The sequence below is a fragment of the Schistocerca nitens genome, chromosome 7, assembly GCF_023898315.1.
Source record: "Schistocerca nitens isolate TAMUIC-IGC-003100 chromosome 7, iqSchNite1.1, whole genome shotgun sequence".
Classification (NCBI taxonomy): Eukaryota; Metazoa; Arthropoda; class Insecta; order Orthoptera; family Acrididae; genus Schistocerca; species Schistocerca nitens.
The window spans coordinates 299,175,983-299,248,071 of record NC_064620.1 but is presented as its reverse complement, the minus strand read 5'-3'; positions in this window follow the sequence as shown (position 1 = coordinate 299,248,071).

The following is a 72,089-nucleotide window of genomic DNA, read 5'->3' as shown; positions in this document are numbered from 1 at the left end:
TGCCTTGTACAGCTTTCTTACCTGCATGCCAGTAGCCCTTAGCAGCTTGTCGTTGTTACAGCTTTGAATTCATCTTCCCTTGAAAAGTGTGCATTGATACTTAAAACGCCGCTTCCATGGTAACTGCCAGCGTCACTCAGGGCTTATGTTTTATTGGCAACACGATCTACGAGCAGTCTGCAATATCTGATAAATATCTCTACATACCTGCCTGAGTGCCAGAACATTTTAACGCTGGTCCTTGTAGAAGGTCTGAAAGCGTCTTCTGCTGGATGTTGTATATTGATACTTCTACACTATCTCCATGGAAACCATCACCGTCACTCAGGCTCCGATTTTGTTGGCGTAAGATCTACGAATTTTCTGACAATCCCAACAGATGGCAATCCATATTCTCACAGCCGATTATCATAGGTTGTCTCTCTTGAACATAATTTTATTATATTTTGAAGAAATGCTTCTTATGGCAGCCATTTTCATAATGTAACGTATATCTATTCAATGTATATCTTATTTTAATAACAGTTTTACTTCTGGCATACCTGATTCGCTACTTCTGACGTAATGTGTTATGTGCTTAAGCAACTACTTTGTTCTAAACTTCAGCAGTTGACGTCCGTTGATCCACGACAGCTGCTCCGTTCTTTTCCTCTGCCTTACTTTTAAATTTGATCGTATTTTAAGTACTTCATATTTTTCTGTTATTGTCGAATAACCCTCTAAATATCTATACTTGTATTTCAGTGCAACATGGTCCGAAGATGGTCACATTTTGAACGAAAACGCTTACCATCGCCAGTAAGTACTTCGTTGCGGTCCAGACTGTTTTTAATTCAGTTTCATAATATGCCAACTTTCATTGCACTATATCATTTGGGATCATTTTATGGGTGACTTGTCAAGCCAGGCTAAAGTTTTCCAAGACCCAAAATGTGTAATACGCGTAAGATATATTTGTGGTGTGAACTCAAGAACATCCTGCAGTGGCCTGTTTATGTAACTAGGGATATTAACTAGTACTGGCCAATACTTTCTTTCAGTAATGAAATTCGTCGTCAAAAATATATCTCTTTTTAAAGCCAACAGCACAGTTGACTGAATCAATACTATAAATAAGAATAACCTTCACTGACTTTTCAGGTCACCTACTTTGGTCCAGAAAGGTGTCTGTTATTTAGGAACACACATTTTTACTAACTTGCCAGTAGTCATATACAGTTTAACTACTAATAAAGGTCATTTTAAGAGCCTAGAGGATTTATTGGCAGCCAATTCCTTCTACTCTGTTGAGGAATTTATTAGTAGACCCAACTAATATCTAAATGTTACGAATAGTATCAGGTAATGCAAGTATTAGGGCAATCTGACTTTTGTATAAATTCACTGCATTAATGCCACCACTGTCAACGAATGTTGTAAAATGATTTTTTGCTTGATAATTCACGGCTACAGTAGCTGCAGTGTATTAAACATTTACATATTCTTCCGTGACAAGTTTTTTTTTTTTTCTTATTCTACATCCAAGACGATCATATCATTTGGTATTTGTGGAAGCGACACTTCCATATTTCTCTTACTTTGTAATTTTTTAATGTATATTGTTTCTGACATGTGTTCCACATCCAGCAGGATATCCTAACTACGGATCTATTGGAACAAAAGATACATCTAGCTTAATGTAATCTAATCTAAAGAGAAAGTTTGAATAATAGTAAGGAATAACTTCCAAGAAACAGAGCGTGGAATGTCAGAAGTCTGAATGTGACAAGGAAGCAACAAAATTTCCAAGGGGAAATGGGAATGCCAAGGTACATAAAGTAGGGTCAGTGAACTGGAAAGGAAAGGCGATAAGGATTCCTGAGTAGATCGCAAGGCAATAATCCATTTACAGAATACAAAATGACTTTATTGATTAAAAGTGACGCGTTTCGGCGTATGCCATCATCAGATAATGTGTCAAAAGTGGAACAGTACATACAATGTAATACGAAACAGTTACAAAACCAATATGCACAATTCTTCTAAACGTGTAAACATAAGACACATTCCCTGGCACTGAAGGTAACAAGTGGACCTGACACTTACATGATATTAACGTTACCAACATAAGCAGGCTGAACAAGAATCCTGAGCTGTGTACAAAATAACAACATTCATGGCGTTACGTGAATGGCTATGGGATATTGCAGCGCCATCAAGCAAGGTGAGGACTTCATTGTGAATAACAGTAATTCAGTATAATATTTCAGAATCGTAATAGAGACAAGAGTATTCAAAGCAAAAGATTTTTAAGGAATTAAAGATTGCTGACAGGATGCCATATTGTTTCCAACAATAAAGAAGTTGAATATGGTTTGTACACGCAATAGCATTGCTCTATGGCTCTACAATTTTTATACATAGCGTGTAACAAATGTAAAATACGAAATTACTATCAGCAAGTAAGGACGAAAATATAATTTATTACAATATTGGATGTAATACATGTACAAAATACTGATCCTGCATTTGAGGTGAAAGAATCCGACGTCCCAATACATTAAGTGCATTACGTAGCATGGTTTGTCAATGACTGGAAACAATACGGCTTCTTGTAGGCAATCTAAAATATATGTTCACTGATCCTATGCATAGAGTGAAAGAATTCAACTTGACAATACATTAAGTGCACTACCTACAGTGCCTGTTAAATTACTGGATTTAATATGGCGAATTACAAGTAACCTTTACTTTTTTTATCTTTTACAGTGGATATTGTCTTCTCTTTCTATTATACATTTAAAATATTGTACTGAATTATTGTTACTCATAAAGTGTTTTCCAAGCTTGATGGCACTGCAATATTCCACAACAATTCATGTAACGCTGTCTGATGTTTAACGTTATTCACTTTCCACACAGCTCAGGAATCTTGTTCAGACTGTTCATGTTGGTTACGTTAATATCATGGAACTATCAAGTCCAGTGGCAGGGTATGGCCTTATGTACACAGATTTAGAAGAATTGTGAATATGGTTTCTGTAACTTTTTCCTTTTTCATGTATAGTTATATGTAACATTCTGTTCCCGACAGATTATCTGATAATGGCATAAGCCGAAACGCGTCATTTTGGATCAAAAGATCATTTCGTATTCAGTTAATTATGTATTACGTTGCGACCTACCAAAATTTCTACAGATTACATATGTGGTTTACCATGGTCATGACTTCATGTCATGGATTCGTAACGAATATAGAGTAACATAAACTGCAGCATAAAATGGTATAACTGGAGTAGTGTTCGTAATTAGTACGAAGGTAGGTGAGAGAGTGTTATTTTGAACAATTTAGTGAGACAATTATTTTCCTCAGGATCGACAGTATTTTTGTAGTTGTAAATGCCGATGTCCTAAGCAGAAGATGAATAGCTACAGAAACTGTATGTTGACATGGACCAGGTAACTCTATGTAAATGGGGATGATGGTCTGGTAATCGTGTGAGAGTGGAACATTATGATAGGGAAAGTAAATGAAAACAGTGTTATGGAACAATGAGTAACATTATGAGAAGTGAGGGGAAGTGAATTTGCTTGTGTGGCTGAAAGCTAGCAGGTGAGCGGTATAGGCGAGTCATGGTGCAAAGATAAGCATTGTCGCCAGAAAAGGGTAAATCCCAAATTTGGGAAATTGGATGGCCTTTGCTCACATGGTCTTTTGTGACGGAAACAATGCTCCAAAAATGGCGGAATGTCGACAAGCTGAAAGATGGTGTCTTACAGATCTCTGAGAGTCAATAATAATTTACAGTCAACTGTTAATGAAAAATCTGAATATATCGGTGATCCTAGGATAATGAGGCGCATCCAGTGGCACAACAATATTTTCAAATTCCTTAGAACTTCCACAGTGAATAAGCATTTTCACAATGAACCTCTGAATTAATAACTTTTAAACACTTCAGGCGATTTCAACAAATAATACCTCAGATGATAACACTGCATTTCAGCTACCATCCCAGAAAGGTGCTCATACGTATCTATTGTATTTATTGACTTGTGACATCTTTTATATCTTTTTATTGCGCAAATGTTTGTTAAAGCATCATATTCTCCACAATTACAATGCAAAATGAACACAGTATGAATACGTCACATGTTGTTATAAATGTGCAGTTATTTAATGAACATTTTACTATTTTAGCAGTAACTTTCCTTAAATGTTGACTGAAAGTGGTATTAAAAACTGAGCTAACTGAAAAGTGGTCAGTCGCATGCGTTAGAGAACACCACACACGAAAAGAGAGCCAATATTTATATTTCTTTATTTAAATATTGTTGTAATATATTACTTTAGTGTGGGAAATGGTCATGTTGAGTCAAATTATATCTGTAGAGCTTAAGATTGGTGTGCTTTTGGTGGGGACGGCTTTCAGCAATTGGGGAAACAGACAATAGCTTAACACATTGGGAGTCAAGTTGAGACCGGGACTTTTCCAGTGTAGGGCTCAAGAGAGCGATTCTGGACATGGGAGTTCTGGGAGGAGGGAGGCAGTCCTAAGCTAACAAGAGGTTTTTCGGTCGTAGAGGTGATTGATTATGGGCGGTGAACAGCAACTACAACACTCATTTCCCACAATGAGACTAATTTTTTTCGCTTGTATTACGGAATTGAGAACAGACGAAGTATGAGTTACTGTTCTTTGCATTACGAGTGTATATATCTGAATCATGTTAAACTATGAACTGTTTTGAGCTCTCAATATTACTTTACTGCATTTGGTAAGGGTATTTCCTGTCTGTAAGTGAACTGAACATTGTACGACCACTTCTCATTTATTTGAGATGTCCTTTCTTCAGTAATCAAGGTTCATGTTTGTTGTCTTCAGTCCAAGGACTGTTTCGATGCAGTTCTCCATTTTACTCAGTCCTGTGCAAGCCTCTTCATCTCCCAGTAACTACTGCAGCCTACATCCTTCTGCATCTGCTTAATGCATTCACCTCTTGGTCTCTCTCTACGATTTTTGCTCTTCTCGCTCCTCTCCAGTACTAAATTGATGATTCCTTGATGCCTCAGATCGTACCATGTCGACCAAACCGTTCTTCTAGTCAAGTTGTATCATAATTTCTTCTTCTCCACATTTGTATTCACTACCTCGTCATTAGTTATGTGATCGACCAACTTCATCGTCTGCATTCTTCTGTAGCACCATCTTTCAAAAACTTATATTCTAATCTTAACTGTTTATCGTCCATGTTTCACTTCCATACATGGCTACACTCCATACAAATACTTTCAGAAAAAACTTCTTGGCACTTAAATCTACACTCTATGTTAAAAAATTCGTCTTCTTCAGAAACGCTTTCCTTGCCATTGCAAGTTTACATTTTATATCATCTCTATATCGACCAGCCTCAGCTATTTTGCTCCAAAAATAGCAAAACTCATCTACTACTTTAAGTGTCTCATTTCCTAGTCTAATTCCTCAGAATTACCTGATTTAATTCGACTACATTCCACTATCCTCGGTTTGCTTTTGTTGATGTTCATCTTATACACTTCTTTCAAGACACTGTTCATTCCGTTCAACTGCTCCTCCAAGTCCTGTCAGAATTACAATGTCATCGGCAAACCTCAAAGTCAAGGTTTTAATTTCTTCTCCCTGGATTTTAATTCCTACTCCAAATTTTCACTTTATTTCATTTAGTGCTTTCTCAATATACAGACTGAATTACATAGGCTATAACGCTATCTCACTCCCATCTCAACCACTACTTCCCATTCGTGCCCGTTGACTCTTACAACTGCCATCTGCTTTCTCTACAAATTGTAAATAGCCTTTAACTGCCTGTATATTATCCCTGCCATCTTCAGAAGTTGCAAGGAAGTATTAGAGTCAACATTGTCAAAAGCTTTCTCCAAGTCTACATATATCATAAACGTAGGTTTGTCTATCCTAAACCTATCTTCTAAGATAAGTTGTAGGATCAGTAATGCCTCGCGTGTTCCTGTCTTTCTACGGAATCCAAACTGATGTTCCCCGAGGTCGGCTCCTACCAGTTTTTCCATTTGTCTGTAAAGAATCGTTGTTACTAATTTGCAACCGTGACTTTTTGAACTGATAGTTCAGTAATTTTCGCACCTGTCAGCACCTGCTTTCTTTGGAATAGCAATTATTATATTCTTCCTAAATTCTGAGGGTATCTCGCCTGTCCCATAAATCTTGCTGATCAGATGGAACACTTCTGTCATGACTGCCTTTCCCAAGGCTTTCAGCAGTTGTAACGGAATGTTGTCTACCCCTGTGGCCTTGTTTTGACTTACGTCTTTCAGTACTCTGTCAAACTCTTCACGCAGTATTATATCTCCCATTTCATCTTCATCTATATTCTCTTCCATTTCCATAATATTGTCCTCAAGTACATTGCCCTTGTATAGACCCTCTATATACTCCTTCCACCTTTCTGCTTTCCCTTCTTTGCTTAGAACTGGGTTTCCATCTGAGCTCTTGATATTTATGCAAGTGTTTCTCTTTTCTCCAAAGGTCTCTCTAATCTTCCTGTATGCAGTATCTATCTTACCCCCAGTGATATACGCTTCTACTTCGTTACATTTGTCATTCCTGTTTAGCCATTTTGCACTCCCTGTCGATCTCATTTTTGAAACATTTGTATCCCTTTTCGCCTGCTTCATTTACTGCATTTTTATATTTTCTCCTTTCATTAATTCAATATCTCTTATGTTATCTATGGACCTCTACTAGTCCTAGTCTTTTTACATATTTGATCCTCAGATACCTCCACTATTCCATTTCTCAAAGGTACCCATTCTTTTCTACTGTATTTCTTTTCCCCTATTCTTGTCAGTCAGTCCCTCATGCTCCCTCTAAAACTCTCTACGACCTCTGGTTCTTTCAGTTTGTCCAGATTCCGTCTCCTTAAATTCCTATCTTTTGCAATTTCTTCAGTTTTAATCTATAATTCATAACCAATAAACTGTGGTCATGGTCTACACCTGCCCCTGGAAATGCCTTACGATTTAAAACCTAGTCCCTTACCTCTGTCTTACCATTATATAATCATTCTGAAACCTTCCGGTGTCTCCAGATCTCTTCCACGTAAATAGCCTTCTTTCATGATTCTTAAACCAAGTGTTAGACATGATCAATTTACGCTCTGTGCAAAATTTTACCAGGCAGTTTCCTCTTTCATTTCTTACCCCCCTTCCATATTCAACTAGCACTTTTCCTTCCCTTCCTTTTCCTACCATTGAATTCCTGTCGCCCATGACTACTACAGTTTCGTCTCCCTTCACTACCTGAATAATTTCTTTTATCTCATCATACATTTCTTCAATTTCTTCGTCATCTGCAAAGCTAGTTGGCATATAAACTTGTACTACTGTGATAGCCATGGGGTTCGTGTCTATCTTGGCCACAATAATACGTTCACTATGCTGTTTCTAGTAGCTTACCCGCACTCCTATTTTTTTATTCATTATTAAACCTACTCCTGAATTACCCCTATTTGATTTTGTATTTATAACCCTGTATTCACCTGACCAAAATTCTTGTTCCTCCTGCCACCGAACTTCACTAATTCCCACTATACCTAACTTTAACCTATCCATTTCCCTTTTTAAATTTTCTAACCTACCTGCCCGATTAAGGGATCTGAAATTCCACGCTCTGATCCATAGAACGCCGGTTTGCTTTCTCCTGATAACGACGTCCTCCTGAGTAGTCCCCGCCCGTAGATCCGAATGGGGGACTATTTTACCTCCGGAATATTTTACCCAAGAGGGTGCCATCATCATTTAACGATAGTAAAGATGCATGCCCTCGGTAAAAATTGCAGCTGTAGTTTCCCCTTGCTTTCAGCCGTTCGCAGTATCAACACAGCAATGTTGTCATACAACATAATTTCCGTCATGCACATCAATTACAGACGCTGGAATGGAACTCTTGTTCTTAAATTATTCATTTAACTTTTATTTTGTTCATCTATGTGGCAATTATAGCCAGTGAAAAGACTATTTGACTGCAGGATTATAGTCACCAGTTATTTGCGGCGATTTAGCTGTGTGGCATGAAAGCGTACGTGTTCGGTCAGATCCTACGACTACATCAAGCTAATCTTTCTTTTTAAACAGAGCCGTGCATGGCCCAAGTACCTAAAGAACGACCAACCGCAGTTAAAGATAGAACTGGTTTGCTCGTTTTGGATATAAAATTGTCCAGAATCGACGACAGAAATTATGATAGAATATTAAAATCTAACTAAACAACTGTTTTCAAAAGTAATATTCATTCAGCTGATGTTAGAAAAAAATCATGTTTTATACAAGAGACTGTAATCCATATGCATCAAGTGAATTAATTTTAATAAAATGTTAACAATAATATGAAATTCTCTGTACCTTTGGAGACATTACAGACTCACAAAATCCCAAAACCAGTTTTGGAACAGCACAAAAATGGCTTGAAGATTAGATATTTTACACATCACTTCACTGTCGTTTTACGTTTCTAAGTATTTTCATGTATTTTATTTTGCTAATATGGCAGAACGATGCGAGATAGGAAAAGGTTGCTCAAATATTGTTCCTACCACATTCATGTACATCATGACCAATTAAATATACAGAGGACAGCGTCTTATGTGGAAACTTGTTGGGTACCCAGCGTTACCTGAATATGTATTTATTACAGTCTACTATTAGTTCATCTCCTTCTCTTTCTCTGTTCATCTCCTTCTCCCACTATCAACACTTACTGTCTCCTCTTCTCCTCCCCCTCTGACCATCTGCTCCTACCCCTCCGTATAAGTCTCCTCTTCGCCCTTCTCTGTTCATCTGCGCCTTCCCACTCTGTTCATATTCTGGTCCCCACTCTTAAATAAATATCCTCCCACCCTCTATCTCCTCCTAACCAGTTCTAGAGTCCATCTACTCTTCATTCTCTCTTCATCCATCTCTTCCTCCCACATCTCTGAGTGTCCAGCTCCTATTTCCCTCTCTGTCCTTCTCGTCCTCCCGCTCTCTCTGCTCTTATCCTCCTCTCCCTCTCTCTGTTCACCTCCTCCTCGCCCCTCTCGCTGTTCACTCCTTCTCCTCTCTCTCCGTCTCGTCCTCTTTCCTCTCCCTGTCCATCTGATCCTCATTCCTTTCCTTTTCCATTACTCTCACCACATTTCTTTGACCATCTCCTCCTCCATCTACCTCTGTCCATCTCCACTTTCCCCTTCCCTGTCTGTCCATCTTCTTCTACGCCTTCTCTCCCCATGTTATCAGCCCCACCCCAATAGGAGGTTCCTGGTTCTTACCCTCGCAATATTTCTTTTCTGATAGCAAGTAGTATGTGTACCAAGTTTGGCTGAAATCGATCCAAAGGTATAGGAGGAGCGATTTACCGTTGGCTTTACCTGTGTATGCACATGTCACATACACTTCCTACTTACTTGTACACATAATTCGACTGTATTTCTAGCGAATTACGGCCTGAAGTTTCGTTTTCACAAAACTCTATATTTATACCGTCATATCTCTTGAGCATGTATCGAACAATGATGTAATTTTGTAGGTACATTCAATGGCATATGTAGATACTATTTGCGAACACAGTTAGTTTCAAAAAAGTAATAAATTTAAATGTCATTCGTGGTGATTCAGCAGTTTTTCAAGCATCCCAATGTTTGTGACGTCATATTTCCTGAATCATGTGTCTTACAGTCATAATTTGCGGGTACGTTCAGTGATACATTTGAATACTCTCTGCAGAAGTAGCAGTATAGAAGTAATAAATTATGATTCCGTCCTTTTGTGGTGTTTTCACTACATGAACAACGAAAATGTAGTAGGCAATAAACCTTTCTCCTTTCACCATTTAGTAGGAACTGTCAGCGAGAAAAAGATTCGTGAAGATTCGAAATAATGTATAAAGTTCGTTACAAGTCGCTGCGTCCTCTCGCTCTAAAATACTGGATGAATAAAGCGTGGGTATTGGCGCGTCCTGGCCTACACAAATTTTTCACCGCCACCCCTTTGATAGGTAGGTGGTTCTTATCCCAACAGGGATTCTTTCCACACAGTAAGTGATATATGTACCTTGTATGGTTGAAATCGGTCAATTGTTTAAGGGGAAGATGTGAAACATACATACGTTTTTAGAAGTGTGAACTAATACAAATGAACATAGTGCTAGCATTCAGGCAGCTTGATCCTACTTTGAGGTAAATATTTATACTTTGTTTTTGTACCTCACACCCACTACAATAGTAGGGAGGCCTGTGATTACATATTGATTTTTAAGTTAAGTAAGAAGTAATGTTCTAACATTCTGCGTGGTGTCTGTTGTTCTATGTCGTGTCTCCCTACCACTTTCGCGCAACGACGCTCTGAGCGTGTTTTTTAGGGAATTGACTAGTTTGAATCTGGGACCTGTTGCTGGTAATAAGACGCCAGACCACACATGACATGTAGAGTTCAGAAGAGTTCAGTGAGACTAGCGATGATATAACCAAATACTTAATGATTTCAGCGTCAGCTCCACTGCACTCCCTGTAAAAGAATCTTAATACTAACTAAATTTAGTGGAAGCGGTTCAAGGCTTTCCTATTTTTAGTTAGCTGGTAAAATAACGTCGAAAAAGCAGTTAAGTTTACCATTGGAAATTTTATTCTACTCACAAAACATTGTTTATAAATTGCACTATTGATAAAAGGAAATGTTTTAATACAGGATGATAAAAACCAACTTTGTTCAACAAAAATGTGAACGAATATTCCCTGAGTGGGTTTCCAATTTCTACAATGTATCGAAGAATGACCTATGCCATATCACATCTATAATCTAGGTTTAAATTAAGTTTCTCAAAAGAGAAAACTATCAAAATGGTCTACAGTGACCCTCAATTATCTTTAATTACTTAACCACCTTGTCGTAAATTACAGTGGCTGATGTGGCTTCTCAATAATTATATAACAGAAAAATCATCGCGTTTCAGATTTTACCTTATATAGCAAATGTGAATGCCATGAGCATTAATTGACGATCGACACTCGTACTACGTAAAAAGGGGATGTAACAGATGAGACTTCTGCAGTGCTGAGTGAAGCCTTATGCGCTCAATAATGCGGCATCGCTTGCGTTCATTACCTTGTAGGTGTTCGTCAGGGAGCGGCGGCTGCCGCAGCTCCATCCAGCTCGCCGTCTCGGAAGCAACGCTTTTCTATCTTCTCCTTACTACAATTTACCAAAGTTGGTTTAAAAAAAAAATATCTGGCAGTGTTTTCATCTGACCAATCAGGGTCTCAATGTTAACTTTACGCTCCGCCTACAAAAATTCTGTCTATCGAATGAGAAACGTTATACTTTTCGTGGTGGGGCAATGTTTTTAAAATTTGCAACGTAACAGAGACGCGAAAAAGTCTCACACTAAAACTTGCAACTTGTGTGCACTTTTAGTGTTATCGTAAGATCTATACTCTTCTTCTGGAGGGCTCTATCTTTTAACATGGGCTGGGGGGGGGTGGTCCTGGTGGTTACTTTTCGTGGTGGGGCAATGTTTTTAACGTTTGCAACGTAACAGAGACGCGAAAAAGTCTCACGCTAAAACTTGCAGCTTGTGTGCACTTTTAGTGTTATCATAAGATCTACACTGTTCTTCTGGAGGGCTCTAGCTTTTAACATGGGCTGGGGTTTGGTCCTGTCGGTTAGCTGGCGACGTGGGTATCCGTCCCTTATCGTAGGGCCTTCTAGCTTAACACGGTTCTGCTCTCGGCTTCTGTTCTCGTTTCTCTCCTCGGAACTGCGTCTGTCTCACGGTGGGAAGGTATGACATGCATTTAGGCATTCTTGTGTTAGTCTGTGGTATTCCATTTGCTCACTCGTTACTCGTATTACTTTGGTTAATTTAATGTCATGATTTATTCGGAGCTATGTGACATACTACTGGATTTGCTTATCATGTCAGAGTTTTCATGGAAGGTGTTGGATTTGCCTGACACCTTACATATCACCACCCTTCGAACTTAATTTTTGCGCTGAGGCAATGATTGAATCGTTGTCTAAGTCGGTAAAAAATTATTCCTTTATCTAAATTTGGTTGCCTACTGTTCAGCCACGTCATTCTGGTTCTATGCTAGTTTGTATTACTAATTTATATTTTTATACTCTTCCACATTATCCTGAAAAATATGTTTATATTGACAAGAGAAGAATATTTTTATTCTATTATAATTATTATTTTTTAATTATTTTCTTTCTTTATTTAATTGTGAAGTTTGTTTTTTAAGAAGTTTGTTATCGAAAGTGAGGAGTCTTTCACATCGATTTTCTTAGAAAAATTTTTTTTTGTAAATGTAGTAATTAAGTAAAATCTATTCCTAACACATTTTCTAAATATCATGTACTAGTAAAATGTTTTTGTTTCTAGACACTCATTTCAGCATTGTTACACTAACAAATAAGAATTATTTCCAAGAATTGCTTTGACAAAGAAATATACTTACACAAGTATTGAGATATTATCGTAACAAATATTACAAATGTTACAAAAAAAGGGAAAACATCCAACAAGATAATTTTTTAATCTTTGTTTTTATAAGGAGAAAATAAGTAAAATATAGTTATTGTTTTATTTTTATGAGGAGAAAATAAGTGGCATATAGTTTTAGTGTTTATTATGCCTTACTTTTGTTCTTTATATACTGTCCATTTCAGAACTAATGACTTATTTTTATCGATAGTCTATTTTTTACTTAAGTCCACAGTCAATGACTGTTATTTTGTAGTTTATTAGCTGTTTGGTGTTCTTAACTTATTTAGTTTTTCACACGTTTCTTTTGCACAATTCCTACATTACATAATTTGATTTCACACATTCACACAATCCTACGAATGTTTAAGCATGAGGTTGGCGAATGTTTTGCATGAAGGTGATGGACTTGAACAAGATGGATGTGGGCAAGTATTTGATGTATAGCTTTGTTCGTCATTCCTTGTTGGCTTTGCAAGTGTGTGTTGCTGTTGTGGATGTCCCATAATGGAATGGAGCGGTGAGTGCAGAATCTCGTGGTTTACTGGCTTTGTATGCGTGAAAGTCATCGTTATGTGTCACTGAAAGCGGTCGTTTTTCGTTGTAATACTTCGCAGACGACTAGTTTACAATAGGATAGGGATTTGGGAAGGTATGTCGTCCATTCTTCACCCAACTGCTTTCTTGGTCTCAATCTTGCGAATCTTCAACTTCTGTTCTTCCTGCTTTTTCTCTGCTTCTTACTAGCTTCTTGGTTCTTTTCTGGGCAGGATATGGAAATATATATTGATAACTAGCCGCTTTGAAGTTCTCCTCTTAGTAACAGTTTGATAAATTGTTTGGGCGTGTCATTTTTACTTTGTGGAAGTTTTCTTCAGTTTCGTGCATCAGTGTGCTGTTTAAGAGCAGTAGTGTGACTTTTACACATTTTTTTTTTTTTTGCCAGTGGTGACTTGCCCAAGCCGTCTTCTCGTCAGGCCATTTTTTGCTCGCTCCGCTGAGTCGGGGCGTCCCAAGACCCTCTTGGCTTTCTGTGTTCTGTCACAGCAGGGTTTCGCTTAGCGGGCAGATTTACTGCCCACATCAGATACAAGGCCCCTCTGTTGGTCTCGCTGTCCTTTCCCTTCTCTCGATGCTTCTGCCTTGTAGGACTCGTATCTTGCTAATTACGTCCTTTTCTTTCTTGATACTTCTCGCGTTGCAACTTGTGGGTCGTTGCATCTGGTCTTTGCTGGAGTTCTTACAATGGCTCTTACAAAAAGTTTTACTTATAATCATCCAACATATGTCTAGTATCAACATTGTTTTACGCCTACTTAAAAAGCTTTACAAATTTCGGTGCCCTTTCCATGTTACAATTCCAAGATATTTTGAGTCTTAACTTCTACAAGAATCCTCAAATTCGTTTTTTATTTTTGTGTAGTGTCGTGGTGTATAGCATTTTAGTATTTCATGCTGTTAGACTATCTACATTTTATCCCTTCACCTTAATCTATGGTACTATTGGTGTTATTTTTGTCTTTGTTTTTATTGAAACTACTTTCTTTTTCCCACCTTACTCTCTCTTCATTCTGCTTTTTCCTGACGATCTTATCTGCAACATAATCTTGAAATATTGTGCTGATTATTTACCAGTAATAAAATTAATCTTCAAACCTTTTGATATGGCTCACATGGTGAAGTCCTAAGGTTTTGCCTGTTTTACTTCAAACTTCTACTGAAAGTGTTTAATACTGCCAGTCTTAGATAAAAATACCTCTGCTTTATCTCGTAAAATACCCTCTAATTCTCTTTTACTTTGTTCCGAAATACCTTGAACTTCTTGAAATTTTTCGACGATTTATTTATGGACTTCTAACATGAGTTGAGGCGATTCCCCCTTTTGTGCATACCATTCTAATTCTTCATCCTCTTTATCTTGCATCATTCTTAATTGTTTGTTTATGACTGGTATTTCTTCTAATTTTAGCTTTTGCTCAAAGAGAAGTGTGACATTCCCGAATGTTACGTTACCTTTCCCCATATCTATTATCGCTTGTCTCTCATTTAAAAAATCTGCACCTATAACCAAAACTACAGTTACTTTAGATATAATCACGAAGTTGGCTTCGATCTTTTGACCTTGACACGAAAGAGTTAACCTTGTTTGTCTCGTAACTTCCGCAGCATTGTTTCTAATAGCACCTCTTACTTTAATCTTATGTGTTTTCAGAACTGGCAACTCCTCATTGGCATTACACTGCATGAATAAATTTTCTGAGATCGCAGTCAGTTCACTTCCGCTATCAATTACAATATTGACTTGGATATGCTTTACCATGGCCCTCATAATTGGATGAATTTGAAAGGGTTGGTTCTGTTCTTCTTTTTCTTGCATCAACTAATCCCCCACCGAATTAGACATGAATCTCTTCAGGACTTTCCCCTGTGAATTCGAGCTTTCTGTAGGATAAACTTAGACTGCTACTTCTCTCTCTTTTATTTCCTCTTCTCTATTTCTTCCTTCATTTACGCTTCTTTCAACATCCTCTACTTTTTCCTCATCCTTGTCTACCTTCTCCTTCTTCGTCACTACTTCCACATAATCGCATCTAAATGCTCTAATTATCTCCCTCATTATATACGTTGGGTTGTGTGCCCACTAGTAACTTATTTTCAACTTCCGTCGACTGCGCATTATCCTCATTGAATTCGCTTTCCCTGGTTTCCATCTCAAATAGCTCTGCAATACTCATTACTTCGTCCTTTCCTCCTACATTAGTTGTGCATGCCTCTGGTAATTCATCTTTCTCGTCAGTATTCTCCCAATTAATTTCGTCACAATACGATATTGTTATTTTCCTGTCTTCGTTTTCATCTGATCCCTGCGGTTTTGTTTCTTCCTTCTTCTCTTCTCGTTATAAGGTATTTACTTCTCTGTTCAAGGTGCTGCAATTGTCCTGGGTCGGTGTGTCATTCTCTTTGGCATGGGCGCTTAGCTGTCAATTCGAACGTTTTTCGGGGTTTAGTGGTCGTACCTCCACCTCTTCTATCTGTATTCTCTTTTCTTGTTCAGCTTGTTGATAGTGGTTTCTTTGTTGATAATTTGTCGGTCTATTGGTTCTCCAATACCCGTTCCGGTTGTCGTTATTCCCTCTGTAATAGTTGTTGCCGTTCCTGGGTGAATTATAATTATTGCCATATCCTCTTCTAAATCCATAACCGGTTCTTTGTTGAAATCTATTGTCGTTTCTTGGTGCGAAGTTATCACGTGGTTCGTAATTATTGTTTCTTCGTACTGTGTCTTGTGGATTCCACTGCTTTTTGGTTTCGTTTTCACGTGCGCTTCATCTTTTTCTTGCGTTATCTTCCGAAAATATGAACTCTAGTTCCCTTAGAATACCTTTAAATGCTTGGACGTCATTGCCCCCGCGACCGACTAATGATTGCTGGTATTTCAATGGTAACTTCATCACGCATAATTAAATCAACTATCCGTCACTGTATGGTACATCTAAGCATTGATTTTTCTTTGCCATTAATTCGAAAAATTTCACAGGACTCTTCTCTCCTGAATTTTCAAAATATGGGTTCTGTAATAATTCGTACTTCACTCTGTTCTGTGCTTCGCTGGACCAATATCGTGAGAGAAACTTCTCTCTGAAATCTTCGTACGATCGGCATGTCGCTGCAACATTCTGCATGGTTTCTGCGACTGTTCCTGACATGTGTGCACCAATAAAGTCTAATTTGTGTGCTAGCGTCCAGTGTTCTGGTAATCCTACTCGGAATTGATCAATAAAAGTTCGTGGATGTAATGAGTTTCCTCCTAGAAAGTGTTGAAATTTTCTGACTGTGAGGAAATGATCGTTGTCGTACTTCGTCATAGATCCATATGAAATTCGCGATTCTTCGCCACTTTTGTTTCTGATCATTTCTCCCGTCGTTCTCTCCGGTTGTCGTAGATACATTGGATATTGTCCACTGTAACTTTCGCCTACCCTTGCTTAGTATCGTTGGAGTGGTACGCAATAATTTTCTTCCATCGGTTGTGAACGTGTAGCTGAATGCATTGCACTGTACTCTTCGCGACCTGGCTTTCCATTGTCACGTATTGGTTCGGTATCTTGTCTGGCTAACCTTGCTGCTTCATTGCACGATCCCAACTGTCTTGAAACATACATTTGTGGTTACGCAAGTGTTTGTGGTGCCGTTTGTTCATCAAGAATTTCGACACGTGTTTTTTGCTATGCAGGCTGTCTGATTTCACGTATTTTACTTTCCGCCTGTGATTGGAATCGCAAATGCGTAATATCTTCGTTAACTGCTTGTTTTTCCGGTGCTGTTACAGATACGGATGTGGTTGCAGACCCAGTGCTTGTTCGATCCTGTTCACTACGCTCTTCAATAGTTTGCAACAACTCTGTTCGCAATTTGTGAAATTGTTGCTTCGTTTGCGCTTCTATTTTGACTATGCGGTTATCATATCATTTCAGCGCTGCATTTGTGATACGTTTCTGTAACACACTGTTTTCAACAATTTCACGCGCTGTACCTGCTGCTTGTCTAGTGATTACGTTTATCTGTTTTTCTAGTTTCTTGACTTATCCCTGGGTGTTGTTACGTAATGTTTTGATCTCGTCCTGAATGTCATAACGCAATGTGCGTACGTCCGCTTGTACCTTGTCAATATCTGTTCTCAATTGATTGTGACCTGTTATTAAGTTTTCTATCACTTCTCGAGATTCTTTTGCCTCGTCTTCAATATTTCGTTTTCGTCCGACGTCCTACGCTCTGGGTTTTCGCCGAAGTGTTGGTTTGCAACCGATTGCATTGAACTGTGCGGTGACACGTTTCTGCTCGAATTCCTTGTACTCTGTGGTGAGGGAACTCTGATTACTTGTACTATGGGTTCTACGTATTCAAGACGCAAGTTAGAATCCTCTTCGGTTGTCTCTCTACTTTCCTGATCCTCTGTCGTATGCTGACCGAGGTTTTCTGTGCCTTGGCGTACATTATCCTGGTTATGGTGCGTTATCTGTCCTATTTCTCGCGATCCTGCATCGTCTGTTGTGCTGTCCTCTATTCTCTGTCCATCTTCATGTTGGGTCTCTACCTCAATTCGGTCAATGTCTCGATCTTCCATTGCTTATCTTTCCGAATCCCTTATTTTCTGTTTTAAAAGCAATTCACGCGCCCTACTTCGCGTCAACATGCGCTCATACGATCTCACGCGTTTCATAAGATTTTTGCACACACGACTTGACAATCAGTTCACTTACTTGTTGGGTCAGAACCAACTTTTCAACGATGTATCCGCCACCTGTGCGATTGCATTGGAGAGAAAACTTAATTCTAACAATATTAAAACTCATAACTTAATTATGCTATTGTCTCTGCTATTTTTCAACAAGACATTTTTCTGACCTAGTTAGGCATGTGGTCGACCTTCAATCATGGTATTTTACCATCCTGGCAGGGTCGCCATTCTCTAACATTCTGCATGGTGTCTGTTGTTCTATTTTGTGTCTCCCTACCACTTTCGCGCAACGACGCTCTGAGCGTGTTTTTTAGGGAATTGACAAGTTTGAACCTGGGACCTGTTGCTGGTAATAAGACGCCAGACCACACATGACATGTAGAGTTCAGAAGAGTTCAGTGAGACTAGCGATGATATAACCAAATACTTAATGATTTCAGCGTCAGCTCCACTGCACTCCCTGTAAAAGAATCTTAATACTAACTAAATTTAGTGGAAGCGGTTCAAGGCTTTCCTATTTTTAGTTAGCTGGTAAAATAACGTCGAAAAAGCAGTTAAGTTTACCATTGGAAATTTTATTCTACTCACAAAACATTGTTTATAAATTGCACTATTGATAAAAGGAAATGTTTTAATACAGGATGATAAAAACCAACTGTGTTCAACAAAAATGTGAACGAATATTCCCTGAGTGGGTTTCCAAGTTCTACAATGGATCGAAGGATGACCTATACCATATCACATCTATAATCTAGGTTTAAATTAAGTTTCTCAAAAGAGAACACTATCAAAATGGTCTACAGGGACCCTCAATTATCTTTAATTACTTAACCACCTTGTCGTAAATTACAGTGGCTGATGTGGCTTCTCAATAATTATATAACAGAGAAATCATCGCGTTTCAGATTTTAACTTACGTAGTAAATGTGAATTCCATGACCTTTAATTGACGATCGACACTAGTATTACGTAAAAAGGGGATGTAACAAATGAGACTTCTGCAGTGCTGAGTGAAGCCTTATGCGCTCAAAAATGGGGCATCGCGTGCGTTCATTACCTTGTCAGTGTTCATCAGGGGGCGGTCGTCGGCGCAGCTTCATCCAGCTCGCCGTCTCGGAAGCAACTCTTTTCTAACTTCTCCTTACTACGATTACCGAAGTTGGTTTAAAAAAAAAATATCTGGCAGTGTTTTCATCTGCCCAGTCAGGGTCTCAATGTTAACCTTAAGCTCCGCCTACAAAAATTCTGTCTATCGAATGAGAAACGTTATACTTTTCGTGGTGGGGCAATGTTTTTAAAATTTGCAACGTAACAGAGACGCGAAAAAGTCTCACGCTAAAACTTGCAGCTTGTGTGCACTTTTAGTGTTATCGTAAGATCTATACTGTTCTTCTGGAGGGCTCTAGCTTTTAACATGGGCTGGGGGTGGTCCTTTCGGTTAGCTGGCGACGTGGGTATCCGTCCCTTATCGTAGGGCCTTCTAGCTTAACACGGTTCTGCTCTCGGCTTCTGTTCTCGTTTCTCCCCTCGGAACTGCGTCTGTCTCACGGTGGGAAGGTATGACATGCGTTTAGGCATTCTTGTGTTAGTCTGTGGTATTCCGTTTGCTCACTCGTTACTCGTATTACTTTGGTTAATTTAATGTCACGATTTATTCGGAGCTATGTGAGATACTACTGGATTTGCTTATCATGTCAGGGTTTTCATGGAGGGTGTTGGATTTGCCTGACACCTTACAATGTTAACACACGCAGTTGACAAAAACAAAACCTATATTTTTGTGATTACCTTCCAAAGTTAGGTTGACGTTGAAGGAAAACATCACCTACTTTATTGACACTGTAACAGTGCAAGTGAACATATTTTTTCGCCATGAATGTGACTGTACGGACACGTGGAACATACTAGTTAGACTTTCTAACTAGTGGCCTGGTTACTGCGTATGTATTATAGTTGTCATAGGCACTTCACATGTGGATTATTTTGGTATCAGCGACCCAAGAGCTCTGGCGCTTCGTTACAAAGTTATTCCATTTCGTGAAGAAAACCGCCTGGACAGCTATTAATATATATTTATATCTTCGTTTCGACTACTGGTATCACCAGATATCAAAAAAATTTAGAACTTGCAGAAGAAGGTTCAGTGTCAATATTAACCTTCATGCGCCCGAGAGTTTTCATCAATCTCTTGAGGTTTTCCGTTTTTAAAGGTCATATTTCCATAATATATCGACATAGGATATCTCACACAATATTGCAAACACATTTGTAATCAAAATTATTTATTTAACAATAAAATATACAATGGAATACAAAAAGTAGGCCAAATACCCAAATTAAATATAAGAACATTTTTTTAATTGTAATGTTTTGGGACTATATAATGTAATACTTAAGACTAGAATTGTTCACTGTCTTAACTCGTCACAAGAAAAGCTAATTTTGCTTTGAAAAAAGGCTTTTTGATTGAAAACGTCACAAACATTTCTGTCAGAAGAAAAATGCTGATCGGTCTGTATCCATTTCATTTTCGTTTTGAGGCTGACAACAATTATTGCACGTAACTGCCGTGGTTGAATGTCGTAGACAGACGTTTCTTCCACAGTCACCGCATTCTCTCTTTGTTTTTATATTCTTTTTTGAGCCACACAAATAACATATTCCTCTCCTTGTAGGGGTTGATCGTCACTCTCTCTGTAATTTTCCAAAAATACTAAAAAATCTTTTGGTAAATGCTTCAATTTAGCTCTTTCTCTCAGGTTTTCGCTCATCACTTCGAAAGATAACGCATGTAAGAATTGTCTTCTCGTTTGTTTTCTTATTACCTGTGTTGAATTGAAAAATGGGTAGCGAATTTATTCCTGCCAAGTCAAGTAAGCGGAAAAATATACATGCAAGCCACCTTTGTGTTCTTCTTGATGTTCAAATTCTGGAGCACATAAAGTCTACAGTATCAGCTCCACCTTTGGTTGAGTTATAGTCTGTGACTTGTAGAGGTTTTTTGGTATATTCATCAATGATGTCAGTATCATGCATTGTGGAGAGCACTACTACAGCTTTCCTTTTTTTTGTAATCATAGAAATCAAAGTTTTGTCATCTTGACAACCGAACATGTAGTCTCCTGCCACTGCATTTCCATTTACTGTCACAAACTCCGGGGGAATTTCTTTTTTATTTTTTCTCATTGTACCTAAAAAAGTGAGGCCTTTGCTAAGGAGGTATTCAGACGTAAGGTATCGTCGTTTGCTTTAAAAAGTAAAAATAATTTTTAATTTCGCCAACAGAAATTTCTTAGAGTGACGAAGTGCTAAAGTAGAAAGAAAAACAGAATTTGTGAATGGAAAAATTTATAGAAAGTAGTGCACATTCACTAGAGAATTGGAAGAGTCTATAAAATTAAGGAATTATATGGGAGTTACGAAAAGAAATACTTACATTCCGAAGTTAACGAGTAGAACAGTCTCGTAAATGCTCGCAAGGCGGTAAACTGACCGCTGAACGTGTTCAGACCTATGTGCACTTGTCCTGAGAGGCAGAGATGTGCGACTTGGACGAACTTTGAGCAGCATCTGCCGAAAAAAGGTGCAACTAGAGAATACATGTCCCTCCCGCCGCCTCGTTACCTTTGTGGACTAAGTATGGCGCGAAATTGCAAAAAGACGGTCACTTCACCGCCCGCGCGAGCGCGTGAAGGTTAAACTCCATGCGCAATCGGGATGTGAAACAACTGTTAATACACTCCCCGATTAGGCACTGAATAACCATGGTATATGCATCAACACATATTACGAACTGCTGCGAATCATTACGAGAGACTCAGTAGCAGATTAAAGCAAAGACGTCTTCCAGCTTATGTCTGAAACTGTCAGATTAATCGTTCATTGTGTTTCAATTCGGTTGCAAACGTATTGCACACCAAAGTGTGGAATTCCTTGTAGGTTTCTGGACAGCTTTAAAATTACTTTTCAGTCAATTTGTAAGATTGCTGTGTCTCCCCTTTACTGTTGTTCTTTAGGGAAAAAATGACAGTAATTAAATTTATTCCATAACGTGTTTGATAAAAAATATGCTGATCAGTAATTAAAATAAGGGAACTGATTAATATATGCAAACATGTAATTTAAATTACACGGTAGTTAATTGGCAGCGTAAGTGTGCTACAGTGGCATAAATTAAAGACACATTCGACAATGTTTGGGCAAAACTCAGTGTCAAGAATAGGTTGTAGCGACGTATCTCAAAGAGGGAGTAGGGTTTCAGACACTCTGGGCAGGAGCTTATAGATCAACTGTTGAACAGGTCTAGAAGATTAGTTGACCTAGCACAGGGTAAATATGAGCCTAGTATAACAGTGTGTGATGAGAGGGACCGTCCGTGGTGTACATCAGTGTAAAGGAATGTCTAAAGAAACGACGATTACTATACAATACGATAGAAAACAAGCTATGGGAATATACACAGATAAACACTAAATGGGACGTGGCTGTCAAAACCACCATTTGTGAAGCCTGCAGCGACTAGCACAGCGGTATTTTGTTGTAAGATCTCTTACAAAACCCAGAGAAATTCTCGTCATTCGCAATGGCCGGTTTTGAAATCAAAGTCAAATAACAGACACTGACAGATCAAACAGAATCAAAAACCGAGGGCAGCAACGTAAATGCTGAAACCCTTAATTCGGATTTCAAATGTTCGCCACAAAGGAAAATCCAGTAGCACTGCTCCAGTTTCAGTCGCTCGTCACTGCAAAGACATATTCGTTTTGTAAATAAAAACCACCTTTGCTTCTTGCAGTGTATTTTATTTCTTCCAGACGCGTTTCGCCATTTACGTTAAGGCATCCTCACCTGATTATAGAACGACACAGTTTTGTTTTGATACGCGATGTTCGTATATTATGAAACAGTTCCTGTCCTGTTTCTTACGTAAATAAATGATTTCTTACAGTTATTCACGTTTTTTGTTGACTTTCTGCGTTTCCTGTCATCTGATTACATGTTGAAGGTAGCACTATGACATCATTTACGAAACATAACCACGTTATCATATTACGAACTTTTTTCTTCACAAGTTTAATATTCTTTGCGCTAATTGCTGTGGAGCACTGTTAGTCTTCTGTCACTAATTGTATATATTTTACCGAAAACTGTGAGTTAAAGATTTAAAGTCGTAGTTACTGTTGTTCACCGTATATCTCTTCCTGTTTTCTTTGTTTACGGACATGTTGCCAGCCTAACGAAGTATATGCTAAACACGCTCTTTCTTTCTCTCTCTCTCTCTCTCTCTCTCTCTCTCTCTTTCTGGTGCGTGTGTGTGTGTGTGTGTGTGTGTGTGTGTGTGTGTGGTGGAGAGAGCGAGAGAGAGAGACAGAGAGTAGAAGAGTGTTTACACGTATGATTTTGTGAGTGTGTGCGTATGTGACACAAATATAAAGACAACGGAAACGAACAGACGTTAGTTTTCAGCATATACTTCGTTCGGTTGGCAACATGTACGTAAGGAAACCAAACGGGAAGAGACACAAAGCGAACACACAGAAGTTACGACCTTAAATCACAATTGTTGCTAAGATGTCTGCAACTACTGACAGAAGACGAATAGTGCTCCAGAGCAATTAGCGCAAAGAATAAGAAATTGGTGAAGAAAAAGTTCGTAAGATGGGAACATGGGTATGTTTCTTAAGTGAAGTTACAGCGCGACATCCAGTTTGTGACCGGATGAAATGAAACACAGATACCACCCAAAAATGAGAATAACTGTAAGTAACCAGTTTTTTACGTAAAAAACGAAACCTGAACTGTTTGATAATCTATAAATACCGCATATAAAAAAAATTGTATCATTTTAGAATCCACTGTAGATGCCTTAAATTAAAAAGTGAACGAGTCTGGAAGAAATACAACACATTGCAGCAAAAAAGAGACGGTCTTTACTTACAAAACGAATATTTATGTGCTTGCTGCGGATGATGGCCACACAAACAAACTTGTTTCTGCATCGATATTTGTGGCTGTTCGAAATATCTGAAGTGGCTAAAAATGAACAAAGGTAAAGTTCAAAATGGTTCAAATGGCTCTGAGCACTATAAGACTTAACTTCTGAGGTCATCAGTCCCCTAGAACTTAGAACTTCTTAAACCTAACTAACCTAAGGACATCACACAAATCCATGCCCGAGGCAGGATTCGAACCTGTGACCGTAGCGGTCGCGCAGTTCCAGATTGTAGCGCCTAGAACCGCTCGGCCACACCGGCGGGCACAAAGGTAAAGGATCCGATGGCATCCCTATCTGATTATGGTATGTAATGTATTAAATAAAATGTTTTTGTTGCTCTTCTGCGTGTTAAGCCTTATATGTATGAAGATGACTGTATGAGTCCTGTTCAGATGCCAGCATAAAAGCAAAATGACAGAAACTACAGTCGTACCCCAGGGAAGTGTGCTGGGACCATTACTGTTATTGTTGTATTCTAATAACTTGGCAGCAATTTCTGACTTTTACTGCTGATCTAGTTACCCATAATGAAACACTCTCTGAGAATAAATGCAAATATTTAGTCGAACAATGTGAATAACTCAGTTTAAAATACAATTTTATTTATTACAAAACTTGGTTGTTAACTGCGACTTATTTAATATTAGCAGTATTAGGTGTAGGTATACCAGCTATTAGTGACACATGAAAATTTGTGCCGGACCAGGATTCGAACCCGGATTTCCTGCTTATCACGAGCAGTCACCGTAAGCACTTCGGATACACCTGCACACTCCTTGCACCAATCCAAACCTCCATACGCCATATTATCCACATCTCCTAACGATCGCAACATTGCTTGGATGCCCGCAATTGGGGAGGTGAGAAACGTTCTGCGTTATTATTATCGCCGTTTCGCTCGTTTAGACACGTATTACAACGTTTGCTTTACGATGTCTATTTCTTCAGGCTTGCATGCTTATCTGAAGGATCAGGCGTTGCTGACGATTCCCAACTATCTTAAATATTACGAAATTTATTCGTTGATTGCCAATTTCTTGACATTGGTTGTATTAGGTGCCCCGGTTCAAGGCTTGAACAAGCACAAATTTTCATGTGTCACTGACAGAAGGTATATTTGTGCCTAACACAGCTCATATCAGAGAATTCACAAAGAATGAATACATTTCGTAATATTAAAGATAGCTGCGGATCGTCACCAACGTCTGAAGGTACAGGAATATTAAAATAAACTTTGCCTTACAGTTTTATCTGTAATCGATGACCAGTTCCAGCCAGTATCAGCAGGGTTTGATCAGAAGTGTCCCGACCACTATTAGTGGACGTTAACATGAGTTGTATTCACCCTTCACTTTTGTGGTGGCTTGAAATCTGCAGTGGGCAGTTTTGATGGTGTGTGCGAACATCCTTGGAGGAATTGTAGGCAGGCCATTCTTTCTCAAAAACGGAAACAAGAGAAGGTAGTGATGGGGTCTGTAGGAGTGTCGACTTTCTAAATCTTCCCAGAGAAGTTACAGCAACCTCCGGTCGGGACTATGAGAACGTCAGTCCAGTTCAGGAATGTTACTGTTATTTCTCTATTGTAGACAGTGCACAGTCCTCTAAAGTGTGTTAATATCCTTCAGCATTTAGCGTTTGTAATGCCCCTTCCTAAGCAATTACTTCTTGTGTCAAATTTTGTGTAAAGATCTGTGATCAAAGATACACAAAAACAACAAGCCATGGCCTTCAGTCTTTTCGTTGACAGCTAGGAGCTGCCTGGTTGTCTTCTATCATGTTTTATGATTTCGCCTTCATCATGTAAGCATGCTGCTCTGTAGTTCTGTATGATTTGTAATATATTAAGCTAAATCACTGTCAGGATGTGTTCGAATGCTTTCTTGCCATAACAGTTCACATATTTATGCTTACTACCAATGTATTGTCAACTTCATTTTTCAGCCTTTTGTGGGAGAGAATCGAGATACAGTCATTTCCACAAGAAAGTGTACGCCGTTATCTGTATGAAAAAAGACACTATTATAAACATATGTTTACATGAAAATACATGTTATTACTAATTGCACAATTACCTAATAGTTAATCCAATCGCCGCCATTATCGGTTATAGCTTGGCACCCTTTTGGCATGCCTTTCACGAGATTTTCTGCATGTTCTCTCGGTAACGATCTTCATATCTTCACTTAAAACTGCCGGGCTGACAGGCTGTAATCGATGTAAGAAAACTCTCCCCTGACGTTTCGTCTCCGACTGCGAGAGACATCCTCTGATGTAAAGTGGCGAACTGCAAAAGGAACTCGAGGCAGTGTGATTACATAGGCAGTGCAGAGGGCGCCACTGTCCATCACGTGGCGTCGGCTATGTGACTGTCTCTGGTAATGCCAACATTCCCGATTGAAAGTAATCGATCGTCACACTTCCGGTGCAACGCTGACATCCAAATTTTATCCAGTTTTACACCTTCCTCTTTCCTGTTAACATTATTACGGCACACCGTAATAATTAAAATTAATAATTAAAGTTAATACCGTAATAATTAAAAGTAATTTTTCCTGTTAAAATTATTACGGTACAATGTAATAATTTTAACAGGAAAAAGGAAGGTGTTAAACTGGATGAAATCATCCAATTACCATGTTTGAGCCCGTTTTAACCATGTCCTTCACCCAATTATTTCACATTTCGAATCTCCGCCAATTTCCTTCGATACTATTGCACTTTTTATCGCTATAAACACGCCTCCCCCTTCACTGTCCAGCCTGTCTCTGCGGTATACATTCCAATCTGAGTTTAGAATTTCATTACTGTTTACATCTGGTTTCAGCCAGCTTTCCGTCCCTAGTACTATGTGGGCGGCATTGTGACCATTTATTAATGAGAGCAGTTCTGGGATCTTTCTATTACGCTCCTGCAGTTTACTGTTACCACATTAATATTGTCATTCCCTGTTGCGTTTTGCCTACTCCTACCTTGCCGCGTCTCAGGAGGCGTCTTGTCGGTCCTAGGGACTGAATTCTCTAACCTAAAAAACCTACCTGTGCACTCCACACGTACTCCGCTACCATTGAAGCTGCTTCCTGCGTGTAGTGCACGCCTGACCTATTCAGCGGGACCCTACATTTCTCCACCCGATAGCGTAGGTCGAGAAATTTGCACCCCAGATCTTCGCAGAATCGTCTAAGCCTCTGGCTCCAAACCAGAGGCCCGCGATCGATTCCTGTAGCGACATTACAAATAGTTAGCTCATATTCGACCCCGCGAGGGAGGCTTTCCGCCTTCACCAACTCCGCCACCACCTGTATGAACTGAGGATGACCTCCAAACCCAGACGGCAGGACTCATTGGTGCCGACATGAGCAACAATTTGCAGTCGGGTGCACCCGGTGTCTCTATCGCCACCGCCAGGGCCTCCTCCACATCTCGGACGAGACCCCGGCAAGCAGACGGAGTGAACACTGGCCTTCTTCCCCGACCTTTCCGCTATTTCCCTAAGGGGCTCCATCATCCGCCTAACATTGGAGCTCCCAATCACTAATAAACCCCTCCCCCCGTGTGCCTGCTCGGACCTTGCTGAAGGAGCGGCCACATGTCCACTCACAGGCAGAGCGGGCGATGCCACACGGCCAGCCTCCACATTGACCCTCCGCCTCGTGCGACGCGAACGCCACTGAACCCGCCGCTCCCCTTGGGGAGAGGGTGACCCAACCGCGCCCGGTACCACGAAGGTGTCTCGACAGCAGTGACTGTCGAAGCACGTAACACCTGGGGTGTACCATGCGACGCACCAGACTCCCCATTGCCACTACTCTGCGAGGCAGCAGCCTGAAGACGGTTGACCGTGGCCATCAGAAAGTTCAGCTGTTAGCAAACAGTGGCCAGCTCCTCCTGCGTCTGTACACAGGTCACACATCCTATACTTTCTAAGAAATCAACAATTTACAGTAGAGAGTTAAGTAATCAACTTTTAACTAGACTTCTAATTCACTAAAGGTGGCTGATTGAACTGTGGTTACTAGACACTTCTTGTTGCAAACAATGAACTGTCTCTGGACTGTATTCAAAACAAACACGAAATCTGTGGAACACTATTGCTAGTACTCGAAAATTAAAGCTTCCTAAAAGCAAAACACACGGAAGAAGAAGTGACAAGTAAGAAAAACACAGTTAACAGTTAAATTTACGTAGCTCACAGGAGATGTGAAGCAGACAGCAGTTTAGAAATGTTGAGAATATGTAAAGAGAAAACAGTTTCAGTACGTTCAGTTTCACTCTGGAGTTTGAAAATAATGTAACATCTTTCATTCGCTAGCTATATGCCTATCAGTAATTAGTGCCTTTAGTAGTTAGAATCTTTTATTTAGCTGGCAGTATTGGCGCTCGCTGTTTTGCAGTAGTTCGAATAACGAAGATTTTTGTGAGGTAAGTGATTCATGAAGGGCATAGGTTATTGTTAGTTAGGGCTATTCTTTTGTAGGGATTATTGAAAATCAGATTGCGTTGCGCTAAAATATTGCTTGTCGGTTTAGAAATGTTGAGAATAAGTAAAGAGAAAACAGTCTCAGTACGTTCGGTTTCACTCTGGAGTCTGAAAATCATGTAACGTAGAATTTTTACCATCACAGTCCTTCTTTACATTCAAAGGGGAAGTTTCAGTTTCAAAATTTCATCGGTCACCAGTCTAGGACAATTACATCGTGCATTCAATAACGGCTTCGGCGTTTTTTTTGCTTGCGGAGGTGGGAGCCAGCTCACACTGACAACGGTAACAGGATAATCATCAGATAATGTCTATTGAATAAAATTCTAATTTTTCTTGATTGTTCTAACTGTTTCTTTCACGGTCGAGCGATGACTCAAAACATCAGTATGCATATATAAATCAATTGGAAACTAAAACCCAATGAAGTTACTCACGGACAGAAAAGGCAAAGAAACACGAAAAAAAATAGTTAACAAGATGAAGCAGAATGAAAACTTTTAAAGTAAGGGATAATCTAACTGGTTGAAGGAGTAGTGCTAGGCTGCAACGTTACGCTTTTTTATTGAGATATATGAGCAGTATATTACTTTTCTATCTTAGTCACATACTTTCATACAATACAGTACAATACAATTGACAGTAACAAATGTAACGAAACGCAGTTTAGCTAGTCCGACATGGACGATTTTGTTGTTTCTCGCACTTAATCACGTATTCCATTATCGAAGTGAATGCAATCAGTATTGTGGTCATTCAACAGCGGTGTTAATATTCTTTCATCGCCAGATAATGTTATCCATTGCAAAAATCGCTTTACTGCGATTTTTTAATTCTTTAATATTACGGTAGAAATCAGTAAGTACCAAATATGGCAGAAACAACTTCTGATAAAATTCTGAAAGTAACGACGTAGAAATTAACCCAAACATGGAGAATATTAATTCTGCTGTGCGAGAAATAAACATGCAATCTAAAAGTAACACATTGTGGTCAGGTATTCAATCAGCTACCAGCAATGAACAGATCGCGAATGCAAAGGTTCGACCTTCAGCCAACCTCGCTTTCGCGACCGCACAAGCTTCTAGTTAATTTGATATTTGAGAAAGAATGCCAAACAGTTAATTGAGTTGGCCACTCTGACCACTAAATATAAAATGACCACATTTAAAAATGAAATTGATGCGATAATATCAGATGAAATGACCTCAAAGTTCGATAAAGAAGCAAAAATTATCACAACACAGATTTCAAACGTGTGCAAACCCTTTAGTATCTTTTTTTTGAAAATTTTGAACAACTGGATGAAGATAACGTAGAAAATAAAAGAAGTATCTTCTCTACCCTACTGCTTGCCTCGGCAGAATTAACAGATGATTCCAGTAATACAGAAAAATTGGAAATTGCTTTTACGTCTTGCCATTTGTAGACTACGATTTATTCAGTGCAAATGAAAATGTTGAGTCAGAATCCGTAGTCATATTGAATGCAAGTGAAGCGATATCACAAATAAACTTTTAGGGATGTGAATTATGTCACTTTACTGTAGAAATTTAAAGGAATTGTCATGGAAAAGGCACCAAAATGGCCATACAAAACCAGATCACCTAGGAACGTAATATAGCATAAATTGAATTTTTGACATATATGTCTACCAGTCCTCACTTACGTCCGTTGGCCCACATGTATCCCAATTTAACTATTTTTTTTAGTAATTATGATAGACTATTTTGAAACCAAACTCTGTAGCAATATACTATACAGAAACGTTTCTTTTCACAACCTGCCCTACGATCTGGGGGCATTGCTTTTTTCTTCAATAATTTCAGGGTATGACAATGTTGTACATGACATCAACCAGCCTAGTAACACGTACGACAAAAGGTATAACAACACTCTGTCACGTCACTTAATGTCATATAATCCGCATATATTCATTTTGCTCAAGATTTTGTCCAAACACAAACAGTTAAATGTACAAGTCCAAAATGATGTTGAAAGAAAGACTGAAGTAATTCTGGACAGGAAAAAGTTAAATCATTGCGAATACTTCCAGAGATATCGTACACAACTATTGGGCTATGATGGCATCCATAATTTTAGCCACCTCATAATAAAAGATGAGATATTAGACTTAAAGGAACTCGTAGGTGATAAAGTGATTGAATCCACAGCTACTACAAAGGAACAACAACGCAAGTTACATTGCTTATTAGTACAGTATTTACAGATATTTGCTCGAAAACCAATTGTTACTGAAAACTATATTTACAATATGTTTGCCTCGATGATATATTTTGTCACTCACTCTCTCTCTCTCTCTCTCTCTCTCTCTATATATATATATATATATATATATATATATATATATATATATATATATATCTGGGCAAAGCTAGACTGGAATGTAACTGAACCATCTACCCATCTATATCACCTTGCTGTAGTCCAATGTTCATGATAACCAAACCTAACTGAAGAATGCATCTCGTGTCTGATGATCAAGCCATAAATAAAATAATTATACCTGTATGCACAAGACCTGATAACGTTGATTAGCAATCCAAAAAAAACCCATGGTGTCAAATACTTGACAATTATGGATTTAAAAAGTTCATGCTGCCAGCTAAAGCTAATGCCAGAACATAGAGAAATGCGAGCTCTATTTTTGGTGGTAGGAGTTATTAGTTTTGCATCCTACTTTTCACACTTAATGCTAGGTCTGGAGTTTTCATCTCTGATTTAGACACAGCACTAGGTCCAGAACCGCTAGAAAGTGTAGCGGTGTAAGCTGATGACATTCTCATAACAACGAAAGCTTAGGAAGAACACCTACGCAATCTACAAAAAACGCTAGAGAGAAATGTTCAAAATTGGGAATGATGGAAATCAACAAAATTAGTAAAACTGAACTATACTCTCTAATACCTAACAAACCAATTAAAATCGCAGCTGTTGATATTGTCAGTCTATACCCTACCGCCCATGTAGGTATTAAATAGGTTATTGTTTTATGTAACATTCTTTTCTTGTTTGCAGCTATATGCTGCTACGTCCGCTACGGCTACAGTAATTATAGAAAGCGTTTCAGATAGTAGCAAAACCCAAGTCATTGGTGACGGAGAGAGCGTCTCACTTTACTAGCTATAGATGGTGGGTGGTTTTGTAAGTGAAAGACATAGAAATAATTTTAATATCAAGCTTTAACCTGCAATCAAATCCTTGCAAATGCGTGTTCAAACGCACTTATAAACTTAAGCAGCACACTTGCTGGGTGCAGTATCTTGATTTGTTTGAGCAGGTAGTGTACCATCTTCCGATTTATGGCGCTCATTACTCTCTTGTAGACTAGATGTTGAACATCAAAGAAAGCAACGAGTGGGTAGATCCTCTTCCGTAGTTTCGAAGACGAGCAGATTCCTATGAAGAGAAAGTAAGACCTGTGTTAGTCCTTGGATGTACGATGGGGGCCTTTCTGGCCCACGACTGAATTAATTATCCCTTTAATTATATTAATATATAATTGGACCCTATTTTATATAATCCTCAAGAATAGTCTAGGATTAAGAAAGATCATAAAATTTTAGTTGATATAGTGAAAATTGTATGAAAACAGTCTCATCTTAATGCTATGCATGTAGTGCACGAAGGGGGCATTTCAGGCCTATTGTAATCTAATGCTTTGCAAGTGATTTTATGTCAGACTATGGATGTTGGTACCTGTGATTTTTTCATACTAGCGGTTGTTGACGTGCTAGATTCTAGCAACAACGGTAATGGACTTCCTGCTAGTTGTCGAAGATAACCTCAGAAGTCAAAGGTGTTGCTCTCAAAGCTGATGTCACTAATTATGTTTGAAATTCTCTTTGTTTTTCTTTATTGTCGCTTTCTCCGACAAAGTGATTGTTTAGACTTTCTGTCAACCCAGGAATCTTCGTTTCTTACAATATGGAATCATATAGGGCTTCTCGAATGAGACAAGCTACTTCTATCATAAATGGAGATGATCCAAACGCTTCAAAGATTATTTCTGAATAGTTGAACGAATTTCAATCTGGTACTGTTTCCGAAGATGAAATTGATTCTATGTCAGACACCTCTGAATCTGAAGAAAATAGTGAGGAATCTTAGATTGTAAATGATGTAGGCTTGCTAAGAATAGCCTCGCCTGCTAATACAGCACAATCTGCAAACACAAATAATGTAGCAAATACACTTCAGCCTGAAAATACAAACAATGCAGCAAGCACAATTCAACCTGAAAATGCTAATAATGTAGCAAATCCAGCCCAGTCTACAATTTTTTTATCGAACATGACGGAAATCAGTGGAGCAAAACACTGCATCCTTCTAGAAGATTGCTTACTCATAATATAATGAAAGTTGGAGCAAAACGCTGCATCGTATTAGAAGATAGCTTACTCATAATATAATGAAAGTTTCTCCAAGTCCTGGTAAGGGAACAAGTACAGAAATGCCAAACCGTTCTTGGAGCTATGTGATCACAAATAATATTGAGGATTAAACAATTCATTGCACAAATGTAGAATGACGATGCTCCGGAGCTATAAAAGGTTAGACATAGCGTAATGTACAAACGAGTTGCAGTTCTCCTATTAGCTAGCAGTTACAGAGGCTGGGACGTTCTATATGAGTATTATTTCACTACTCTGCTGGTAACCCTATTTATATGGCTACTTTTTCTGTGAACAGGTTTAAAGAAATAAGGAGAGACATAATGTTCGAGGATAGGCACTCCAGACAAGTTAGGAGCCAATATGATATTGTGGAAGCTTCCCAGAATGTGTGAGAACTGTTCATAAACAACAGCATACGAAGATTTCTTCCAGGAGAGAATCTCATAATAGATGAGCTGCTAGTGTCTTTCAGAGGGCGTTGCCGATTCCAACAATTTATTCCAAGCAAGCCAGGAAAATATGAAATATTCTGCCTCAGCGACTCCTTGGCATCATACACTATAGGTGGGCTAGTGTCACCCTTGTCAAGTTAATATTGCAGCTCATGTGGCAAACAACCTGACAAAGACACTTAGAGGGAGCTCAACTAGTATCACAATGGCCAACTACCTTACCAATGTTCCCCTGTTCCAAAATTTTTGAAGGATAAAATTACAGTAGTCTGTACTCTTCGCGATAACAAACCTCAAATTCCACCTGAAATGAAACAATATAAGACACGAGAGGTTCTACCTTCAACATTTGGATTCAGAGGTGATTTGACTATTATGCGTAATGTACCAAACAAGAATGACAGTGTGGTGCTATTAAGTTCCATGCAGCACGACACTGCAGTTGGCGAGACTCACAGAAACAAGAAACCAAATATGATTTTATTTTATAACAAAACAAAGTCAGCTGTAGCTTATCTTGACCAAAAGGTCCGTACTCACACTTGCCTAGAAAGCGATGCTTTTTGTGTCCACATGAATTGGAAAGAAAAATTGCTCAGTGTTGTTTAAAATGTTGTAACAATGTAACTAAAGAACATTGTGTGCTTGTTTGTGTAGATTGTCTCCAGTAATGGATAGACCTTGTAAAAGGCAGCCTAATATTTATTTGTATAAAATACTGCGTAGCTTAATTTTTTAATTTTTGTTGTGCCTCTGTATTGTGCAACGTAGCCATTTTCTTCGTTTTTTTTGTATTTGGATACTTTGTGCACATTGATTTACATTGTACTCACCAGTGTGCAGTGTCTAGTTTACATAAATGCTAATATAAGTTGTTATATGCCAAAATAGTAAAATTAGTAAATACTAAATTGAAACTTTCAAATTAATCGCCAAATTTTTTTTAATTTTTTTTCTAATTTTCAGATAACTACAGATATATTTTATAAGGCACTACTCACTCGTTTATAAAACTAAGTTTTCATAATAAACGTAAACAGGCTGAAAAATAAAGATGTTTATAGAAATCTCAACTGGGGCTTCTGAGGCGCTATTGTGCATTAACATCGGTCAGAACAGGAATGCAGTCAAGGGTTAATTGCACTCACTCGTCAAGTTCATATTAGGAAATCGCAGTATGACAAGAGTTTCAAGAAATTCGCAACTTTATGAAGTTGGAAATTATGTTTTACTTGGAACTCACCGAAAATCTTCACAGCTCAAACGAAAAAGCAGCAATTGGGCACTACTTCATGAAGAACAATATATCATCACACACAGTCCACACTCAAGTTGTTATTTGCTCACAAATCCTAGAAACAATGAGATGCAAGGTTTATGCTCACACAAAGATTTGAATACAATTCAATCTTCACAAAACCAGTAATTAAATACTATTGAAGGTAGGTACCAGCTACGAGAATATTCTCATGATGATCGCCGAATGAGGTAAAGCACATGAAACGTCAAATATCATGAGCTGTTTTGCAATGAGTATTATATTTGCAACATGTGTAAGTATCAACGAAACAGCTTCCACACTGGCTGAAGTTGTGTTTATCCGTTTGCATACATGAACTTTTATTAATTTAAAGAAGATGTGCAGTAGCAGCAACTCGTTTCCTAAGTTTATTATGATGCTAAATATTTTTACCTTTATAGGGATAAGGTTGTTTTCTTTTAGTGCTAAGCTGCATCTCAGACTTAAACATTGCTGTATACTTCCTATGCTTAATGGATTTCAATACTGTTTATTTTGTAGACAGAGTGAAAGATAGTCATAGACTGATCAAACTGAGCGAATGATAAAATGCGAAAGATTGATATCCTGTCAATAAATGAAAACTTTATATAGGTACCCTGCTCTGTGTGCATACTCATTCTCCTTATGTATGCCATGCGGCGGCTCACGTTGGTGCTGTTTGTACGTTTCCGCCCACTGTTGGAGGCCAGACTGTATCCTTTAATTGTCATGGTTATGGTTGTTTGTCTTCTTCTCGTCTTGACTGACGCCACTCTTTTCGTAAGCGTTGCCAGTCCGCTAGTTGCAGCAGCAGCGGTTATCAATATGTAGGAACTGTTGCCCTATCAGAGGGATGCCTTTTTTAGGATAGGGAAGGGGGAAAGAAAACGAGTTTTAAGAGAGATGGGCAGACACACTCAGTTTGAGAAAAACAGATGAATATGAGTCAGATTTTAGCATAATCAGAAAATGCCAGTTCATCTTCGCCAAAGCAGTTATAATCCCATTAGTATGCAGTATCAGTTATCTTTAATACACCAGAACATTCCGGGACTCACAAATAAAGTTGATGACCTACTCATTTGTACTGATGAAATGAATTCATCTAACCAAATTGACATAATCTGCCTCGCTGAACATCAAGTGACCACTGGTATAGATATGTTAGACATTTCAGGATTCAAGCTAGCTTACTACTTCTGCAGAGTAAATATGGATGGAGGAGGAGTTGCCACCTTTATTAAAAACTGCCATAAATTCAAGAACATTGACATTAATAAATTCTGTTTAGAGCAGCATCTAGAAGCATCTGCAATAGAAGTAGAGTTCCATAACAGATCCTATATAATAGTAACTATTTACTGTACACCTGCAGGAAATTATAATCTATTCATAAATCATGTAGAAGCTCTTTTGGGTTATTTAACAGGAAGAAACAAAGAAATTTTTACTGCTGGTGACTTTTATACAGATTTTCTAATGCAATCTTCCAGTAAACATTTACTGCAGCTAGTAATGTTGTCTTTCAATCTAACTCAAACTGTAAACTTTCCAACTAGGATCACTAAATCCTCACGGACAGCCATTGATAACATTTTTATAGACAAATCAAAGGAACAAAATCATATCACAAAACCTGTAATAAATGGACTATCAAATTATAGGGGAATAACAGTGACCAATACCTTCAGTAGATTATATGGAAGAATTATTAAATATTTGTTAGAACAAGAATACAAAGAAAAGGAGGCTGAAGAACAAGCAGGTTTTGGAGCTGGAAGATGATCATATCTTTTGCCTACAACAAATTATTGAAAAAAAATGGTTCGGGCACAACCTATACATTTAGTATTCATAGATATAGAAAAAGCCTATGATAGTGTCCCTTTATCCAGTTTATGGAAAGCTTTAATATCAATAGGAATAAATCCAAGAATAATTAAAGCAATTCAAAATTTATATAAAAATTCTATTTCAAAAATAAAAATTGGTAAATATCTATCACATGGATTCCAAGTCACAAAAGGATTACTTCAAGGATGTAGCATCTCATCTACATTGTATAAAATATATACAGAAGTAACTTTACAGAATTGGAAGAAAAAAAGTCACGCTATGGGAATACCAATAAATGATAGAACAATATACTCGTTACAATTTGCAGATGACCAACTGATTATAGCCCAATACTATGAGGACATAGAGTATATGACCAGAAAATTGATTCAAGAATATAAAAAATCAGGTCTAAATGTAAACATGAATAAAACAAAGTACATGGTAATTGGTGGAGTGAATGGAGACTTAATATTAGCAGAAGGGATGGGAACAATAACAGCTACTGAGGAATATAAATATTTAGGTGTGAAAATTACAAATGATGGGAAACAGGACAAAGAAATTAGATCAAGAATAAATTCTGGAAAGACGACAATCTCTTTATTGAATGGAATTCTCTGGGACAAACACATAACTGAAACAAAATAAGGATTTTTAAAACAATAGTTAGGAGCATTATTACATATGGTTCAGAAGTGTGGACAACAAAATGGCAACTGAAATCAAAATTATTAGCCACAGAAATGGATTTCTGGAGACGTTCAGCAAGAATATCAAGACGAGAAAGAATAAGAAATGAAGTAATCAGAGACAAGATGAAATGTAAAAATTCAATTATTGATTTCATCGAGCACAAACAACTTAAATGGTATGGACACATCAGACGAATGGAACAGGAAAGGCTACCAAAATGCATAATCGACTGGGTACCAATTGGAAGAAGAAAAAGGGGACGACCACCTGATACATGGATACAGGGAGTTCAGTCAGCAATGAGGAAGAACAACATTCCTGAAGATTTATGGACAAATGGAGAAGAGTGGAGAACAATAATTAGTGACTTACTGTAATCTAGAATAGGTGCTGGAAAAATGTACTCACATTGTAAATCCAGAATAATAATAAATAATAATAAATCATGACATGCAGCTCCTTGTTTTAGATGTAAATTCTAAGCATATTATCAAGACTGCTAAATCTGGGTACAGGAGAGTAGTCAATCATCCAAAAATTGAGTGTTTTAGAAAACTGCTCAAAGATATGAAGTGGAAAGATGTTTATAGTCCTCATGACATGAATGAAAAATATAACACATTCATGAACAATGTCAGTACCATGTTTGAAAACTGTTTTCCTCTAAAAGTTACTCAAATTAAACAGAAATCTATAATAAAACCATGGATTACACAAGGAATAAAAATTTCCGGTAAGACAAAAAGGAAAATGTACTGTCGACCAAGAATAGTTCCAATGCTGATGATTTAGCTAAATACAAGGAATACTGTAAAATATTTAAAAAAGTAATTCAGACATCTAATCAAATGCACTACAAGAAGAAGATAGCAATGTCAGGGAACAAAATAAAAACAATGCAGGATATAGTGGAAGAGGAGACTGATAGCACCAGAAAGGAACAGGAGCAAATAGCATTAAGGGTAGATGGCACATTAGTAACCGATGGGCATAGTGTGGTAAATCTACATAACAAGTACTTTATATCCATTACTGATAGAATGGGATTGTCAGGATCAGTAAATAATGCCCTTCAGTCTCTGAAACTAGCCTTTACAAATAGCTTCAGGTACATGAATATGTCACTCACTTCACCAAAAGAAATAACTTCCATAATAAAATCTTTGAAAACAAAGCATTCTAGTGGTTATGATGAAATATCAACAGAGTTAATTAAGGCATGTTCTTGTGAGTTTAGTACAATTCTAAGTTACTTGTGTAACCAGTCAATTATAACTGGGACATTTCCTGACTGGCTAAAATATGCAGATGTTAAGCCTCTATTCAAGAAAGAGGATAAAGAGATACTATCAAACTATAGACCGATTTCACTTTTGCCAGCATTCTCAAAAATTTTAGAAAAAGTAATGTACAGGCAGCTTCTTAACCATGTGACCACAAATAACATATTATCAAGAACACAGTTTGGATTTATGATATCGAGAAGGCTATTTACACCTACAGTGATAATGTACTTAATTCATTAAATAATAAATTACAAGCAGCAGGTATTTTCTGTTACTTGTCAAAGGCATTTGATTGTGTGAACCTCAACATCCTTTTAAATAAATTAGAATGCTATGGTGTCATGGGCAGTGCTGCAAATGGTTCAAGTCATACCTCGCTAACAGGAAACAAAGGGTATCAGTGCAAGGGACTAGTGAATTAAGTCATCAGTCATCATCAGAATGGAAAGAAATTACATGTGGTGTCCCACAAGGATCCACCATAGGGCCATTGCTTTTTTGTATACATTAATGATCTCTCATCAGTTACACTGCCAGAAGCAGAGTTCGTTTTGTTTGCAGATTGCACAAGTATTGCAATAAATAGTATGTCGAGTGTAGTTCTAGAAAGATCTGCTAATGATATTTTCATGGATATTAATAAATGGTTTAAAGCCAACTCATTACATTAAACTTCGAAAAGACTCACTATATGCAATTCAGAACCTGTAAGAGTTTTCCACCCAGCATATGCATAAAGTATGAGGAAGAGCAGATAGAAGAGGTTGACAGTCTTAAATTCCTGGGATTACAACTTGATAATAAATTCAGCTGGGAGGAGCACACCACAGAACTGCAGAAACGCCTTAACAAATCTCAGTATATTTACTCCTTAATGAAATTTGTCCTAAATAATATATCTCTTTTTCCAGCAAACAGTTCAGTTCATACATACAATACCAGGAACAAAAGTGTTCTGCGCAAGGACTTAAGAGCACTTACCTTAGTTCGAAAAGGGGTCCACTACTCCGGAACACTCATCTTCAATAATTTACTAGCAAACATAAAAAATTTAGTTACAAATAAAGATCAGTTTAAAAGGAGCCTGAAAGACTTACTAGTGGCCAACTCCTTCTACTCCACTGACGAATTTTTTAATTGAAACAAATGATGTATTGTATATACTCATATTATTAGTATTGTTATTTCGGCTTAAAAAAAAAGATGTATTGTATATGCTCATACTATTGACATGTTGCACATGCACGAGGATCTCCTCAGCACGGATCTATGGAACGAAAAACTAATAAAAAAATCTTTGGCGCGACGTCGTTGTGTTTGCATGCCGTGTGAGTGTGGCAGTTCGATTGGGAACTCAGGAGGAGCCAGATCCACGCAATGCGAGATAACGCTGGGACAGCTGACGGCGCGCATGGACTGCCGGATGGAAGGGCTGTGGTCACGAGGGGGCACGACCTCGTCGTAAACCAGATCCTGCAGGCTTTGAGATGAGTACGTTTCAATTCAAGTAGAGAAACCTCCATCATTGTGACATCTCGCGATTCTACATACAGTGCCTTTGGTTTGTGTTGCTGCTCGTAGTGTCGCCAAGGCAAAGAGCAGCGAATGGAGTGCCTGGGAAAAGCGGATGTGATTAGCTTTCCTCGACTTCTTATTACTATTTACTGCTTTCAGCTTGTTACAATTTGTTAAGTTCAACCAGCGGTATATTTCCTTCCCGGTGGCCGCTAACGTCCCAGTTACCTGCCCTGAGGGTTAGTGTATGTAACGGCAGTTCACGTTTCCTCGCCTTGCACCTGCTGTCCGGTAAGGCGTGTAGTTTTGACAGCTTTCTTGATCCTAGGCCGTTTGTCATTCTGCTACTCTGGTGGTAGTGATTCCTCTCTCGTTCCGGGCGCTCTAAGCAAAGTATTCTGGGGGTGTAGTGCAGCCCACCAGTTCCGGCTTTGGCGTGTTGTTCCATTCTTGCATTTGGTTTATTGGATGTGAGGAAGCTTCAGCAAGATTATCATTAGTCACTCGTGTGTGTGTGTGTGTGTGTGTGTGTGTGTGTGTGTGCATGTGTGTGTGTGTGTGTGTGTGTGTGTGTGTGTGTGTGTGTGTGTGTTGGGGTTTATGGGCGCTCAACGTCGAGGTCATCAGCACCCTGACACACATTAAAAGGAACGAATGTGGCCAGACCTAATAAAACTGAAACACACACGCAAAGAAAGCAAGAAAAGAAGGAAAATGCTACATAAGAAAGTAGAACGTAAGGAAAGGGAACACGTAGCAACAAGAATGCCACAGCAAATTGTCATTGGCTGGCCACTTACATAAAATATGGGCGAGCTTGTCGCACAGTGAGCAAATTAAGATCCTCTCCCTAAAATGTTTGTAAAAAAACTTGAAATGGCACAGAACTTTAAAACTTTAACCACATTCGTCCGAGTGTTGCCTAAAAGAGATGGCAGGTCCGCTGGCAAGTCAGCCGCGGCCCGCTGGTCAGAAAATAAAACGCAATCCAATAAAACGTGGCGCCAGTGACCTGGACGCCACAAGCACCACACATTGGAGGGTCCTCCCGCCGGAGCAGGAAACCGTGCGTCATTGGGCTGTGGCCTATCCGAAGCCGAGTGAGGAGAACCTCGTCCCGTCGACGGGGCTGAAAGGAAGTACACCACACACGCGTTGTGGGCTTGACTATACGGAGCTTATTGTCAGTCACTTCCAGACACTCATCCTCCCACCATCACTCGTGAGCTCAACAGCGAGGTGAGTGCGTGCGGGGGTATAGCACACTGAGATACTTGTGGATCGAGACACGCCTCCTTGGCTGCGAGATCTGCCCTTTCATTCCCAGCAATGCCGACATGCCCCGGAACCCAGCAGAAAGCCACCACCTTCCCCAATCGCTGTAGGTGAAGGAGGGCATCCTGGATGATGTGGACTACTTTATCTGCTGGATACAAACGTTGCAAAGAGTGAAGCGCACTTAGTGAATCGGAACAGACAAGAAATTTATGACAGGAAGAATGTCTCATCTGCTCCAGTGCCCGCAAGATCGCAGACAATTCTGCATCAAAGACAGTAAATGCCTGAGGGAGTCGGATCTTGAGGACACGATCCGGAAAAACAACAGAGCAATCAACGGAGTCCCCTTGTTTCGACCCATCCGTAAAAACAGCTACATAGTCGTGGTGCTCAGATAAAATGGAAGAAAATGCTGCATTAAAAACGGTGGCAGGAGTGCAATCTTTCTTGTACTGCAATAAATCTAAAATCACTCCGGGCCTCTTCACTAACCAGGGTGGCAGGGGGTTAAACCCAGGATTTGGGGTTGTACAGACTCCACACCGACGGACTGTAGCACACGTTGCACACGGATCCCAAACGGCAACGTAGCCCGGGGACGGTGGGAAAAAAGGCGATCCAGAGGTGGATGAGCAACAAGATGGTGAGCAGGCGAGGTGGGAGCTGCAAGAAACTTACAAGCCTGGCGCACCAGCAGGAGCTGCCGCCGGATGGTAAGTGGCGGTTCACCAGCCTCAGCACAGAGGCTGGGTGTGGACTGGTCCGATAAGCACCCGTGGCCAGTCGAATCCCAGCATGATGGACAGCGTCAAAGATCTGCAAATAAGACGGCCTCGCTGACCCATACACTGTGCACCCATAGTCCAGCCGTGAACGCACAAAAGCTCGATAAAACTGAAAGGCTGCCACTAGTCTGAGTAACCATCTTGTGAAGTGAATGCAACTCTTGGTTGCTTATTTCATCGCTCGCGAAAGTGTTTGTTACCAGACCTTCTCAGAGATCGATTCCTGGAGCACCGTCTGTGACGGACCCTTGTCTTTTATTATTGTATTATTTATTACCGTACCTTGTAATGTTTACATTATAGATTATGTATGTCTAGTTAATAGCTCTGGTCACCTTCTGGATATATCTATCAGTGTAAGGGTAGTGTTACTATCATCTTATTCACCCGTTTTATGGTCAGTTGCTTGTTTCTTTTAATTAACCTTTGCTTGTATATGCTGTTTTACAGCAGGTTTCTAAAATTTTTATATAATCGCCGTCCCTGGCGTGTAAGGCCTTCAGCCGCGATTGTGGTTATTTTAAAAAAAAATTCGATATTTGTATTTTAGCACTAAGCCTTAAAACCTTGTTTACTGCCATTCCTGGCGTCTGATATCTTCTGCTGTGTTTGTGGCCACTTACTTTTTAATATTTCAATACCTCTAAGTTGTAAGTGAAGCGAGTTCTTAAACATCCTTAATTTACTGCCATTCTTGGCGTGTAAGGTCTTCAGCCGTGATCATAGTGGCTTGTTTGTTATCTGTATCTGTATTTTATGGTTATTTGCTAATTTGTAATGCACTGAAAACAAAATTATTTACACAATTGTTTATTCCTTCTTTAATAACGTGTGGTATTTTTTATTTATTGTTGAGTCTGGAATTACTGTTTTAAAAATAAGTGTGTGTAACTGTAAAAGGCAACCAATAGTAACTGATTACGGCCCCGTCCATAATCGTAACCGAATCCTGCCTTCCCTTGACCATCAGGTTTCACTACCTATTCACTAAGTAAACATCAATAGTATACTCACACAAAATACTACCAATCAACGTAATTGGTAGTGCGCTGCTGGCGCAAAACTTGTAACTGGAGGTTTTTCTTCCCTCTGCTCCTTTTGGGTGAGCATCTGTTTATTTCGTATGTGAATCGTTTCTAGTAAAAGTTACTTCGCTGTTTTGCACTCATGTAGGTACTTTAGGTAGTGATTATGTTGCAGTGACTTTTCTCTGAGCCGACTTTTGTGTGCATATAAGTGAATGAAATATTATTTCCATTATATAATCCTACGCTCAGATTCTAAAGTAAATGTAAAGGCTGAAAATAGGATAAACGAAATTTATGAAAATATGTTAGCAGTTAAAAAATGTACTTGATAAAATGACTGGGACAGAGAATCTGTAAATATAAACGCCCACACTAAGTAAGGAGTCATGTACGAAAGTGCCTAAATTTATGTTAGTGAAAACAAACTAGTGGTGTGTATTATGTGATAAACAGTGACCAAGCGTGTGTTGGGGTAGAGAATTGAAGCACTGTGCATAATCGCGATCCCTGGCGCGGTGTGAAAGAAGCATCAAGACAAGTAAATAGCATTTCTGCCAGACACAAGGGTGTGCACTTACCTTGATGAGAACTGTCAGCTGCTTCCTCCAAGAGGACGTGCAACCGAATGGGTTTAGGTGGATTCCGTTTGCCCAGGAACTCAAAACGCGGTTCCAATAGCAATCCCCCACGATAAAACTTGACATCATATCAGCATGGTAAGCCGCATTCAACGGCCACATCTGGACTAACAATCCGGCGCGCCTACAAAGAAATGTAATTATCGCTAAATGGTTGTGCGAGCGACATAATTGAACATTAAAATGTATATGTTAAAACGCGCGTATGTAAACAAAACCTGGACACGATAATATTCGTGACGATTTATTAACTTTTGACAGTATAGATAAGCAGTCTGCTATAGCGATACGAAAGGAAACAGAGAACATTAAATTGCGTCTGAATTGAATACAATAAATTGAGCAATGTCTGAGTCCCTCCATTCAATATAATCAAACGAAAGGAAATAATTTACATTGTACATAGACTGAGCATGCTAAACTCGTGTTCCTATCCAAACATTATCTATTTTATACGTATTTATCTATTTAGAATTTTGCACAGAGCATAACTTAATCATAGCCAACACTTGGTTCAAGAATCATAAAAGAAGGTTGTATACATGCAAGAATCCTGGAGATACTAAAAGGTATCATATAGATTATATAATGATAAGACAGAGATTTAGCAACCAGGTTTTCAATTGTAGGACATTTCCAGGGGCAGATGTGGACTCTGACCACAATCTATTGGTTATGAACTGCAGATTAAAACTGAAGAAATTGCAAAAAGCTGGGAATATAAGGAGATAGGACCTGGATAAACTGACTAAATCCGAGGTTGCACAAAGTTTCATGGACAGCATAAGGGAACAATTGACGGGAATGGGGGAAAGAAATACAGTAGAAGACGAATGGGTAGCTCTGAGGGCTGAAGTAGTGAAGGCAGCAGAGATCAAGTAGGTAAAAAGATGAGGGCTAGTAGAAATCCTTGGGTAACAGAAGGAATATTGTATTTAATTGATGAAAGGAGAAAATATAAAAATGCAGTAAATGAAGCAGGCAAAAAGGAATACAAACGTCTCAAAAATGAGATCGACAGGAAGTGCAAAATGGCTAAGCAGGCATGGCTAGAGGACAAATGTAAGGATGTAGAGGCTTATCACACTAGGGGTAAGATAGATACTGCCTACAGGAAAATTAAAGAGACCTTTGGAGAAGAGAGAGCCACTTGTATGAATATCAAGAGCTCAGATGGAAACCCAGTTCTAAAAAAGAGGGGAAAGAAGAAAGGTGGAAGGAGTATATAGAGGGTCTATACAAGGGCGATGTACTTGAGGACAATATTATGGAAATGGAAGAGGATGTAGATGAAGATGAAATGTGAGATACGATACTGCGTGAAGAGTTTGACAGAGCACTGAAAGACCTGAGTCGAAACAAGGCCCCAGGAGTAGACAACATTCCATTAGAACTACTGGCGGCCTTGGGAGAGCCAGTCCTGACAAAACTCTACCATCTGGTGAGCAAGAAGTACGAGACAGACGAAATACCCTCAGACTTCAAGAAGAATATCATAATTCCAATCCCATAGAAAGCAGGTGTTGACAGATGTGAAAATTACCGAACTATCAGTTTAATAAGTCACAGCTGCAAAATACTAACGTGAATTATTTACAGACGAATGGAAAAACTGGTAGAAGCCGACCTTGGGGAAGATCAGTTTGGATTCCGTAGAAATGTTGGAACACGTGAGGCAATACTGACCTTACGATTTATCTTAGAAGAAAGATTAAGGAAAGGCAAACCTACGTTTCTAGCATTTGTAGACTTAGAGAAAGCTTTTGACAATGTTGACTGCAATACTCTCTTTCAAATTCTAAAGGTGGCAGGGGTAAAATACAGGGAGCGAAATGCTATTTACAATTTGAACAGAAACCAGATGGCAGTTATAAGAGTCGAGGGGCATGAAAGGGAAGCAGTGGTTGGTAAGGGAGTGAGACAGGGTTGTAGCCTCTCCCCGATGTTATTCAATCTGTATATTGAGCAAGCAGTAAAGGAAACAAAAGAAAAATTCGGAGTAGGTATTAAAATCCATGGAGAAGAAATAAAAACTTTGAGGTTCGCCGATGACATTGTAATTCTGTCAGAGACAGCAAAGGACTTGGAAGAGCAGTTGTACGGAATGGACAGTGTCTTGAAAGGATGATATAAGATGAACATCAACAAAAGCAAAACGAGGATAATGGAATGTAGTCGAATTAAGTCGGGTGATGCTGAGGGAATTACATTAGGAAATGAGACACTTAAAGTAGTGAAGGATTTTTGCTATCTGGGGAGCAAAATAACTGATGATGGTCGAAGTAGAGAGGATATAAAATGTAGACTGGCAATGTCAAGGAAAGCGTTTCTGCAGAAGAGAAATTTGTTAACATCGAGTATAGATTTAAGTGTCAGGAAGCCGTTTCTGAAAGTATTTGTATGGAGTGTAGCCATGTATGGAAGTGAAATATGGACAATAAATAGTGTGGACAGGAAGAGAATAGAAGCTTTCGAAGTGTGGTGCTACAGAAGAATGCTGAAGATTCGGTGGGTAGATCATGTAACTAATAAGCAGGTATTGAATAGGATTGGGGAGAAGAGAAGTTTGTGGCACAACTTGACTAGAAGAAGGGATCTATTGGTAGGACATGTCCTGAGGCATCAAGGGATCACAAATTTAGCGTTGGAGGGCAGCGTGGAGGGTAAAAATCGTAGAGGGAGACCAAAAGATGAATACACTAACCAGATTCAGAAGGATGTAGGTTGTAGTAGGTACAGGGAGATGAAAGAGCTTGCACAGGATAGATTAGCATGGAGAGCTGCATCAAACCAGTCAGAGGACTGAAGAACATAGCAACAACATCTATTATTTTATTACGGTATGCACAGTATGCACGGTAGTTGTGCATCTTTTTCAGGAGACTCATAGCATGGTAGAAATGTTTCGTGAATCCCTTAGCTTCTTCACTACTGCAAGAACGCGGGTTTACACTGGGGTGAGAAATAGTAAGACATTACTGCGTAGCCAAGCGGTTCTAGGCGCTACAGTCTGGAACCGCGCGACCGTTACGGTCGCCGGTTCGAATCCTGCCTCGGGTATGGATGTGTGTAATGTCCTCAAGTTAGTTAGGTTTAAGTAGTTCTAGGGGGACTGATGAAAAAAATGGTTCAAATGGCTCTGAGCACTATGGGACTTAACATCTTAGGTCATCAGTCCCCTAGAAATTAGAACTACTTAAACCTAACTAACCTAAGGACATCACACACATCCATGCCCGAGGCAGGATTCGAACCTGCAACTGTAGCAGTCCCGCGATTCCGGACTCTAGAGCCTAGAACCGCACGGCCACCGCGGCCAGCAGGGACTGATGACCTCGGAAGTTAAGTCCCATAGTGCTCAGAGCCATTTGAACCATTACTGCGTATGTGAATTACTGGCCGGCTAAGGAGGATCATATCAGGGGTCTGTTGCCGCCCGGTGACTTCATGCAACAGCATGCAGCAACACTCCTCCACTGGACAGAGCCAACGGGATATAAGGGCCCTGTAACGAACTTGTGACGTCACACTAGTAGGCTTATCCGTCACACTTCGGGAACGTTCAGCTCCATGCAGGGCCCACGGAAAATCAATATTTAATTGAAAAGATACCCACTAAATGTCTCAATTTAATCGTGTGCTATCTAGAACTTGCGGGTGTTTAAACTCGCAGAATTATTAAACTGATCTGAAATAGCTACTCGCTCCCAGTTGTAGGTACACAGCACTCAGACGACCTAGTCACGCTCCATGATGCCCGCTGGTATCCACAGAACGTGACGTGTATCAGTACACAAGCCAGGGCCAGTAACTTGACGCACCGGATCGCTGTCGTCGAACAAGCAAAAATACTTTATTAATGTTTCTTTTTCCGGAAGTAATTGATTACTCGCAATAAAGCAGCAAATTATCTCGCAGTCATTCGGGGGCACAATAATATTTCTTTCTAAGCAATTACTTTCCGTGTAAAAGTTTGTGGCCGAAGCGTCGATAATTAATATTTGCGTTATCCGTACAAAGAAACGAAGCGGCCTTCAGTTTTTGCGGGGGCAGCGAGGAGATAACCTGACTCTTCGCTTTTGATTTCTCTTATTTCACCGTCATCACGTAAGCATCCTGCTCAGTAGCTCTGTACGATATGCTCTACATTAATCTCGATCAAAATGTGCTCGAATACTTTGTTGCCATACCAGTTCGTACATTTAAGCTATTTACCAATGTATCATCAATATCATTTTTCAGCCTTTTGAGGGAGGGACGCAGCATATGGACGTGGCACCGACCTACCGCTGGCGACTTTATTACAAACTCTCAGTGTCTATTCTTTGTTTATTGTACGTTTGAACCTACAGCCATTTGGAAAATAAATCCGAGAGTTTTAACTAATTATACAGCATAGAGCGATCATCAGGTCGCGATACGCAGTTCACATTTCACACCTCCATCGGTCCACATCTTTAGTCAAGCTGCTCCCAGAATCTGTTTAGGAAGGTTGCATGGGTGCACTCAATAACAGCTTTATCGATTTTCAGTCAGCTGAGGTGGGAGCCAACTCACACGTTTTCTCAAACAGAGTAAAGGTGCGTTTACACCTGTGCACCTTGCGGCTAGTCGCCGTGTGGTTGTACTTCCTCCACATGCAGGTAGAGGTACGCCCTCCTCGTCTGCTCTGGGGTAGACTCCTGCGCCTGCGCACAGTGGCCCGTTCGTACCGTTCTGAGTCATGTGCGAATTTGCATCGGTGCATGCGCCTCCTTAATTCTTCGCGCAACGGCCACGTGCACCTAGTGCGTACAGAAAGTCGCACAGGTATAAACACACCTTTGGTGAACCACACCCAAAACGTCCTACACTGTGACAGTACCTTCTCCGTAAATCGCAGTTGGCGCTACGCATGCCGGTAACATTCTCCAAGCATTCGCCAAACCCAACTGTTCCACGGTAATGTCATAAGGCACAGAGTGGTTCATCACTCCAAATCATTCGTTTTCGGTCATGCATCGTCCAGAAGCGCCACTCTTTGCGCCACTTCAAGCGCTGCTTAGCACTGATTGCAGAAAAATGTGGGTGATCAAGAGCTGCTCGACCACTGCTGACCACTGGAGCCCGTTTTTATAACTCCCTAAGCACATTGTGTTAGCTGGGCAGCAGGTAGCATTTTGTAACTCACTAGTGGCTCCTTCAGCTGGTTTCGAGCGATTTTTTTCACCCACCGTCCGCACTGCTGGACGATCCCAGCCCGTCAGTTCATGAGGTCTTCCTGCTCTTGGTTCAGCTGTTTTTGTTCCTCCGCGTTTCCACTTCACAATCAATCACCAACAGTCGACCCGGGCAGGCTGAAATGTCCCCAATGGCTTTTTTACTCGGGTGACATCCAGTGACAAGTCCACGTTCGAAGTCACTGAGCTGTCGTCACCCACCCAACCTGCTGCTGCTGCATCTCAACTGACAAGACGAAACTTCTCGCCTTCCTTAATAGCAGCGGAAACGCCTATTGTGACTTTTAGTTCAAGTGGCTCTAAGCGCTATGGGACTTAACATCTGAGGTCATCAATGCGCTAGAACTTAGAACTACTTAAACCTCACTAACCTAAGGACATCACACACATCCATGCCCAAGGCAGGATTCGAACCTGCGACTGTAGCAGTCGCGCGGTTCAGGACTGAAGCGCCTACAACCGCCCGGCCACAGCGGCCGGTTGACTTTTAGTGATCAACTCCGTATTACATAGGCGTGTCCAGATAATCTACAGCTCATTTTTAGACCAGAAATTTTTAGTAGCAACTGTCAACTAGATGCACTAAATATGAAGATGACCACTATTCCTTCATAAAGGTAATAAAAACATTGTCATCTAGACTGATCTATTCAGATAATTTTAACATACAGATTACTGTAATGTATCCACGGCAGTATAATGCCGTCTCTTAGTATTCAAAGACATTTTAACGATATTTCAAAGTTGTACTATGTATGTATAGCCAGCAATGGTGGGATTACATGTAATCCTAGGTAATTTTATCCTGATGAAGATTGCCTTAGTGCTGTCGAAACTATGGTCAATGTAAAAATAATTTTCTGCAAACGAGGTGGCTACACAACCATACTGTAGTTAATGTACGGGTTCTTGACCTCAGCCAATAGAAGAGTTTAAAATTTCAATATTTAAAAGTGGTGAGAAATTATTAACTTATTTTAAATGTACAGCAATGTAGAATTATGCACTTCATGAAACGTGAAAACGCAGTACCCTTGACTAGAACATCAAAGAGTCACAACTGGAATGAGTCAGCTCATACAAATACAGGATTGTGCAATTTGTTCGGGTTTGAACGGTATTGACAACATAGGCCAAGCCGTAGGTAAAACAAGTAACAGACTTCTATTCATTAGTGAAATACTGGAAACACGTAATCAGCCCACACGTACACGACCCATCCTCAAATACTGCCCATGTGTTTGGGATCCAAAACAAATCGCACTAACTAGGGTACTGAACGTGTTCAAAGAAGGGTAGTATGAATACTATCAAGTTTCTTATCGAAGGTACCAGCATGCGGAATAGGTTCACAGATATGTGAGTGGCTCGAAGACTACTTAAGTAACAGACCACAGTACGATGTCCTCGACAGTGAGTGTTCGTCAGAAGCAACGGTCGCGTCAGGAATGGTATGCATAACTGATCTAGCCGACAGAGTGAGCGCCAACCTGCAGTTCTTTGCTAATCTTTCTGTGGTGTATGGGAGAGTGTCGTCGTTGAGTAAATGCAGGAGGATTCAAGACGACGTAGACAAAATGTCTAGTCGGTGTGATCGATGTCAGCTAGCTCTAAATATAGAAAAATGAAGATTAATGTAGATGAATAGGAAAGAACCCGTAATGCTCGAGTACAGCGTTGGTGGTGTGCTGCTTGCCAGAGTCATGTCGATTAAATATCTACACGATATTCCAGTGCCTTTGTTATTCCGTATTATGAGGCAACGTTCCTTTGCACGTGCATGTAAGTCAGAAGGAATATTGCGTCGTAATTGGGAATAACACAGACTTTGCAATATAGTATTTATCCGCAGACACCGGGCAAGTGACTTTCAAGCAATATGTCTTCCCTCTGTGGGACTATACATAATGGATGTAAGAGTACAGGCTGTAGACATATGGCTAACGACATACGCAAGTTGGGACGTGGCGATGGGTCGTATTCGGATAGCCAAATGGTAGCCGGCACGGTAGCTCAGCGTGTTCGGTCAGAGGGCCGATTGGCCTCTGTAGTAAAAAAAAAAAAAAACTGAGTGGAGGAATCAACCATCACCTTGAACGGATGCCATGTGACACCCGTCCAGACCAAACAAAACGAACAATACCGAAGAAAATTGTGTTAAAAAATAAAAAAATGGTAAGGCGACCGCTCTTCAGAGCGGGATATTCGGCTTTTAATTCCGGTCCGGCAAAGATTTTTCGCCGCCGTTATTCCATTAAACAGCTGATGCTTGTCAATTCTCGCAACTGCAAATACATTTCATGTATTAAACGTATAGGTGCTACGTTGAAAAGCGATATGAAATGGAACGAACATGTAAAGATTGTAGGAGAGAGGAAGAATGCTCGACTCTGGTTTGTTGAGAGAATTTTCGAAAAGTGTGGATCGCTTTTCCCTCGCTCTGTTTGTGAGTGGAAGAGCACAGCAAATTACTACTAGTAATACGGGGTACCCTCCGCTACGCACCTTAGACTCGTATGCGGAGCATGTATGTAGATGTTGATGTTTGAACCACGGGAGAGTGTCACAGAGTTGCTGAAGAATCTGAACTGGCAGGTGCTTGAAAACAAACACCACCTTTCCCTCGAGAGCCTACTTACAACAGCCAACCATTAGCATTAGTGAGGAGTCTAGGAACCATACTACAGTCTTCTGCCTCTCGCTCCCGTAGGGACTGCCAGTACAAATCAGACAAATTACAGCGGACGCAGAGTCATTTAAGCAGTCATTCTCTCTGCGCTCCTCATGCGAATAAATGTAAAGAAATCATAGCATGCGTATAAGAGGAAGTACCCTCAGACAAAGCCACAGCAATATATGGAGATGGTATCTGTTCTTTCGGATATGTCGGACATGTCCGAAAGAACAGATACCATCTCCATATATAGTTAAGGCTAACCGGCCATGACTTTCTTCTTCTGTGCGGATGCACACACTTTTTCCGAACTCTTATGGGACTCGGTCAGATCGTCTGCCGCGAGTAATGAGTGCGGTGGGCAGTGTCACTACGAATGTAGTGTGTGCACATTAAGTTGGGAATATGGGTCTCACGGGGAGCGTGCAAGGGATAAATTCCTGCAGTTGCACTACCCTCTGTGCCCTCGATGGCCCAGATGGATTGCCAGCACCTTAGCTCAGCGTGTTCGGTCAGAGGGCTGCGTGCTCTCTGTAATAAAAATAACTGAGACAAGGAATCAACGATCAATTTGAACGGATGTCTTGTGACGTCCGCCCAGACCAAACGCCACGAACTATATCGAACAAAATGAAAAAAAAAAGATGGATAGATCGTCTGCCATGTAAGTAGGAGATCCTCGGTTCGAGTCCCGGTCGGGGCACAGATTTAATTATCATTTATTTTAAGCCACCACAACGTCTAAGTCTGTTTGTCAATTAAAAATCCTATTTACCTCTGCATTTTGTAATACTTTAACGCAGAATCAATTGTTATTTCTCTTCTTTCCGAATTTTCCTGTAACCAGAAGGTACTATATTTTCACCCTGCAGTGTAGTGTGCAATGACAACAATGTCCTTCACTGGAAATACTCTACCGACTGTGCTACCCAAGCATAATTTAAGATACACCGTCACAGCTTTACTTCGTCTAGTGCGTCATCTCGATCTTCTGAATTTCACAGAAGTCCTTCTGAATAACTATAGAAGCTAGTATAGTAGCTAGCACTACTGGAGCAAGGGTACTGCGGAGACATGGCTTATCCACAACCTGGAGAACTGTTTCAAGAATCAGTTTTTACACTGCAACGGAGTGTGTTACAATTTGAAACTTCCTAGCAGATCAAAATTGTGTGGTGGAAATGGGTTCGAACCTGGGAGATTTGCCTATCACAGGTTAGTACTCTACCAGCTGCGCTATCCATGCAAGATCCACGACCCGCCTTGACCGCTTTACCTCTGCCAGGATCTCATCTTCTACCTTCAAGATTTCACAGTTTTCCTGCATACCTTGCGGGACAAGCGCTCCTGGAACACAGGACGTTGTGGAGACATGGCTTAGCCGCGGTTTAGTTAATATATATAATCAAATATGGATTTCCACTCTGCGGCCCAGGCCGGCCGCGGTGGTCTCGCGGTTCTAGGCGCGCAGTCCGGAACCGTGCGACTGCTACGGTCGCAGGTTCGAATCCTGCCTCGGGCATGGATGTGTGTGATGTCCTTAGGTTAGTTAGGTTTAAGTAGTTCTAAGTTCTAGGGGACTTATGACCACAGCAGTTGAGTCCCATAGTGCTCAGAGCCATTTGACTTTCTGCGACCCAGTGTCCACTGATTTAAAACTTGCTGCGAAGTAAAGTCCGGGTGGGACTCGAACCTAGGACGTTATGGCGTCCCCATATGTTGTCACAAAACGCAGTTCGACGAAATATACATGAGATTGTATGAAGTTAGAAGAACACGTCATGTAGACGTCTGGACAACCCTACTGTCCAAAATAATTAATTTTGTAGAACTTACTAATGTACTAAATCACAGATGATTTGTGTCATATAGACATATTATCGTAATTGTATTAATGAAGATTATTAGCTATAATTTTTTTCTCTTGTTCTCTCGTTCTTGTGGATGTGATGAAAGCTTACGCAGCCATATCAGGTCTCTACCAGTATAAGTAATGAATTAACTGTTAAAATATATAACAGTTTAAAACTGATTATTTCATGCCTTTATTCCGTAGTTTTGTGTGCCCTGCGTCAGAAATCTGCATTATTTCGGCGTTCATCGCAGGCCGACAGCAAAACAATCCAGCGGAGCCTTATAGACCAGATCGTCGCTCTTAAGCAGAAAAATTGAATTGTAACTTTTTTCTTTCCAGCAGCGCTTATATCAGCGTGACAAATAGTAATACTTTTGTTTCACAGGACTAACTTGACCTCGCGCAGCCAATATTTTACGGTTTTTGCAAGTAGGTGGCCTTTAAAGAATTTTTTATGTTGCTGGCCTGGTGCAGACAAGATTTTTATGATTTTTTCACGTAGGTGGACTTCAAGTAATTGTTTATGTTGCTGGCCTGGTTGTGTGTAATGAAGAGCCTTTACAATTATTTTAGCAATTAAATAGTATGAAAGCTACTAAATGAGAAGTGGAGTTAATCCAAACTGTTTGCTATTTAATTTCAGTGAGAGATTTCACATGATATTTTGCGTTATAATTTTAGGACTAGCCACAAATGAATGTTATCCTATGATTTTAAACTCATAATTATTATTAATTGCAATAATTCATTACAACATACAGCGAAATAATCCTGTGGCAATTAATAAACGGTACGATTGCTTATATAAGCCTTAACCCAACGAAAATGCATCAGCCGCTATTTCTGTTACTAAACATTAACTACGAAAACCCTAAAAAGGTAAATAATATCCAAAAGTGATAATCAATAACGTTTAAAACATTTTCTCATTAACAATAACATATTTGGAGACATTATAACCTTTGCCTTATCCGAGAAAATTTGGAAGGTAGAATAAATGTTGGCGAAAGTAAAGATGTGAGTCGTGCCTGGAAAGGGCTCAGGTTATGTCCATCACACAGTTTTAAGCTGCCAGAAGGTTTCAGATTCTTTCACATAGATTTCTTTTGGAATCTTCTCATAATTTTACCTCGCACAATTTTTGTGTAGTTTATTATTTCTATGCTTCCCGTTTCACCTGTTTGTTTGTTTTCATACACTTCACACCCATAAGAAGCAGTCTTTTCATCATACATTTACCGTAACACATTTTTCAACTCTGTGACAATGTATTTCACCAATTATTTCGGTTTCCAAAGAATATCTTTTTCGCAATTTTAGTTTTCCCCCTAAGCTTTCACTGTTTAAGAATGTAACATAAACCGAATAATGTTAACACAGTTTCAACTGGTTTACCTCATATTTTGATAATTTTGAGTGTTCTTTGAATACTACCTCACATTATATTTTACTTATGTGTAACCATGAGTAAATGCTTAGCAGGCAGACACTACATTTTATGACTCTCTTTAAGTCTGCTTCTCTTTCATCCCGATGAACAACATAATCTGTGACACTTAGCAATGGTATCTTCCTATCAGTCGCTGTTACCTTCAGCAATTATTTTCTTTGATTCATTTTGTTGTCTAGTTAGCCAGTAGTGGTCACAAATTAAAACACTGTTTTATAGAGATTTATGTCATTCCACTGTAGTTATTATTAAGGTATTTTGCAGATGATTTCTATCCTGTTCTTTCCAGAACATGGAACACCTTATTTCACTTTGCATTTCCTAGAAGAGTGGTAAGAAATGTGTTTTAGAAAACTTCACCACATTTGAAGCCAAAGTGATGATCAGCCGAAATTTGTACAGTTTCACATTAATGACCATAAAAGAAACCTATATATTGTACACTGGGAGTATAGCGGATGTAACATCTTGCGGTCTATGTGTCGATCTGTATTGGTGATACAAAATCTAGGGATTGGTACTCCTCCATAAGGAAATCAAGTAGCTGCTGATACGAATAAAAAGAATAATCTGTCCCGCATTTAATCTTTCGACTGTTAATCGGATGAGGGTTTCAATGCAGACTTCGTACACTGAACCCCATAACACTTGTATATTGTGTGGATGTGTTACCGATAGTTTTCAACTTTAGTAACGTGACGTAGTGCAGAGAGAAGAAGAAAAAAAAGTCAGAATTCTGAAATGAAATTTAATGTTCGTTGCAGTGGAAGATTAACGTGCCAGGAGATATTTCTAACATATCAAATATATAATCCACACCTATTATAAAAATGGATGTGTCTGTGTTCCACATCTCCTCCTAAATCACTGGACCGATTTCAACTAAACTTGGTTCACATAGTGTCAGGCAACGATCGCTGTATGTGTAAGAACGACCTACTTACCATAGATCAAGAGATGTTGTTGTTGTTGATGTTGTTGTTGTGGTCTTTAGTCCAGAGTCAGGTTTGATGCAGCTCTCTATGCTGCTCTATCCTGTGCAAGCTTCTTCATCTCCCAGTACCTACTGCAACCTACATCCTTCTGAGTCTGCTTCGTGTGTCCACCTCTTGGTCTCCCTCTACGATTTTTATCCTCTACGCTTTCCTCCAGTACTAAATTGGTGATCCCTTGATGCCTCAGAATGTGTCCTACAAACCGATCCCTTCTTCTAGTCAAGTTGTGCCACAAATTCCTCTTCTCCCCGATTCTATTCAGTACCTCCTCAGTAGTTACGTGATCTACCCATCTAATATTCAGCATTTTTCTGTAGTACTACATTCCAAAAGCTTCTATTCTCTTCTTGTCTAAGCTATTTATCGTCACGTTTCAATACCATACATTACTACACTCCAAACAAATAGTTTCAGAAAAGACTAGCTGACACTTAAATGTATACTCGATGTTAACAAATTTCTCTTCTTCAGAAACGCTTTCCTTGCCATACCCAGTCTACATTTTAAATCCTCTCTACTTCGACCATCATCAGTTATTTTGCTCCCCATATAGCAAAACTCATCTACTACTTTAAGTTTCTCATTGCCAAATCTAATTCTCTCAACATCCCCTGATTTAATTCGAGTATATTCCATTATCCTCGTTTTTCTTTTGTTGATGTTCATCTTATATCCTCCTTTCAAGACACTGTCCATTCCGTTCAGCTGCTCTTCCAGGTCCTTTGCTGTCTCTGACAGAATTACAATGTCGTCGTAAACTTCAAAGTTTTTATTTCTTTCCCCACGGATTTTAATTCCTACTCCAAATTTTTCTTTTGTTTCCTTTACTGCTTACTCAATACACAGATTGAATAACATCTGGGATATGCTACAACCCTGTCTCACTTCCTTCTCAACCATTGCTTCCTGTTCATGCCCCTCGAATCGTATAACTGCCATCTGATTTTTGTGCAGATTGTAAGTAGCCTTTCGCTCCCTGTATTTTATCCCTGTTGTTTTCAGAATTTGAGAGTATTTCAGTCAATACTGTCAAAAGCTTTCTCTATGTCTACAAATGCTAGAAACGTTGGTTGGCCTTTCCTTAACCTATCTGCTACGATAAGTCGTAGGGTCAGTATTGCCCCATATTTTTACGGAATCCTAACCGGTCTTCCCCGAGGTCGGCTTTTATCAGTTTTTCCATTCGTCTCTAAAGAATTCATGTTCAAGATATATGAAGTCATTAACACTGAGATGTGTGAAAAACTATTGCATCATGTAGGACGTTTAAATTTATTACTTATTTGCTACTAACTTTATTCGCAACATATTTTTCTGACAGTATGCACATACGGCGCTGAATGTACTTAAGTAAATATACCACTGTACAATTCTGGAGAGAGGTGACATTTAAAACACAAAGAAACGTGGAAAAATGTCGCATTTATGAGGTCGAGTCAAGGAAATCTTTGGCACTTGGCAATGCTTTTTACAGCTTTCAACTGCGTAGCTTTACCGACTGAAGGCGAAAATGATAACCGTCTACAAAGCTATGAAGAGGCTTTGCCATAGAGACGTTTACAAAATCGCGTTGTAGACACTCGAGGAAGCTGCACACACATGCAGAATCTGTCCGGTATCATATCTCTCTATTTCGATACTGTGTTTTCACATTCGTACAATATGCATCTCTCTTTGTACCAATTTTTCATGATTTCATAGGTATTTTCACGATTACATGGAAACGAAATTTCTTCGTTACTTATGTACAAACACAGTTCATTTGTGTTTTCGTTTCTAATAGAAAATGCAAACTGAATAACCAGCCTTTGCTAGGTTTGCCAGCTAGTCGTATTTGTAATCATTACAATAAAAATAAACGCGTTACAAACAGTAAAGTAAAAAATGTAACTTCGACAGTTTCATTTGGCAGTTGAGATAATCACTTTGAAACGAACAAGATGTGTAACAAGTGACCAAAGGTAGGTAGCTCTACCCAGGGTCCTTAACGGACCGTTCACCAAGCTCACGAGTATAGTAGTGGCCTGAAGAGTTTGAAACTTCTTTATAATTATTTTACTTACTTAAAACGAAATAACTGTAAAGATGAAACTTCTTTATTAAATTCTAAAACTTCTGAGTGAAACTGAATGGAAGTGTCACTTTGCTAGTCTTTATCATTTCAACACTGACTTTCAGAATTTACCCTGACAAACGGAACTCGAACTTCTCCTATTCATTAATTACTCATAATATTCAAGGATAACGCTATCTGACTGTTTAAAAATGATAACCTGGCTTCAAATAATTAATACAAAAGAATGGCCCTGTATTAGTAGAAAACCTAACAATAACCTATACATTTCATAAGTCACTTACCTCATAAAAATCTTCATTTCACGAACTACAGCAATGCCGCAAGCACCAACACTGCCAGCCAACTAAAAGATTCTAACTATTGAAAACTCTAACTACCTTTAGGCATGTGGTTAGCAAAGGAAAGATTTCGTTTGTAAAGCAAACCGTAATGATATGACATCCAGTTCAAAAAATAATTTGTAATCGTCCGAGACATTCAGTTCCAAAAATTATATAATCATAAATAATATTCAGTCTCCAAGTCGGGCACGTCCAGATCGTCCGCTTTCGCTAACGCTTCAGACCTCTACCCTCCATCAATGCTAACGACTCACTTCCCAACTCCATCTCTGCTGGCTGTTCACCTCCAACTGCAAGTCCGACCGCCCACAGAAAGTCTCTTACAGACTGCGCACAGCGCAGTCAGAGATTTAATACAGAGTGCTACATAGCGCTACCAACGTACAAACGCATAAACAGCCTGCTTCTGTGTTACAGTGTTTGGTGTTATCAGCTCAGACCCACTAACTGTAACGAATAATTTTTAAAAAAGCTTGTTAAAATAGTAAAGGAACGTAATTTAATTAAATCATATGTTGCTGAGGAAGTTAAAACAGGATATGGGACACTAAAAACAGTTGATGTTTTCTGTGTTAACAGCAAAGTAGCTGACAACGGCCGAAGTAAAGAAGATATTAAATTCAGACTGGCAACAGCAATGAAAGCGCTTCTGAGGAAGATAAATACCTAACATCTAATATAAATTTAAGTAAATGTGAATGTATGCTTTCCCGGCGTATACAGATGGCGAAGAGTTCTCGGGTTTCCACCCGGCTGGAAGCCAGAGAACTCTTCGCCATAAATTTAAGTCTTTCTGATCATATTTGTCTGCAGTGCAGCGTTGTACCAAGGTCCAATATGGACCGCAAAGTGTTAAGAAAAGTCGCCTAGAACTTAAAACTAATGAAACCTAACTAACCTAAGGACATCACACACATCCACCTCCGAGGCAGGATTCGAACCTGCGACCGTAGCGGTCGCTCAGTTCCAGACTGCAGCGTCTAGAACCTCACGGCCACTCCGGCCGGCTATGAAAAGAAGAAATCGAAGTTTTGAAATGTGTTGCTACACTAGAACACTTAAGACTGGGAGAGTAGATTGGGTAATTGATGAAAAACGTACTGAACAGAACTGAGAATAAAAGAAAGTCGGATCACAATTTGACTGAAAGAAGCAAACGTTTGAAGGGGTACACCACGAAACATCAGCGCAGCGGCACTTTAATAATGGAGGGAAATTGGGAGGTAAAAATAATTGTGTAAGGAGAAAGAGACGTGAATACACTAATTCAGGGGTCTTCAAACTTTATAGTCCGCCAGCCACATTGACTCCTCCACGAAGTCATAAGGGCCAAGATCTAGAGGGATTAAAGCACCCTAGCACTTCATGATCACCGTAATGTAAGGCTAAAGGAAAGATGAAATCGCAAAAATCTAAGGTTGTGGGAATAGCTAGCACTGAAACGAACTACGATTTTTATTTAATTACATAATTTTGATTGCTGGACGTACCTGACCGAAATTCTGGCGTATTTTATTCTGGCGAATTTCACCGACAAAAAAAGTATGTCACTACACATTCTTCACGAAAGCGTCCTGCAAAGTTAACGAAATCTCAAAATCATTGGTAGCAACACTATTACTGCAAGACGTAACAGACGTACAGTATGTCAACGCATTGTTATTTCAAGCGGCGCAACAGTAAGTTTAGTTATATAGTCTTGTAGCGAGTAGCAGAGCCAGAGCATATACACTCCTGGAAATTGAAATAGGAACACCGTGAATTCATTGTCCCAGGAAGGGGAAACTTTATTGACACATTCCTGGGGTCAGATACATCACATGATCACACTGACAGAACCACAGGCACATAGACACAGGCAACAGAGCATGCACAATGTCGGCACTAGTACAGTGTATATCCACCTTTCGCAGCAATGCAGGCTGCTATTCTCCCATGGAGACGATCGTAGAGATGCTGGATGTAGTCCTGTGGAACGGCTTGCCATGCCATTTCCACCTGGCGCCTCAGTTGGACCAGCGTTCGTGCTGGACGTGCAGACCGCGTGAGACGACGCTTCATCCAGTCCCAAACATGCTCAATGGGGGACAGATCCGGAGATCTTGCTGGCCAGGGTAGTTGACTTACACCTTCTAGAGCACGTTGGGTGGCACGGGATACATGCGGACGTGCATTGTCCTGTTGGAACAGCAAGTTCCCTTGCCGGTCTAGGAATGGTAGAACGATGGGTTCGATGACGGTTTGGATGTACCGTGCACTATTCAGTGTCCCTTCGACGATCACCAGTGGTGTACGGCCAGTGTAGGAGATCGCTCCCCACACCATGATGCCGGGTGTTGGCCCTGTGTGCCTCGGTCGTATGCAGTCCTGATTGTGGCGCTCACCTGCACGGCGCCAAACACGCATACGACCATCATTGGCACCAAGGCAGAAGCGACTCTCATCGCTGAAGACGACACGTCTCCATTCGTCCCTCCATTCACGCCTGTCGCGACACCACTGGAGGCGGGCTGCACGATGTTGGGGCGTGAGCGGAAGACGGCCTAACGGTGTGCGGGACCGTAGCCCAGCTTCATGGAGACGGTTGCGAATGGTCCTCGCCGATACCCCAGGAGCAACAGTGTCCCTAATTTGCTGGGAAGTGGCGGTGCGGTCCCCTACGGCACTGCGTAGGATCCTACGGTCTTGGCGTGCATCCGTGCGTCGCTGCGGTCCGGTCCCAGGTCGACGGGCACGTGCACCTTCCGCCGACCACTGGCGACAACATCGATGTACTGTGGAGACCTCACGCCCCCACGTGTTGAGCAATTCGGCGGTACGTCCACCCGGCCTCCCGCATGCCCACTATACGCCCTCGCTCAAAGTCCGTCAACTGCACATACGGTTCACGTCCACGCTGTCGCGGCATGCTACCAGTGTTAAAGACTGCGATGGAGCTCCGTATGCCACGGCAAACTGGCTGACACTGACGGCGGCGGTGCACAAATGCTGCGCAGCTAGCGCCATTCGACGGCCAACACCGCGGTTCCTGGTGTGTCCGCTGTGCCGTGCGTGTGATCATTGCTTGTACAGCCCTCTCGCAGTGTCCGGAGCAAGTATGGTGGGTCTGACACACCGGTGTCAATGTGTTCTTTTTTCCATTTCCAGGAGTGTATTTGATTGTTCTGTTGCGTGATTGCGCCTATGTTGCGAGTTGTCTCACGAGTTTTTTTAGTGTTTTATGCGCTGTACTAGTAGGTGAGACGACGAACTGTGGGACAATTAAAAGATTGAATTCGAAGAGACAAGGAAAATCTGAAAATCGAAATACTTATAGTACGACTTCAGTATTTTTTCACTGTATTTTTAGTGGAACTACCGTGTAATTGTATTTAATTTAGTAATTAAAGTACCTTAAAAATAAATTCATTGCATTTTGTTTAGGCAGACTACTCCCTAGTTTTATTAGTATTAAATAGCACAATTTTATTTTCAGGTTACAATCTTTTGTGAAGTTCTGTACAAGTAAGGAAAAGAAACGAAAGGTTGACGGTGAATGTAGAATTTTTAAAGAGAAGTGGGGATGTCAATATTTCGTGGTGGAGTCAAACAACAAACCAATGTGTATTATTTGCAATGAAGCAATATCAGTCATCAAAGAATACAATACAAAACGTCATTATGAGACTGAGCACTCTCCGAATTACTCCAAGTTTATAGGATGCGAACGATTAGAAATGTATGAGTCTGAAACTCCAGCTAAAAACCCAGCAGTCGCTGTTTAACAAAGTAAATGCTGAACAACATGCAGCAACTCGTGCTAGTTTTCGTGTGGCTCATTTAGTATCGAAACAGTGTAAGCCATTTACCGACGGTGAATTAATTAAGAACTGCATTATTGCAACAGCAGAAGAAATGTGTCCAAAAAAAATTAATTTATTTGAAAACATTAGTTTGTCGGCAAACACTGTGGCTCGAAGAATAGATGACATTGCACAAAATATATCAGCACAACTGCGTGACAAAAATCAAGACTTAAACTGATTCTCTTTGGCCGTGGATGAGACAACAGATGTATCAGATACTGCTCAAGTACTACTTTTTTTCGGGGGATTGACAAAAATTATGAAGTGTATGAAGAGCTCCTTGATGTTCACAGTATTCACGGGACGACCATTGGCGAAGATATTTTTAAAGGAGTTGAAAGGGCAGTTCAGATAAACGATTTTCAGTGGAAGAAATTAAAATGTATTACAACTGATGGTGGCAAAAACATGTGTGGGAAAAATAAAAGTGTTGTTGCTCTCCTTTCTAAGGCCGCAGAAAATGACGGTGTCTCAAAACCATTAGTAGTGCATTGTATTATTCACCAACAGTCTTTGGGTGGAAAACATTTAGATATGTCACAAGTTTTAAAGCCAGTTATTTCAGTTGTTAATTATATCAGATCCCATGCACTCAGTCATCGCCCGTTCCGCGAGTTTCTTGACGACATTGAGGAACGCGAATTGCCATTATTATACTGCAGTGCTCTGCCTAAGCTGCGGTAAAGTTCTGACTCGTTTTTTTGAACTCTGAACAGTAATTGAAATTTTTTTGAATGGAAGTAATCGCCCTTTGGCTGAGTTACGGAACGGTGAGTTGTTATGGAAGCTAGCATTTTATACAGACTTAACTAAACATATGAGTGACCTTAATTTAAAATTGCAAGGTGAAAATCAGCTTCTGCCTGATTTATACACGCATGTTTAGTCCTTTCGACAAAAGATTGCTTTGTTTCAATCTCAGTTGAACGAAGTATGCTTCACGCATTTTAATACGTGCCAAACATTCAGTCAGCAAACTGAGATTCCGTTTCCTGTAACTTTCGCAATTGAAGCTTTGGTCGCTTTAAAAATTAATTTTGAATCACATTTTTCAGATATCGATGCATATTCAAACGATATCAAGATATTTTAAAATCCCTTTGACGTCGAAATAGAAGCGTTACCCGCAGATCTTCAGTTTGAAATTATTGATTTGCAATGTAGCGACTTTTTTAAAGAAAAATATTCAAAGTCAACATTACTGGAATTTTATAAGTGTCTTCCATCCACACAGTTTCCAAATTTACATAAATTTGCCCGTGGCCTTTTTTCCGCTTTTGGCACTACTTATTTGTGTGAAAAAGCTTCCTCCAAAATGAAACATGCAAAAAGTATTTACAGATCAAAATTAAGTGATGAGCATTTGAAGTCGCTGATGATTATCTCTAGCAGTAAACTTGATCCACAACTGGAGGTAATTATGAAAGGAAAGTTACACCTACATAAAAGTCACAAATTATCACCAAGATGTTAAATTTCTTTACGTGAATACTCTAACACTGTGAGTTTTCAAGATATAAATTAATTACAGTTATTTTTATACATCAGTTACAACTAAAATATCCAGATCATTATGTACACCAGGTATTTCTTTAAATTGCCTTTAAATAAAAATATTTTATGCGATTTACTTGCTATGTGTATTTTACAACGTAATCAAAAGAAAGTGAAACCTCGCTTAAGAAGCATCTTCCATAATGATTGATTACTAAGGCTAGTCGCCGAAGTGGCGTCCATTTGAAAGACTTGCACTAGACTCGTGAGTAGAATAAAATGCAAAGAATTTTTTTACTTAAAATGTTTTCGCCAAACTAGTCTGAAAACCGTTCTTTTTTTTTTTCAATATCGCACGCAGAATGGTCTGTCTGTTTATTGTGGATAGCCGGTTTCGGCCCGCGGACCGTAGTTTGGAGACCCCTGCACTAAGTAACTACAAACGGATGTAGGATGAAGTAGGTATGCAGGGATGAAGAGGCTTGAGCAGGGTGGACTAGCGCTACGAAATTCGTCAAACCTGTCATCATATTGAAGACCACAACGTTATTACCCGGAGTTCCGTAACCCTCAGGCGATACAAATCCTGATCCTCTAATAACTAATTTAATGTTACGCAGACCGAAATACAGGATCAACGTCACCATTCTGCGACAAAAAGAAGTAACAACAAGCGTTTCGGTATTAAGACACGGACTCACTGATCTTATTTCTACTTTATTTTCAACTTCAACGTATTTTCACTAAGCCTTTTACATTTTTGAAGACGATGTGAAACAAGTGCGGAAATTTACTGAGTAGTGGCTCAAATGGCTCTGAGCACTATGCGACCAAACTTCTGAGGTCATCAGTCGCCTAAAACTTAGAACTAATTAAACCTAACTAAGCTAAGGACATCACACACATCCATGCCCGAGGCAGGATTCGAACCTGCGACCGTAGCGGTCACGCGGTTTCAGACTGAAGCGCCTAGAACCGCACGGTTACACCGGCCGGCCTACTGAGTAGTAACAAATGAGTAATTAGGATAGTTCTCATTTACTGTTCCGACTCAGTAGCACATTTTTAAGTTAGATTACATGTTTAGATCTCCCTGTATCATCTTCAGATCTAAATAGTTGCGTCAGCGACCTGTCTTATCAACTCGGAGCCACATACCAGAGTACTGTATTCTAACAAAAATTTGCAACTGAAACGGAATATAAATGAGAATTACCTTAATTATCCAAACAGTTTAAGACTATTATGTCGACTATAGTGGAAATAAGTAACTGCTTCTCGGTTGTTTGCAAACTAATTATGGCTCTTTCAAAACGTGAGCACAGTACGAAGAAGAAAAACAAGAAGCAATGTAATTAGTCGCAGCATGAATTACGTATAGCACAACTACTGTAGATAAAAATGTTTTTGCATCTTATGTTTCAAACAATGAAAAGAATTTTGTTTCCAATCAATACTTTCTGATCAGACCGTTACTCTTGCGGATTATTAAATTATCTTTGCAATTTTAGTACTAATAACCGATAGTAAAAGCAATTTGTTACTATACACAATTAAAGTGAAACTCTTGTACAGTCTTATGTCTGAGAGACTGTTGTCGCCTCTCCATTACCTTCTCGCTAAAAAAAGATATGTATATGATTCACATTGTAAGATACCTTCTTCGGGGTATTTCATGCAGATGAACTATTAAATACCGACATAAATACTTATGCTAAAAGTAGCGTTTCTTGCAGAACTAGTGGTCAGTAAGTGAAGCAGTGGTTCAGAACCTTCGAATAATTACCCCTTGAGAGATAAAATATAGTCTTATGAGGGGTAAAACCAAAAAAGTTTCGATTGTGCTTCGGTTACGGAGCAAACTTGTTAGGTTGGTGCATAATTTCGTAGCGTTTTTGTTTTGGATGTTGGTATTCCGGTTTCTATGTTTTGTTTAGCGACTGTCATTTTTCATTTGCTGTTCGCTGTTGTTATTTTAGTTTACATACTGTCATTTTGTCATTTGAAGATGATGAGTGGAGCTGTGGACCCCAGAAAATGGAGTTCAAAATGGCGAAATCTGAACATTTCCGACGTATTCTTCTGTTCGAGTTGAGTAGTGTGGGGGGGGGGGGGGGGGGGGCAGCAGCAGAGGCAGCCAGAAACAGTGGCACCGTGTATGAGAATACTGCCATCGGACAGAGCGTGGCAAGAAAATAGTTTTCCCTGTTCAAGGAGGATTGTTTTGATATTAGTCAATATCCACGTTCAGGAAGAACTTCGGCGTTTGATGAAGATCGTTGAACGCTTTAATCCACAACGATGCACGTCAGGGTACTCGAGAACTGGCAAACTGGCAAATGTGAAGACCTCTGATCATTCCATCATCGAGCTATATTCCCATGCAATGGGGAACGTTCAAAATTTGGGTGTATGCTCTAAGCCAAAATCACAAAAATCAGAGGGTGGCCATATGTACATCTCTGCTCGCTCGTCACCAACTGACTCGTGAACAACGCCAATCATTCCCATCCCGTTGTCAGCCCCCCCCCCCTTCCCTCTTTGCTCCGCTTCTTTCGCTGATCTTCCCTCTTTTTTCTTCCTTCTTCGTACCGCAGCTATATCTCAGAGTTTTCAATGCAGAAATGTAGTTAGAGGGGGCACATGTGTGTGGTGGTTCACGATATCGTAGAACTGTGAGGGAGCGTCACTCGTGCCTCTGGTTTGAGGAAACAGATGACTAAAGTACGAACATTTCTCAAAAGAAAAGCAGGTATGTGCTCTCTTTTCTTTTAAAACTATAAATAGTAGCGTAGCTAGTACTATCTATCGTTCTACTAAACTGAATGAGCGCGACACCATTGATGAAGTTTCAACCTCGAAACAAGTTTATTAATACCAATTAGCTGAAATTAAAAAAAAAAAAAAAAACGACTTCAATCCAGAAGTCACTCACAGTTAGAGTAATTAGTTTCTGATGTGTTTGTAGTGGTCATTGACACTTAAAAGATCGTTTCAGTAATTCTATCACTGTCCGTTTATGAGTTGCTAAACAACGTATTAAGAAGCTGACTATGCAATGATTAATATTTATCATATCCCGACAGTAAATCGCTTCTCGCTTGCTTTAAGCCTCAAGACGATTACTATGCCACTCATATAAGTCTTTGATAGTTATTATCAAGCTAATGTCACTAAATTACGGTTAATGTTACTGAATCCTACACGCGACGATAACGCCCGATATCCAGCCGCATGTCTTAAACTCCGCGCCAATATTTGAGAAATTTGCGCGCGATTTGTTTGCACCAAAGTCGGGCCGTGGTTCCCTAGAATAATTTTTAAATGAACTCCGGGTTGTAAATTAACAATTCTATGTCCATTCATGAAAGTTACAGTAGATCCTCATTCGACGACTACTTGATCGCGCACTCGAGCAACACGGAAGTTTTTGTTCTTACAGAGAGAAAAGATATCATGCATAATGCAACAAGGTGATTTGCTATGTCAAAACATATTTATATCTATCTCATTAACACTCATTACCTATTATATGTTGTACATCATTAAATACTTTACTCTGTAAATAATCGATAAAATTTAATTACATGTATAAAAAAAATCTCAAGTTCATATGACGTCATGGGTCACTACTTGTTTCGACTCCGCTACACTCGCGTGACACAAAGTAGATCCGACTATATTGGACATACTCTTGTAATGCTACACCGTATTGTTACTGGGGACGAGAAGTGGTATCTTTATGCTAACACAAGGAATAGGAAGTTATGGTTGAGCCTAAACGAAGCAACATTTCTCCACATAAAGACCTGCGCGCATCCACAAAAGATAATGTTATGCATCTGGTGGAACAGTGACCCTATGGTGTGCCACTAATTCCTTCCCAGAGGTGTAACCATCACTGCTGGCGTCTGCAGACGCAGCCCAAGAGCAAGGACCAGGAGGGCAAGGTGAGAAGTGATGTTACTCCACGATAAAACCAGGCCGCATTTAGCTAGGCTGACATAAACTCTATACAGAAGATGGCTTGGGAAGTTGTTCTGCATCCACGTTATTCACCCGATCTTGAACCCTCAGATTTTCACCTCCTCCATTCACCATCGAACAGCTTTCAACGAACGTCCTTTCAAGATGAAAATGCATTTCGAACATGGCTCGATGAGATCTTCGCCTCAAAACCATGCGATTTCTACACTAGTGGAGTCGAAAGGTTATCACCCTAGCATTGACTGACTTTTTAAATAGTGACGGAGAATGTGTTATTGATGAGTAAAGTCGCTGTTATGTGTAGCTTATGTGTTTATTAAACTTATGGAAAAACGCTTCGAACTTATACACAAACCTAATATTTTTAAAAGATTGTTACCATTATCTTAATAAAGGCTACATAAGTTATCAACAATTTCCTGTTTTTTCACACAGGCTACTGGCCTTAATGTGTGACAGAATGTAGTGGAGGTTGCAGCTTGTGAACCGAATGTCTGATTATCTCCCTCACAGTACACCGCTACACGCATACTTTGGACCATGCACCTAAGAGAGTAAGATTGAGCCATAGTAATGTCATATCTTTAAAGATCTCATGAAAATGTCAATTGTAGGTAGTTCCTGAAAAGGTCCTGAAACTACTTTATTATACACTTCGCAGCAGTAAACTAAATAATGGACAGCACAACACAAAAGTAGCTATGGAATGGATACTGCACTTCTGGAAGGCCTACACTGCACTATTATCATTATTGTTATTGTCTTTACTATTATTAATGGCAGTGGTCAGACATAAGGCATTGGCAACCTGAAGTCTTGGAACTTCTGTTAGTTCAGATGTAAGAAGTGTACAATGAAGCGATTTACAAGTACAGTGCACACATTTTAATTTAGTTGATTTTAAATGTGGCTGTAGCTTGTGCATAAAGCGAGCATCGCTACGGAAAGGTGTGGTGCAGAGGAAGCATGTTTTGTAACAAGTGTGCACCCTCGATGTGGAACGTTAGCTTTCTTTCCTGAGGAAGAGTTTTAGGTAGCACTCCCAATGACTGAGAACTGCTCCATCGTTCTATGAATGAACGTTCTTAGAAATAAGCAGTCAATCGTCTCGCTGACTAAGTAGTTCGTAGTTTAATGAAACACCTGCAAAAACTAAATACCATTTGTCTTCTATCATTTAAAAAAATGAAGTATTCAAAGAAATTAATTTTTCATTCTAAAGTCTACTTAGGCGCTAATACTGATGACGCTGGAGGAAAGCTAGTGCCTGATAGCAATCAGTGATTGTGGCCTCAGAAAAGTTGGGAACCAGTAAAGAGACGGGCCCTCTGTAACCGAAGCGGCACTGAAGGTGACTCGCTATATCAGCACCGTTTTCTCCTTACCTACTCTCTGAAAATTGAGTTCCCATTTTCTTTTATGTAAATTTCATCTCATACATAGTTGTATTGGCTCGTAACAGAGCTACAAATGACAGCCACTGTGACCATTATCACAGGGTTTAAGATCAGCGTTTATGCGTGAAGCTGACGTGCATTACTCCACGTCTTGCAGCCTATTATGAGAAAAGATTAATTACTGCCACGGAAATTTTGCGGAACCTACCCGGGGAGTTAATTACCAAAGCTTTCTCGGCAGTGCGGGGGAAACTTTCCACTGGCTGACATCCGGTGCAATAATGACGTCGCGACTTATAAACGTGGGCCCCCAGTATCGCTACCTCCTCTACGTTACCCTCTTCTTGACGTGCTGAGCGGGGACCACGTTCAGCTGAGGCTATACGGACACGTATTGAATGCCATCGACGTCCCTATACATTATTCACAAGCCAAATCTGAATGTCAGCGAGCACGGTATAACCAAACAGGCTTTCCTACCAGACCACCAGCTGATTTATGTGATAAGAAATACAGAGCACGTATCATGGTTTTTCTGTCATTGTTAATATTTAGCACAATCATTATTTAACAAACAAGAAAGTCACTCTGAGCCATTGGTGTTTACACACCCTAAACACTTTTTCGATGAAAACACATTTAACGGTAACAGAATTTTATTCTCTTCTCCGATACTCATCATAGATTGGCTTGCGGAATGTATTTGTAAATACAGATGTAGAATGTTTTACTGTGATAAAATACATCAGTAGCTAAATCTGTTGCTTTATTTACACAGCTGTTTTCTAATCAATTACGAGTCATTTTAAAGCGTATACAGAGTTCAGTTGGTAATGACTTAACTGGGACAAAACTGGTTATGCAGATGAAACTGCAATTGCCGACTGAGGAGTTTAATTTCAATAAACATGCAATGAACAGTTGCAGACGTGCTCCGATGGGTCATGGCGGGACGCCTTTACTTCTCTCTCAAAAGCAACACAATGCCACATGGCAAAATTAGACTGATGAGCAAAAATATTACAACTTGCTTAATATCTTTTTTCTTCGTCTTTGGAACGACATACATAACCGACTCTGCATGTCAGGGATCCTAGAGTCTTTTGGTATGTCTGTGGAGGTATGTGACAAATGGCTACTCATAGGTTATATTATTCGCGTAAATAACGGGCTATTGATTTACGTACGCGCTGATGGTGGCCGATAGCGACCCAGATGGTTCCATAAGATTTACATCAGGCGAATTTGGTCTCCGAGACATCATTGCGAGCTCATTATAATGCTCTTCAGACGACTGTAGGATGGTTCTGGCCCAAAGACACGTAGAATTATAGTGCTGGAAGATGACATCGCCGTCGCGAAACATATCAAACATGAAGGAATGTAGGTGGTCCGCAGCTGTCAGTATTTCTTCGATTACTCAAATAAATCCTATGGAAGCACAGAAGAAGGTCTTCTACAGCACGATACTGCTCCCACCAGCCTGCTGCACGTTTCGAGTCCCCGTTCACCTCGATGACGATGTTTGTGGAGACGACCAGCGACATAGTATAGCAAAAATATGATTCGCCCGAAAAGCCGACAAGTTTGCATTGATCGAATGTCGAATCCCGATGGTCCTGTGCCCATTGCAATCGTAACTGACGATGTCGTTGTGTCAACATGTGAACACGTAGGGGTGGCCTGCTGCGGATCTCCATGTTCAACATTGTACTATGAACGGTGTGCTGCGAAACACGTGTGCGTCCACCAGCATTGTGGTCTTCCGGCAGAGATGCCACCTGATCCCTCCTACTTTACAGAGCGGACAAGCCTCTGAACCGCGCTTTCTGCGTTGAGTCGTGGACGTGTAACCGTTGAACGACAAGTGGTACTTTCACTTCAGTAGCACGTAAAGTTTCGAGCAGCTTCACCGTTTGCGAGGCATTCGTTCACAGGCTCTGCGTAATAATAATCTGCCATTTGTCAGAGTCGCTTATTACATATGATTTACTCATTTGCAGCACATATCTTCGCGAGAGTGATCCCCGGTCGGTGTCTGCTCCGCTTACATACTTCTGTCATCGCGTCACATTCTCGCAACGCCACCAGGCAGCATCCAACGAGGCTGTGGGCAGTGGTCTTAATGGTTTGGCTTATCTGTGTATGTTACGCTGAACCAGAATCTCTAGGGTTTTCGTTCAGTACTCCATTACTTGGATAACCGAGGGTGACTCGAAGACCCATATAGCAAATTCTTCCTGCAATTAGGCTATTAAAAGGAAAATTCCTCCATGGTACGTTATATACCTTATATATGCTACTTGATAAAGCCTGCTTCAAATAATGAAACAGGTGTTGTCGGTAATCACGTAATACAAGTCGTGCAAGAGTTTTAATCCAGTTACAAATATGGATACAGTATACATCAAACGAAGTGGGACAGATAATGAGATATAATAAATAAAATGCTGCGATCGCTTCGGTTGAGCTTTTTTCATCTAAAACGGGATACCTACTTTTTAAGATATTAGCAGCATAGACTGTAGTACCAAGACTCAATATTTATTTTTGTTTAAATGATATGCAACTGTCTATTAGTTATTTGATAATCGTTTTTACTTTCATTCCGTGTTGGGTACACTTTCTGTCTTTAAAATCGTCAGTGATTCTGCGGAAGGAAACATTTACGTGCATCTGTCAGCGAAAACTCTGTATATTTTGTATTGTAAGAAGTCATATTTTAATTTTCTGCATAGACATGGCATTAAAATTACACAAATTTTATTTTGTATTAATACATGTTGCACAACAATGACAGTTCTTGATTTCTGTAACAGTTTTATTTAGAAGGCTTCTTACAGTAGTAGTGAACTGAATGTTCCGTTCAAATCAGTAAATAGGAACGCCGAACCTTAATAATTCTTTTATGGTTTATTGCTCGGAGAAATTCATGCAAAACAGGTGATGGTTTGAAAGGAGGCTGATCCTTTAGTTTCAACGGCGAAGAAGCGTATAAGTGAATTCACTTGATATACCTATGAATGACGTCACAAAGCCGAAACATATCATTTAACATTCAGAAAGCGCAAAATATGTTTTTGGAGATTCAGTGATTAAATATGTATAAAAGAAACAAACTCCACACGTTTATTAGACGAAAGAGCACGGTATATTTTACATGATCAACTGACTATTAGAGAGATCGGTTTCGAACATGTTCAAATCCTTATCGAAAGCTAAAACGGCAACACACTTCTTATCAATGTTTAACTAGTCAAACCTTTTCACTACCCCTGAGGCGCATGAGTTCCACGATTAATTTTCCGCCCGTTGTGA